The 72,089-nt window shown below is 45.0% G+C and overlaps 1 protein-coding gene across 1 annotated transcript; it reads right to left on the bottom strand.

Annotated features, from left to right (window-relative positions):
- Positions 1-3,485: 3,485 nt before the first annotated feature.
- SCRT2 (scratch family transcriptional repressor 2) lies at positions 3,486-35,016 on the bottom strand. Its single transcript, XM_060771874.2, has 2 exons — positions 34,745-35,016; positions 3,486-4,967 (listed from the first exon to the last, which is right to left on the bottom strand). Exons 1-2 carry the CDS (start codon positions 34,953-34,955, stop codon positions 4,258-4,260), a joined length of 921 nt encoding a protein of 306 aa, XP_060627857.2. The 5' UTR covers positions 34,956-35,016; the 3' UTR covers positions 3,486-4,257.
- Positions 35,017-72,089: the final 37,073 nt, after the last annotated feature.

Consider the following 72,089-nt stretch of genomic DNA (forward strand, 5'->3'; position numbering starts at 1 on the left):
CCTCTCTGTTATTGTGCTGTTGTAATTTTAGAGTTTTTTAATACTGGTAGCTCCAACAGACAAGAGTCCTTTGTCTCACCCTGGTCATTCCACAGATATATAAACCCTTTTTCCTAGTTCCAACAGACCTCACTACCTCTGAGGATACTTGCCATAGATGCAGGCGAAACGTCAGGAGAGAATGCCTCTAGACCACGGCCATATAGCCCGAAAAAACCTACAACAACCCAGTGATTCCAGCCATGAAAGCCTTCGACAATATACTGTATATACTCATGTAAAAGTCTAGAAAAATTGATCCCAAAAGCCTGGGATTCACAGGTCAATTTCAGTACTGTACCTTAGCGCTTATCAAAAAAGAAGCAAACTTATTTTTTGAGTTGAATGGTGAAAGGTAAGAGCTTAGTTCATTCTGGGAGAACCTAAAAGGACCCTTCCACCCAGCCAGAATAGCAAGGCAGATAATTCACAATATCTGTTTTGAACTGGGTTATCTGAGTCCACACTGCTATATAATCCAGTTCAATGTGGATTTTATACAGCTGTGTGGAAGGGGCCAAAGAAGTACTGACTCTCTCTATTCTCTCCAAAGTGTCTAAATGGAAAAATACTAGAGTAATGACCCTCAATTTATCCACAAGTTACATCAAAATCCCCAATTATGGACCCCCAAAACTTGCCATTGAGTTATAAATGACACTGACTTATACATGAGTATATATGTTATAGTGACTTATACATGAGTATATATGTTATACATGAGTATATATGTTATAGGAAATGGTGTGACATTAAGAACTACCAAAATCCATGGATGCTCAAGTCTCATTATATGCTTTTGGGGATTTTTTGGGCATATTTTCAAGCCGTGGAAAGTTGAATCCATGAACGTTGTATTCTACATCAACTATTTAGTTCAGTATATAAGGTTCTATCTACACTACCATATAATGCAGTTTGAAACTGCATTATATGAGGCTACACTGTTTCAAACTGTATTATATGGCAGTGTAGATGGGGCCTAAGTTAACTAAAGGTGCATCTACTCTGTAAAATTGCTGCAGTTTGACACTATTCTTAACTACCATGGCACAATGCTATGGAATCATGGGAACTGTAGTTGGCCTCCTTTGCCAATAATGGCTGGTGCTTCACCAAACTATAACTCCCCGGATTCCATAGCATTGAGCTGTGATAATCAAAGTGGTATCAAATTGCATTAATTCGACAGTGTAGATCAGGCATGGGCAAACTTCAGACCTCCATATGTTTTGGACTTCAACTCCCAACTCCGGCTGTTAGGAATTGTGGGAGTTGAAGTCCAAAATATCTGGAGGGCTGAAGTTTGCTCATGCCTGGTGTAGATGCACTCATAGTTACCTCTCCTGCCCTGACCACAAATCTGATGGAAATACTCTCCTTCTCTCCATGCAGCTGATGTTGACAAAGCAAATTGGGGGGGGGGGGGGGGGTGCAGTGACATTTGTGACAACAGTATTACAGTTGCGACTAAGTAGTGATGATGAATACCAAATTATTATCTAGATTAGTTGGAAACGCCAGAAAGTTCCAGATTTTGTTCCTGGTAGATGTACCCCTGGTCAATTTATTTTAACTCAGGATAAGTACAGGAACAGAATCAAGAACATTTCAATCATGCAGGATGCACTCTCACTCATCTGTAACTATTCTGTATTCATAATCACTCCTTAAAATGCAACTGTACTGTAAAATTAATCCAGTTTGACTGTACTTTGACTGGAGTGTGGTGGAGGCTCCTTCTTTGGAAGCTTTCAAACAGAGGCTGGATGACCATCTGTCAGGGGTGATTTGAATGCAATATCCCTGCTTCTTGGCAGAATGGGGTTGGACTGGATGGCCCATGAGGTCTCTTCCAACTCTTTGATTTTACAATTCTATACTTTAACATGGCACAATGCTATGGAATCACTGAAGCTGAAGTTGGACAAGATCTTCAGTTGTCTGTGCCAAAGAGTGCTGATACCTCACCAACTTTCAGCTTCCAGAATTCTTTCACATGGAATGAACCCCCGGTGGCACAATGGGTTAAACCTTTATGCCAGCAGAATTGCTGACCGACAGGTCAGTGATTCGAATCTAGGGAGAGCGGGTTGAGCTCCCTCTGTCAGCTCCAGCTCCCCATGTAGGGACATGAGAGAAGCCTCCCACAAAGATGGTAAAACATCAAAACATCTGCATATCCCTTGGGCAACATCCTTGCAGACGTCCAATTCTCTCACACCCGAAATGACTTGCAGTTTCTCAAGTCACTCCTGACACACACAAAAATTCACATGGAGTCATGGAAGTTGTTTTTGTTTTATGTACTGTCGAAGGCTTTCATGGCTGGAATCACTAGGTTCTTGTAGGTTTTTTCGGGCTATAGGGCCATGTTCTAGAGGCATTTCCCCTGATGTTTCGCCTGCATCTATGGCAAGCATCCTTAGAGGTAGTGAGGTCTGTTGGAAATAGGAAAATGGGTTTATATATCTGTGGAATGACTGGGGTGGGTTGTTTTGTTTTTTGTCGTATCAGGAGCTACCTGAGAAACTGCACGTTGCTTCTGGTGTGAGAGAACTGGCCGTCTGCAAGGACATTGCCCTGGGGAAACCCGGATGATTTGATGTTTTTATCATCCTTGTGGGAGGCTTCTCTCATGTCCCACCATGGAAGTGAAAATGGTGTCATTCTGCATCCAGTTCCCAGTGCAGGTGCACGCCTAGTTAAGTATAGCAAACTATGCTTAGCAGCAGACACTTCTCAGCCTCTGAGAAAGCCAATGCACAAATCTTGCCAAGAAAACCGCAGAATCTATTCACCTTAGAGTTGCCATAAGTAAGTAAGAAACAACCTGAAAGCAAACAACAGTACAATGCATGCCTACACCATTATGTTTCCATCCAGGCCACCGGACTAGACGTATCTTAGTTTGACGTCTGAATTAAGTTTCCAGTTGCCTCTCAAGCTATATGTAATACTAATCTGGATGTTTTGCCTTGATGTGAACAGTAACCAAATTTGGCAAGCCCATTCCATATGCATTCATTAACAGAGCATTGTACTCAACATGGCAATGCGTTAAGAAATTCTCCCTCCCGTCCAAGTTTTCTTGCTGCGCATCTCAGATCTTTCATTCAAATACAAAAGAAAATCCCCCTTTTCCCCGACACCCAATAGATAATATGGTAATCTCTTCCTTGCGTTCAAAACCGCGAACAGCCGCCTCACCGAACCATTCCATACCTGACGCTCGACAGCAGCACACACACAACCCCATTTTCACAATCCCCTTTTGTCAGGTTTTCACAGCTTATATGCATTTGTTCTGTACTCCCGAGACAGTTGCTTCCCAAGAGAGCGACACTGAAACGTTTTGTTCTTCCCCCCAAAAAGGGGAGAAGGAGCAGCACTGAAATAAATACTGTAAATAAATTAAACAATAAATAAACCCAGAGTCCCCACCCCACCCCACCCCAAGTTTTCTGAAAAAGAGAAAAGAGATCCCGTCTTTCTTCTTCTCTTTCAGCAATCCTGAAAAACAGTCAAGTGTCGTCTTGCCTCGGAGAACATCCGACCCTTTCCAGCAAGACCGGATAACGTTATTGCTTCAGTTGATGATATGGAAAAGGGAGGAGAAGAAAAAGAAAAGGAAACAGGGTTTGAATGTTGTTGGAGTTCAGCGTCGACTGTCAATCTCCTTCCAAACCCACTAAAGTGTTGGATGAAGGAAGAGCATCCAGTGAACTGACTACATCCAAGGTTTTCTCCAAGAACATCCTTCTCCTAACAGAATGGTTTGTGGTTCGTTCCCAAAGTCCTGAGGTTGCCAAACCTTTCAACATTTCACAACGGAAAACTGGGATGTGTGTGGCAAAGCGACATCAGAGTGGTTCCAAGCGGCCAAAATTATTAATATGGAAGAACAGACAAGCTTGGAGATGCTGCAGCAGTTTCCTTTTGCTTGAGTCTACAGGGAAGTGCAAGATTCAATCTGCTCCTCTCTGTTCTGCTGAGTTAACCATGTGCAAACTATTTATCCAATTTTGCAGCAATCGGAGTCAGCTGAGGACAACGGTGGAAGTGGGTAGGAAACCGGGATATGTTAAAAGCAGCTGAAAAAGCTGGATCGGTTTGGTTGCACTCGTGTTCTCCTTTTGCTTCCTTTGCTTAACTTCGGATCCCTGAATGTGGTTGACGGGGGTCCCTTTTGCTCCCAGGATGAGAGGAAAGGGCCTCTCAGTTTTCCATTTCGCAGCTGTGCTCAGCCCCCTTGAAGCAGGCCGACTCGTAGTGCTTGTTGAGGTACGACTTGAGGGCGAAGGTCTTCTCGCACTGCTTGCACTTGTAGTGTTTGAAGGCTGAGTGGGTCTGCATGTGGGCCCGCAGGTTGGAGCGGTCAGCAAAGGCCTTGCCACAGTGAGAGCAGCCGAAAGGTTTCTCGCCAGTGTGGGAGCGCATGTGTCCTTGCAGCAGCCAGGGCCGGCTGAAGGCCTTGCCACAGACATCGCACTTGTGTTTCAGGTTGTGGGTCAGGATGTGCATGGCAAGCGCCGGCATGGAGACGTATGCCTTGTTGCAGGTCGGACACTTCCTCGCCATCTTGCTGTCCAGGCTGCGGTGGGTCTGCTTGTGCCGGCTGAGGTTGGACGAAGTGGCATAGGTCTTGCCGCACTCATTGCAGGAGTGGCGGTGGCTCCCCCGCCGAGGGCCTTCACTCCGGCGTCGGGAGCGCCCATCAGTGATAAAGAAGGCATCCATTGAGTAGCTCTCGGTGACAGCGGCCTCGCCATGGAAGTAGTGGGAGGAGAGGCTGGACTGGGGGCTCTCCGGGTCACTGTAATCCTCATGGATTGGCACATAGATCGGGTCCGAGGAGGGCAAATGGAGCCCCAACTTCTTCTTCTCATTCTTATAGCCAGACGATGAGATGCAACTCTGGAGATAACCTACAAGACATAAAAGAGATGATGTTATTAGGAAAGTTAGTAAAAGAATTTCAGAAAATCACTGATGTCGAGAAACACAGGTTTGAGCTCTCACATAGTCCTTTCACCTTGTTCTAACCAACATGGCATGCCCATTTATATGCAGACACAAAATAGTGCATGAAAGATTGGGGAGATTTACCTTTTGATTGATTAGAACAAGTGCATATCAAAAGGAAAAACATCCTGAGGGGGGAGGGATTGAAACAATTTTTTAAGTGAATTATGAAGAGAAGGTCCATAATACAAAATAACTTAAATTCTATAACTCATTTAATATTTTGTATAGACTAAATGAAATCAAATTTCTATTTTAGCTACAAAGTTTCAAGTCTAAAACCCCCCTGAAAATGGCTCTCAATTGGTAATTTAGTGTTTACAAAAGAATACAACACCTGTTGGAAACACTTGAAAACCGTGTCAATACACAGTTCCAACAGACCTCACTACCTCTGAGGATGCTTGCCATAGATGCAGGCGAAATGTCAGGAGAAAATGCCTTTAGAACATGTCCATATAGCCCGAAAAAACCTACAACAACCCTGTGTCAATACAATTTTGACAGGAAAAGGCTCTTCCAATAAACTTTAGTGGATACTCCAGAGTGCAAGTCCAGTCAGTCTTTCTTACCCCATTGTGTTTTCAAACATTTAAGAGTTGAAAACAAACTTTTATTTGTAGCTATTGACACTGACAATGTTGCAGAAATCTGAAGTGGCTTCTTCGTATTTGGAAAAACACTGTCTATTACAGACAATATCTTTTCAGTGCAATTCTGCTGGTACAATCTTTTTTCCATTTTCTACACCACAGGTCAAACCCTTCCCATCAGTATGTCAGCACCTTAGAAAATGTTGACCATTTCCGCTACTTTGGCAGCCACCTCTCCACCAAAGTCCGACACCTAAATATAACACCGCCTGAGCTCTGCAAGTGCAGCATTTTTCCGAATGAAGCAGAAAGTGTTTGAGACAGATTCAGCTGCAAATGTTTGCATGGCCACCTTGTATTCCCCAAATTTAGGCAGCCTGTGAGCATAGAATGGCACTCACCATCACCCTTCGGCTCTCATCATAGCCATGGCTGGCTAGTGACATGGCTAGCGTCTGTCACTCATCACCTGGAGTGATGTTGGTGATTGGAGAAGAGAAGGGACAATTCCTCCTCTTTTCTTCCCTAGTCTACATCACTCCAGGGGATGAACGATGAACAGTAGCCACGTCAACACAACCAGACACAATGAAGACATCTGCCCTTGCGCCATGCTGCTGCTGAGTTCGCATGCCCAGTGTGGAACACATCTCACCACACTAAAACAGTATATGTGGCTCTTAATGAGACATGCCGCATTATCACAGGGTATCTGCGCCCTACAACACTGGAGAAATTACACTGTTTAGCCGGTATTGCACCACCTGACATCCGCCGGGAAGTAGCAGCCAATAGTGAAAGGACCAAGGCAGAGACATCTCCAGCTCATCCCCTGTTTGGGTATCAGCCAGCACGTCAACGACTTAAATCAAGAAATAGTTTTCTAAGATCTACACAGACACTCGCTAGAACACCTCAGCAAGTGAGAGTCCAAAAGTGGCAGACTCAAACCCAGAAACTCAACCAATGGCTGAAACCAAATGAGAGACTCCCCCCTGGGCACACAGAAGACGGGGCGACTTGGAAGGCGCTGAACAGACTGCGCTCTGGCACCACGAGATGCAGAGCCAACCTCAAGAAATGGGGCCACAAAGTGGAATCCACAACATGCGAGTGTGGAGAAGAGCAAACCACTGACCACCTGCTGCAATGCACCCTGAGCCCTGCTACATGCACAATGGAGGACCTCCTTGTGGCAACACCAGAGGCACTCCAAGTGGCCAGATACTGGTCAAAGGACATTTAATCAACTATCAAGCTTGCAAACTTTGTGTTTTGTCTGTCTGTTTGTTTGTTTTGTTAAAAATGTTATAATCAACTACCAAACTTGCAAATTTTGTGTTTTTTGTCCGTTTGTTTGTTTTGTTTTGTTAGAAATGTAATACAATTGACTGGTTGCCCTGACCCAACAAATAAATAAATAAGCCACGTCATGCCTGCTGACCAATACAAGGAGAATGGGATGGGAATGCTAAGGATGACCGTCCAGCAGCACTAAACTGTATTTGACACCATTGGACTGTCAGGACTCCTTCTCACCCACTGGTGGAGTGGGATGGGTTGGCTAGTACTCAGAACCATCCTGAGACTAATCTGGAATTTGACACTCTGAATTACCCCCAGAATATATGGTTTTGGAGCTAACTGCTTTTGGAGTCTTCCGGCTTGGTGTAACCACACTTCCTATCCTTCCCAGCTGTCTTGGCCAAAAGCATGTGCCCAATATCTAAAGGCCATTCAGCGGAGGAAGGCATTACAAGTCTATTTGGTAGCCAATGTTATATATTCTTCCATATATATATATATATATATATATATATATATATATATATATATATATACACACATGGACAAGTGTGCTGACCCGACTCGGCTCAGCGTCTCCCTCCATCAGTGGAGAGGAAATTGGACAAGAAAGGCCGGCAAAAGAGGCTCCCCCTTGCCTTTCCACTTCAGTTCCTCTTATTTCCCCAGAGAAGGCAGGACAAGCACATCTTATTGCTGTGGAAAGGCATGCATGATGCTCCTTTGTTTGCCGAGCTCTTTCCAAGCCTCATGCGCCCGGTGCTGGCAGAATTAGCCGCCGTCAAAAGCTTTGCTGGAAAAGGAAATTAGCTCTCTCTGTGTGTCTGTACCAGACAGAGATTTCTTTCCCTTTAATCCCCCGGGTTTTTCGTTTCCCAATAAATGTATTTTGCATTCTGCTAGCCGAGATATGGGAACCCAGCCTCCCCGCATTGCACCTTGGGTTATGCCCTGTTTTCAGGCTTAACAGATCTAACAAGCCAGACAGAGCCCAGTGGACAGAGCTTAGGAAGCCTATTTCTTTGGAATCTATATTTTTCACATAGCAAAAAGATATGAAAGCTTTGCAGTAACCCAACCAAAACAGCTTGCGACAATGGAAACTAGAAGCATATAAACTCTAAAAATAGCCAGTTGATATCACATAAAGGATTCATAAAGCGTAAATGAATTTCATGTTTGGACTTGGGTCTCAGCTCCAATATATCTCATAATATATACAAATACAAGTATTCCAAAATCCGATAATCGTCGAAATCCTGAACACGTCTGGTCCTAAGCATTTTAAATAAGGGATACTCAACCTGTAGTTTGTAGTTTCAGTTGGATGCCCAGTGAATTGCAGTATGTAGGTGCAATACAGTGGGTTATTTGTTGAATTAAGTCTCTGGAAGACGAGGGCTTGAATTCCCACTCAGCTATGGAAACCTACTGTGTGATTTTGGGCAAAGTCACTGTGCTGTCACGCGCTGGGCCTGTGAAAGAGTCTGTAGACAGGATGTGTTTTCTGAATGCCCAACGGGACACTGGGGGTGCCTCGGCTGAGAGGCCTTTCGGATTTCCCCACACAAAGTTCTTTTAAAGACTTAGAAAGTTCAACAAATGTTTTATTGTCGCTTAAATCTTCAATAAATCAAACAAAAACTTCAAGGCTTTGAATCAACTGGTGGCTTGCTTAAATCTTGTCCACAAGGGAAGGCAACTTTCTTCATAAACTGTTTCTTCCTTCTACAAGGGAAATCCTTGACCTTTCCCTGGGCAATCTGGTTTAAGCTCTGCTGGCGTGGGCCCCCTACACCTGATTCAAATTGCTTTATGGCTGCCGCGAATGGTCCTTACCAATCAGAGTCCTTTAGTAGATTTCCAAGAGGAAAGGCGGCTTTCAATTCCCAGCGAAGGCTGGCTGTAAAACTGTGGAGCTGTATTTCTCCAGCAAAGAGCTGGCTGTAGAGTTGTGGAACTAAATTCCCCAACAAAGGCTATGCAGTAGTTCTCTGTAGAGCTGGGGACTGGATCCCCCCAGCAAAGCTGTAAAAGACGAAGCTTTCTACAGGTGGAACTGATTCACGTCCTGTACGAAAGGCTTCCCCCTCCTTAACCCAGAAAAAGGGGCAGAACTAAAGAACATAATGACAATTGATGGGTCATTGAAGGGAAGGGAAGGGAAGCCACCTTCTTGCAAAATGCATGGAACTTTGGAATACATGCAAACACTCAATAGAAAGGAAAAGAAGTTGGAGTTCCTCGTACAGCCGTACCAGTACGGTCACACTCTCTCAGCCTCAGAGGAAGACAAAGGCAAAGCCACCAGGTGTTTTATGTGTGTGTCAGGAACGACTTGAGAAACTGCAAGCCGCTTCTGTTGTGATAGAATTGGCCAGCTACAAGGATGTTGTCCAGGGGATGCCTGGATGCTTTTGATGTTTTACCATCCTTGTGGGAGGCTTCTCTCATGTTCCCACATGGGGACAAGAGCCCCCGGTGGCGCAGTGGCTTAAACCCCTGTGCCGGCAGGACTGAAGACCGACAGGTCGCAGGTTCAAATCCAGGGAGAGCGCGGATGAGCTCCCTCTATCAGCTCCAGCTCCTCATGCGGGGACATGAGAGAAGCCTCCCACAGCGACTTGCTCCTGACACGACAAAAAAAATGGGGAGCTGGAGCTGACAGAGGGAGCTCAACCCGCTCTCCCCTGATTCGAACCGCTGACCTATCAGTCGGCAGTCCTGTCAGCATAAGGGTTTAACCCATTGTGCCACTGGAGGCTTCATGTAAAAGAACCGCAAGTGTATTTCGACATCCAATTTGAGTACCAAATGTATGACTTGGAGTGACCAAGGTTTAAATCCCTGCTCAGCCATGGAAACTCTCTCTCAGCCTCAGAGGAAGGCAAAGCAAGAATTCGAAATCAGAATTAATCTAGCCTGGAAAACCTCATGAAAAGTCAGAAGCAATTTGGAAAATCACAACAACAAGGACTGGCTCTGTTCTTAAATAGTATGCAATGCTATCGAAGAGACATGGGATGGAGGCCAGCTTCATTTGCAGTTCTCCAAAGTGTCCAGTAAGAGGAGCCTTTGTGCAAAAGACAGCAGGCTTCCACCAAATCCCACCCCCTCCAGCAAAATCTCTATCAGCAATTCATCTGCAGCATTTTGGCCATAATTTCCTCTGCTTCAAGCTGGGGGTGAATGCATCTCCTCTCCGATGCACACATGTGCAAACACATTATTGTTTGCCATGCAGTGCCCAGTTTTCCCATTTCAAAACCCTGGGGAGTCTTAACTCTGAACTGCGGACAACAGGCCACTGCGTACTTTTGCTGTTGTATACAGCAGAATAACCAGAGCAGGGCAAGCTTTTCTAGGCAAATGGATGGAGCTGAAGGAGAGGGATCAGACTTCCTAAAATGTGCCAACCTCTTGCAGCAGGAAGAAAATGGCTACAGCTACTCACTCATGGCTTCCTTTAAGAATGAAATTAGTGCAGGTCCCAAATTTCATAAGGTCTTGAGCCTTCCCTTCCCACGAGTGCTATTCTCAGCATCCCATAGCATTGACTCTCGGCAGTTAAAGCAGCATCAAACTGCATTAATTCTACAGTGTAGATGCACCTTAAGAAAGAGAGAGAACTGTGCACAAGTCTACATAGGGAACACCAAACGCAGCATTGCTGGACCACTCTCACAACCACCATATCGGACTACACTGAGAAGCCATTGAAATCCACAAGCATGTGGACAATTTCAACAGAAAGGAGGAAACCATGAAAATGAACAAAATCTGGCTACCAGTATTAAAAAACTCTAAAATTACAACAGCAAAACAACAGACAGGAAACAATCTGGAACACCTAATTACCTCTCAACAAAAGTTTGCTCCAGGCACTGCCAGGCAATCAAATGCTAATCAAGGTGGTCAGTTGAAACATTCACACCTAGCTCCAGCAGACAAGAGTCCTTTGTCCCACTCTGGTCATTCCACAGATATATAAACCCATTTTCCTAGTTCCAACAGACCTCACTACCTCTGAGGATGCTTGCCATAGATGCAGGCGAAACGTCAAGAGAGAATGGCTCTAGAACATGGCCATATAGCCCGAAAAAACCTACAACAACCCAGAGAGAGAACTGTCTACTTCCAAATTCAAGATGTATTATTCAGTCAAGGTCCTCAAAGGCTTTACGCTATTGCTTTTTGCTTTCCAAAGAAAGGATAGCAGCAGTAGTATTTTAAAACCAGTGTTTCTTAAGCTGATGGGCTGGGACCCCTGGGAGGGGGTCTGGAGAGGGTTTCAGTGGGGTTGCCAAAGACCAGAAAAGATATATTTCTGATGGACTTAGGAACCACTTTGGCAGAGAAGGCTGAAGATCTCTCCGCATGTCCTTCTCTTCCTTTTTGGAAACGGACAGCGAATCCTCCCACCAAAAGCCCACCTCCACTATGATTGGCCGGCCTCTCAACCAAGGGGAGGGCTGTTTCTGAGATTTCAAACAGGATGGAAGAGCAGGTGTGTTCGGCACATGGCAGTGTGGTGCACATGTGTGGGTGATGGAGAGCATGCGAGGTTGGAGGGAGGCTCCCTTTAAAGCATAAGGGTTCTGGGTTGTTGTAAGTTTTTTCGGGTTATATGGCCATGTTCTAGAGGCATTCTCTCCTGACGTTTCGCCTGCATCTATGGCAAGCATCCTCAGAGGTAGTGAGGTTTGTTGGAACTAGGAAAATGGGCTTATATATCTGTGAAAGACCAGAGTGGGACAAAGGCTCGGAAGCTCCAATTAGTCCAACGTTCGGCAGCCATGATACTAACAGGAGCGGAGCACAGGGAGCATACTACTCCTCTGCTGCACCAGCTCCACTGGCTGCCGATCTGCTACCGGGCTCAATTCAAGGTGCTGGCATTGGCCTTTAAAGCCCTAAACAGTTCTGGCCCAACCTACCTATCCGAACGTATCTTGGCCTATCAGCCCACCAGGACCCTAAGATCTTCTGGGGAGGCCTTGCTCTCTATCCTGCCTGCTTCACAGGTGCGGCTGGCGGGGACGAGAGACAGGGCCTTTTCTGTGGTGGCCCCTCGGCTATGGAACGCCCTTCCCATGGAGGTAAGATCAGCCCCCTCGCTGATGGTGTTCCGAAGAAGATTAAAAACCTGGATGTTCAAACAGGCATTTGGTTAATCAGTGCAATGAATGTGATGATTACAGGATTGGTAATATGGACGACGAAACTGGATCACGATTTTAGTCATGAGATGCATTGGATTGTTATTGTTGTGCCAATATTGTGTATTATGCTTTTATGGTTTTAAATTATATATTGTTGACTGTTGTATTTTGTTGTTAACCGCGTTGAGTCGCCAGCTAGGCTGAGAAACTGCGGTATACAAGTAAAGTAAAGTAAAGTAAATAAATAAATAAATAAATAATGACTCTTGTCTGCTGGAGCTAGGTGTGAATGGAGCTAGGTGTGAATGCTGGAGCTTGGTGTGAACGTCAGGAGAGAATGCCTCTAGAACATGGCCATATAGCCCGAAAAACCAACAACAAACCAGTGATTCCAGCCATGAAAGCCTTCAACAATACATAAGGGTTCTGCGTGGGAAGTTTTTCTCAATTCTATCATTGATGGGGTTCAGAATGCTCTTTGAGTGTAGGTGAATTATAAATCCCAGGAACTACAACTCGCATATGTCAAGGTCTATTTTCCCCAGACACCACCAGTGTTCACATTTGAGCATATTGCATATTCACACCAAGTTTTGTCTAGGTCTCACTCCAAGTTTGGTCTAGGTCTATCTTTGTTTGAGTCCACAGTACTCTCTGGATGTAGGTGAACTACAATTCCAAAACTCAAGGTCAATGCACACCAAACCCTCCCAGTATTTTCTGCTGGTAATGGGAATTCAAGTTTGATTCAATTCCATTGTTGGTGGAGTTCAGAATACTCTTTGATTGTAAGTTAACTATAAATCCCAGCAACGACAACTCCCAAGTGACAAAACCAACCCCCCCCCCCCCAAACCCCACCAGTATTCAAATTTGGGCGTATCGGGTATTTGTAACAAATTTGTTCCAATTAATCAAAATACATCCTGCATATCAGAAATTTACATTATATTTCATAGTAGTAGAAAATTGCGGTTATGTAGCAGAAATGAAAATAATGTTATGGTTGAGGGTCACCACAACATGAGGAAGTTAAGGGGTCAAGGCATTAGGAAGGTTGAGAAACACTGATCTAAACAGAAGATGGATTTGTTGAAGACACAAAAATTACACTGAAACCACTCATGGTGGCTAGATCTACACTGCCTTGTCATGCAATTTGGGACTGTATGATATGGTCAGTGTTGGCACATATTTAAGCCCCCCGTGGCACAGTGGGTTAAAGCGCTGAGCTGCTGAGCTTGTTGATCGAAAGGTCACAGGTTCAAATCCAGGGAGTAGAGTGAGCTTCCGCTGTCAGCCCCAGCTTCTGCCAATGTAGCAGTTCGAAAACATGCAAATGTGAGTAGATCAATAGGTACAGCTCTGGTGGGAAGGTAATGGCGCTCCATGCAGTCATGCTGGTCACATGACCTTGGAGGTGTCTATGGACAACGCCAGCTCTTGGGCTTAGAAATGGAGATGAGCACCACCCTTCAGAGTCGGACACGACTGGACTTCATGTCAGGGGAAAACCTTTACCTTTACCCTAGGCACATATAATGCAGCTTCATTGCATTGAAAGCATTATAGTATGCTTTCAGTGCCATATAATGCGGTTTGGAACTGCATTATATGTTCAATGTAGATCCAGCCAATGCTGCCTTTTGAAGGTCAAAACCTGGAAATCTTCTTTTGCTGGTGTTATGACCATAATTAAAGCAAGACTCACAATGGAGTGGAAATGTCCTTCTGTGTCCCTTCTAGAATATCAGTTTTGTATGAACAGAAATACACACACACACACACTAGACGCTTCTTTGGGCTTCCTGTCAAGGCAAGAAGGTGCCCTTGGCAATTGGTTAAAAATGCACATTTTCTGCTGATGTTGGGGGTGATGTTGGGAATGTGACCTTCAAGGGATTTAGCCGATATCGCCTCCTTTCTTTCTTCCCTCCCAACCTCAAGCTTTCTCTCCTCTGCAAATCTTTCCCCTCTTTCTCTGCTTTGCTCCCTCTTGTTTACCAAGTGTAGTCACACACAGGCTTGGTGGGAAAAAAATAGAAAGCGAAATTGCTTTCCTCAGCAATTTTTCACACCTTCCCCGGAAAGCGCAGCATGGTTGCCCTCCCTCCTTCGTTCTCCTTGAACCGAGAGCTTGCAAACTCTTTCAGGAAAAGGCGCTTCCATCCCCAAGGGTGCAAAAAGGAGACGTGTACATTGATGGGAATCGCTCATTCGGTGCTTCTTGCCTCGCAAGCGGCTCGAAATGATTATCACATAATGAGTTCCTTATCTCTGGTGTGCTGCGCAGGTGAATTTGGAAAAGGATGGCGCCTGCCTGAGGCTGACGCATATGGGAAATGCACTCTGTGCATCCCCAGAGGTGCTTTAAGGAATGGTCAGGCATATCTTAAATTCTACATACTTTAAGTCAACTTGTCCTATTGTGAAACCCAAAATCACAGCAGTATTGTGAGCACCGTGCAGGAAATGCTCTCTGTGCATGCTCAGAGGTGAATTTGAAAAAGGATGATGCCTGCCTGAGGCTGACGTGTATGGGAAATGCTCTGTGCATGCTCAGAGATGAATTTGGAAAAGGATGGTGCCTGCCTGAGTCTGACACATATGGGAAATGCACTCTGTGCATCCTCAGATGAACTTTAAGGAATGGTCGGGCATATATTAGATACTTTAAGCCACCCTGCCTTATTCTGAAACCCAACATCACAGCAGTATTGTGAGCACCATGCAGAAAATGCACTCAGTGCATGCTCAGAGGTGAATTTGGAAAAGGATGGTGCCTGCCTGAGTCTGACGCATATGGGAAATGCACTCTGTCCATCCTCAAATTTACTTTAAGGAATGGTCGGGCCTATCTTAGATACTTTAAGCCAACTTGGCAAATTCTGAAACCCAACATCACAGCAATGTTCTGTGTACCATGCAGAAAATGCACTCTGTGCATGCTCAGAGGTGAATTTGGAAAAGGATAGTGCCTGCCTGAGTCTGACGTATATGGGAAATGCACTCTGTGCATCCTCAGGTGTACTTTAAGGAATGGTTGGGCATATATTAGATACTTTAAGCCACCCTGCCCTATTCTGAAACCCAACATCACAGCAGTATTGTGAGCACCATGCAGAAAATGCACTCAGTGCATGCTCAGAGATGAATTTGGAAAAGGATGGGCCTGCCTGAGGCTGACGCATATGGGAAATGCACTCTTTTATTGTAGGTGAACTATAAATCCCAGCAACTACAATTCCCAAATGTCAAGTCTATTTCCCCAAACTCCGCCAGTGTTCACATTTGGACATATTGAGTATTTGTGCCAAGTTTGGTCCAGATCCATCATTGTTTGAGTCCACAGGGCTCTCTGGATGTAGGTGAACTACACCTCCAAAATTCAAGGTCAATGCCCACCAAACCCTTCCAGTATTTTCTGTTGGTCATGGGAGTTCTGTGTGCCAAGTTTGGTTCACTTCCACCATTGATGGAATTCAGAATGCAGTTTGATTGTAGCTAAACTATAAATCCCAGCAACTACCATCCCAAATGACGAAATCTGTCCACCCCCCTCACCAAACCTTGCCAATATTCAAATTCAAATTCCATCATTGGTGAAGGTCAGAATGCTCTTTGATTGTAGATGAACTATAAATCCCAGCAACTACAATTCCCAAATGACAAAATTAACTCCTCTCTCCCAATCCCACCAGTATTCAAATTTGGGTGTATTGGGTATCTGTGCCAGATTTGGTCCAGTGAATGAAAATACATCCTGCATATCAGATATTTACATTACAGTTCACAGCAGTAGCAAAATTGCCGTTATGTAACATGTCTCCTTTCAGCCTTCTCTTCTTCAGGCTAAACATACCCAGCTCTTTAAGCCGCTCTTCATAGGGCTTGTTCTCCAGACCCTTGATCAGTTTAGTCACCCTCCTCTGGACACATTCCAGCTTGTCAATTGTAGTGCCCAGTCTGCATTGACCATATAATGCAGTTTCAAACTGCGGTGGGACCAATACAATCAATAACTTTCCCCTCTGGGCACGTTCTGGTTTGCATCCTATGAAATGTGTGAGCAGAATGGGAAAGCTGGTCTTATCACAGCTTGTGTTTCCTTTCCCTCGTCTTGAAGGTTGAAGGTGATTCAAGGAAACAAGCCCTAATGCTTGCTTGCTGCCAGAGGCGGCCCTAGGTAATTTTCAACGGTAAGCAAACAGTATTTTGGCGCTGCCCCCCCCCCTCAAAACTAATCATTGATATATATTTTCTGTTCATCGTGGGAGTTTTGTGTGCCATATTTGGTTTAATTCCATCATTGGTGGAGTTCAGAATGCTCTTTGATTGTAGGTGAACTATACATCCCAGTAACTACACTTGCCACACTTGCTCCCTTGCCTTGGGTCCGGAGGCGTGCCTGAAGACACTGCCGTGTGCACCAAAAGTCACCTCTACTCCTGACTTTCTCCTCAGCCATTGGGACCAAGAGAGAGAGAGAGAGAGAGAGAGAGGTGGAGATGCCCACCTTTCCTGAAGGTAGGCACAAAAACAAAGGTGGGAGATACCTCCAGCCGGAGGGGCTCTCTCTCTTGCTATCTCTCTCTTTCTCTCTCTTGGTCCCAATGGCTGAAGAGAAAGTCAGGAGAAGAGGCGACTTTTGGTGCACACGCTGGGGTCTTCAAACACGCCTCCGGACCCGAAGCGGGCCAGGCGTGGCGGCTCCGCCCCTTGGCCCACCCGTGGATTGGGGAGAGGAGAAGAGGCGGGTGGAGTGCCGGGGAATCGGGAAAGGAAACCGGTCATGAGGAAGGGATCGAACACGGAGAACGATTGAGTGCTGGCTCTGCTCGCGCACCCGGTGGCCAGGTGGAGCAGGAATGAGAGGGGCTAGGCGAGGCTCAAGGGCCCGGCCCCTTTGGGAAGAGGATCACCCGGCAGCGAGGCAAGAAAGCCGAGGCTCCCCCCGGACTGCTAGGGCTGTTGTGAGCTGAGGGGGCGCTCCTCAAGTGGCGGTCGAGGGGCATTTACAGAGGCGCCTCTGTGCCCCTGGCAAAAAAAAGTGTTCTGCAACCGCTTACTTCGCGTAATGGATGAGCCGCCCCTGACCATATAATGCAGTTTCAAACTGTGGTGGGGCCAATGTCATCAATAACTTTCCCCTCTGGGCACGTTCTGGTTTGCATCCTATGAAATGTGTGAGCAGAATGGGAAAGCTAGTCTTATCACAGCTTGTGTTTCCTTTCTCTCATCTTGAAGGTTGAAGGTGATGCAAGGAAACAAGCCCTAATGCTTGCTTGCTGCAGAATTGGTCCCATTAAGACTCTGACCTACCTTGCCTCCTTGTGCAAAAAAATAAAATAAAAATACTAATGAAGGGATTTGCTCAGTTGGTACTCAGTCAGCATGATTCAAATCTGTATGTGCTGGTATCCTCCAGAAGCACTTCTCTTCTCAAGGGCACCCCTGCCTCCATCGAGAAAGAGCATGCGGCGTTTTTATGCTTGGCTCAGCTTTTTCATGCAGTGGAGAAAGAAAGGAGGCCTCAAAGCTCCTGAGCAGGTATTTCTGAATTAAGGGGAGAAAAAAGTAGGAAAAAAGAGGGAGGGAGAGGGAAGGAGAGAGCCAGGCAGTCCTAATGCGAGCGCTCTCATGCTTTTTTCCCCCTGACACTTGAGATTCCTACTCGAGATCACTTGACATTGATTGCTCCTTAATGCAGTCAAAGTGCCTCTCTTGCCTGACTCACAAAGGGGAGATTCGTCCTCTCCCCCTTCCTCTGTTTTTCTTTCAATGCACACTTATGCCCTGAGTGGGGACTCGGCCGTGTGGAAAGGATGCCTTTTCGTGCGATCAATGCGCCACCTCAAAAAGGCCCTGGCAAAGGGCAGGATCCACCCCGATGCGCCAGGCACCTGTGACCTCCATGCGTCACTGCCTGGCATGAGCGGATGGGGAAATGCAAAGAAGGGGAGAGAAGGAATGAGTCGCCATGGCCAGGGGTAAGGATTGTCAGGTCGCATTAGGCTTGGTCTCGCCTCCAAGTCGGCTGCGATTTGCGGAAACCCTATCCTAGGGTTTTTCTTGGCACGATTTGCTGGGTTTCCTATTGCTTTTCTGTTAGGTTGAGAAGCATGACTTGCCCAAGGTCACTCAGCAAGCTTCTGTGTCTGAGCAGGGATTTCAGTACCCAGAGGCTAAGTCTAATGCTCAAAGCGCATCATCACACTGGTTCTTCACCATAGTGGTTGCGTGCCTTCATGTCGCTTCTGACTTATGGCGACCCAAAGGCCGATATGGGTTGGGAATCATAGACTCATAGAGCTGGAAGAGACCACAAGGGCCATCCAGTCCAACCCCACTGTGCCAGGCAGGAAAATACAATCCAATCCCTCCAAACAGATGGCCATCCAACCTCTGCTTAAAAACCTCCAGAGAATTTAATTGCACCAATTTAGCTTTAACTCTAGAGCTATTTGCCATCAAGTCAACATTTTTTTTTTTGTCGTGTCAGGAGCAACTTGAGAAACTGCAAGTCGCTTCTGGTTTGAGAGACGTTGCCCAGGGGACGCCCGGATGATTTGATGTTTTTATCATCCTTGTGGGAGGCTTCTCTCATGTCCCCACATGAAGAGCTGGAGCAGACAGAGGGAGCTCATCCACCTCTCCCCAGATTTGAACCTGCGACCTGTCGGTCTTCAGTCCTGCCGGCACAGGGGTTTAACCCACTGCGCCACTGGGGACTCCTTAAGTCAACATTGACTTATGGTGACCTCATAGTAAAGGTAAAGGTAAAGGTAAAGTGGGCTGTTGTACGTTTTTTTTCGGGCTATATGGCCATGTTCTAGAGCAGTGTTTCTTAACTTTCCGAATGCCGTGACCCCTTAACACAGTTCCTCATGGTGTGGTGACCCCCAACCATAAAATTATTTCCATTCCTACTTCATAACTGCAATTTTGCTACTGTTATGAGTCCTAATGTAAATATCTGATATGCAGGATGTATTTTCATTCACTGGACCAAATGTGACACAAATATCCAAAATGCCTAAATTTTAATACTGGTGGGTTTGGGGAGGGAGGTGGAGGAATTGATTTTGTCATTTGGGAGTTGTAGTTGCTGGGATTTATAGTTCACCTACAATCAAAGAGCATTCTGAACTCCACCAATGATGGAATTGAACTAAATGTGGCACACAGAACTCCCATGACCAACAGAAAATACTGGAAGGGTTTGGCGGGCATTGCCCTTGAGTTTTGGAGTTGTAGTTCACCTATATTCGGAGAGCACTGTGGACTCAAACAATGATGGATCTGGACCAAACTTGGCACGGATACTCAATATGCCCAATTATAAACACAGATGGAGTTTGGGGAAAATAGACCTTGACATTTGGGAGTTGGAGTTCTTGGGATTAATAGTTCATCTACAACCAGAGAGCATTCTGAAGCCCACCAACGATAGAATTGGACCAAACTTCCCACACAGAACTCCCATGACCAACAGAAAATATTGTTTTCTGATAGTCTTTGGCGACCCCTCTGACACCCCCTCATGAGCCCCTCAGGGGTCCCGACCCCCAGGTTGAGAAACACTGTTCTAGAGGCATTCTCTCCTGACATTTCGCCTGCATCTATGGCAAGCATCCTCAGAGGTAGTGAGGTCATTAACACTCTAGAAGATGGGCATATAGCCCAAAAAACCTACAACAACCCACTGATTCCGGCCATGAAAGCCTTCAACAATAGGTTTTCCCCTGACATTAAGTCCAGTTGCGTCCAACTCTGGGGTGTGGTGCTCATCTCAATTTCTAAGCCAAAGAACCAGCATTGTCCGTAGATACCTCCAAGATCATGTGGCTGGCATGACTACATGAAGTGCCATAATCTTTCTGCCGGAGCGGTACATATTGATCTACTCACATTTGCATGTTTTTGAACTGCTAGGTTGCAGAAGCTGGGTCTGACAGCGGAAGCTCACCCTGCTCCCTGGATTCGAACCTGTGACGTTTTGGTCAACAAGCTCAGCAGCTCAGCGCTTTAACCCACTGTGCCACCGGGGACTCCATGGTGACCCCATAGTATCTTAAAAGTATAGAATCATAGAATCATAGAGTTGGAAGAGACCTCATCGGCCTTCCAGTCCAACCCCATTCTGCCAAGAAGCAGGAATATTGCATTCAAAGCACCCCTGACTGATGGCCATCCAGCCTCTGTTTAAAAGCCTCCAAAGAAGGAGCCTCCACCACACTCCGGGGCAGAGAGTTCCACTGCTGAATGGCTCTCACAGTCAGGAAGTTCTTCCTAATGTTCAGATGGAATCTCCTTTCTTGTAGTTTGAAGCCATTGTTCCATGTAGAATTGGAAGAGAATCTAGAAGCCATCCGGTCCAACCCTATTCTGCCATTTAGTAAAAGGTAAAGGTTTCCCATCTTGACATTAAGTCTAGTGGAGTCCAACTCTAGGCGGTGGTGCTCATCTTCATTTCTAAGCTGGAGAGCCAGCGTTGTCCGTAGATGCCTCCAAGGTCATGTGGCCAGCATGACTGCATGGAGCACCGTCACATTCCTGCAGAAGTGGTACCTACTGATCTACTCACATTTGTATGTTTTCAAATTGCTCAGTTGGCAGATGCTGGGCCTAAAAGTGGGAGCTCACTCTACTCCCCGGATTCAAACAACCAACCTTTGGGTCAACAAGTTCAGCAGTTCAGTGGTTTAATCTGCAGCGCCACCAAGGGGCCATTTAGGAAGACACAATCTAAGCACTCCCAACAGATGGCCATCCAGCCTCTGCTTCAAAACCTCCAAAGAGAGAGATAGACTCCACCACATTCCTAGGTAGTGTGTTCCACATTCAAATAGTTCTTACAATCAGGACATACTTCCTAATGGTTAGGTGGAAATTTTAATGATAGGTGAATCTAGCACAAGGGTTTCTGGGGCCAAGAGTGTTTGACTTCTATGGGCTCATGCAGTGGGCTCTCATGGCTAACCCAAGATCCAAACATTGATCTCCAGAAGTTATAGTTCAACAGTCAGGCTACTACACTGTGCTACGTGTCACTATAGAAACATAGAGATGAAAGGGACCATAAAGACCATTCAGTCTAGCTCCTTCTGCCATGCAGGAAGGAGCCCAGCGTGGCGTCGAGGCTCCTTCTTTGGAGGCTTTTAAGTGGAGGCTGGATGGCCATCTGTAGGGAGTGCTTTGAGTGCGATTTTCCTGCTTCTCGGCAGAATGGGGTTGGACTGAGTGGCCCACGAGGTCTCTTCCAATTCAATGATTCTATGATTCCTCATCAATACCTTTCCCCATCTGGATCACACTCCAGATTTTCAAGGAGCGACTTATCTATAAAGCATCGATCCTGTCTTTCTCTCAACATGGGTCAGCTCACTGCATAAGTGAAAACAAAGTGCTGCTAAAAAAAGGAACGAACGTTATATAAAAGATTTTTTTTTGAAAAAAACGGTTCAATAAACTAATGTATTGCAATGACAGTAATTTAAAGCAGCACGGAAGCCGTTTTAAAATATATATATAACAATGTGCATAAAAGTACAGTACACCCACCCCATTAATGATCCTTCTGCACAACCAGTGAAGTGACAAATGCCTGTTTAAATCAAACTCTGGTGGAAGGAGAGAATTTCATAGTTCACCAAGGTGCTGAACCTTGGCTCCTTCTTTGGAAGCTTTTAAACAGAGGCTGGATGGCCATCTGTCAGGGGTGATTTGAATGCAATATTCCTGCTTCTTGGCAGAATGGGGTTGGACTGGATGGCCCATGAGGTCTCTTCCAACTCTTTGATTCTATGATTCTCCAAGCAACCCAGGGTGCATCTACACTGTAGAATGAGTGCAGTTTGACACCACTTTAACTGTTGCGGCTCAGTGCTATGGAATCCTGGGATTTGGACTTTGGTGAGGCACCAGCACTCTTTAGCAGAGAAGGCTAAAAGTGGGAGAAAGAAGGCAAGTGTGAATTTTTTAAAGGCAAGTGTGAATCATAGAAGCATAGAATCAAAGAGTTGGAAGAGACCTCCTGGGCCATCCAGTTCACCCCCATTCTGCCAAGAAGCAGGAATATTGCATTCAAATCACCCCTGACAGATGGCCATCCAGCCTCTGTTTAAAAGCTTCCAAAGAAGGAGCCTCCACCACACTCCGGGGCAGAGAGTTCCACTGCTGAACGGCTCTCACAGTCAGGAAGTTCTTCCTCATGTTCAGGTGGAATCTCCTCTCTTGTAGTTTGAAGCCATTGTTCCGCGCCCTAGTCTCCAGGGAAGCAGAAAACAAGCTTGCTCCCTCCTCCTCCCTGTGGCTTCCTCTCACATATTTATACATGGCTATCATATCTCCTCTCAGCCTTCTCTTCTTCAGGCTAAACATGCCCAACTCCTAAGCCGCTCCTCATAGGGCTTGTTCTCCAGACCTTTTATCATTTTAGTCACTCTCCTCTGGACACATTCCAGCTTGTCAATATCTCTCTTGAATTGTGGTGCCCAGAATTGGACACAATATTCCAGGTGTGGTCTAACCAAAGCAGAATAGAGGGGTAGCATGACTTCCCTCGATCTAGACACTATGCTCCTATTGATGCAGGCCAAAATCCCATTGGCTTTTTTTGCCACCATATCACATTGTTGGCTCATGTTTAATTTGTTTAATAAGCCAGTGAAGGTGGTTCCTGTAATGATCAGCACACTGGGTGCAGTGCCTAAAGACCTTGGCCTGCACTTAAACACAATCGGCGCTGACAAAATTACCATCTGTCAGCTGCAAAAGGCCACCTTACTGGGATCTGCATGCATTATTCGCCAATACATCACACAGTCCCAGACACTTGGGAAGTGTCTGACATGTGATCCAATACAACAGCCAGAAGAATGTCTGCTATGGACTCATCTTGTGGTATTTCAAATAATAATAATAATAATAATAATAATAATAATAATAATAATACTTTATTTATATCCTACCTCCATCTCCCAAAAGAAACTTGGGGCAGCTTGCAAAAGCACATAATAGTGCAGTAAAAATACACAAGAACAATAAAATCAATAACAATGACAATTTAATGTGTTGTTGAAGGCTTTCATGGCTGGAATCACTAGGTTCTTGTGGGTTTTTTCGGGCTATAGAGCCATGCTCTAGAGGCATTTCTCCTGACGTTTCACCTGCATCTATGAGGATGCTTGCCATAGATGCAGGCAAAACGTCAGGAGAAATGCCTCTAGAACATGGCTCTATAGCCCGAAAAAACCCACAAGAACCTAATGACAATTTACATAAAACAAAATACACAAAACTGCATATAAAATCCCTACTAAATTAAATAAGATACTCAATAAAATGTGGCCATTGTCACATGGCCAAGAATCATTGTGCTGTAGTCATGTGAATGTGGAGACTTGGGTTCGAATCCTGGCTCAGCTAGCAAACCTATTGTGAATTTAGACAAGCCACACTCTCTCAGCCTCAGAGGAAGTCAATAGCAAACTTTTCCTGAATGACCCTTGTCAAGAAAACCGCATTAATGTTTAAGGTTCTTGTTGTTGTTGTTGTTCATTTGTTCATTCGTCTCCGACTCTTCGTGACCTCATGGACCAGCCCATGCCAGAGCTCCCTGTCGGCCGTCACCACCCCCAGCTCCTTCAAGGTCAGTCCAGTCACTTCAAGAATGCCATCCATCCATCTTGCCCTTGGTCGGCCCCTCTACCTTTTTCCTTCCACTTTCCCCAGCATAATTGTCTTCTCTAGGTTCTTACAAGTCAGAAATGAATTGAAGGCACACAACAACAACAAAGTCCAAAACTATTTGTCTAACATGATGTGCATTAAAACGAGTTCTTGCATGGTGCCATAGTTTTAGGCAGATGCATTTGCATAGTTCTGGATCATGTGAAAAAATAAAATTCCAAGAACAGCCAGTTCCTATGCTTGGAATAATTTCTCCACATTCAGCAAAATCCCCCTTTTTGCATTCCTTTTTTATATGCCAAAGGAACAGGGTCTGTGGGGAACACGAGACTTCTGGGAAGACGTATTGGAAATGAGAAAATAAAAAAGATCTGAAGCTGGGGAATACGTGAGTGACAGGAGCCAGGAAATGCGGGAGATTGAAAAGCTAAGGGGATTCTCAAATCCTCCAACCTAACTACCCACTCCTTATTACTGAAAGCTTTGCTCATTCTGCATCTGACAGAAGAGATTTCACAGCAGGGCTCAGATTGACAAGAATATATATATATATTTCTGCTGAAAAATCAAAGCAAGGCATTTTCCTAGGCAAGGAATGTTTGGAGGCAGCTTTTGCCAGGAGCCTTCAGCAGCTGGGATTCTTCCATGGCTTCTCATCCAAGTCTTCATTAGGACTGTCCCTACTTAACTTCTGAGATCAGATAGAACAGCATTTCTCAACCTTGGGGTCAGGACCCCCGGGGGGGGGGGGTTCGTGAGGGGGTGTCAACTCAGAGGGGTCACCAAAGACCATCAGAAAACACCATATTGTCTGTTGTATTGGGGATCATGTGTGTGAAGTTTGGCCCAATTCTATCATTGGTGGGACACAGACTGTTCTTTGATTGTAGGTGAACTATAAATCCCAGCAATTACAACTCCCAGTGGTGCAGTGTCCCTCGGCGGCGCAGTGGGTTAAAGCACTGAGCTGCTGAGCTTGTTGATCGAAAGGTCGCAGGTTCGATTCCGGGGAGCGGCGTGAGCTGTCAGCCCTAGCTTCTGCCAACCTAGCAGTTCGAAAACATGCAAATGTGAGTAGATCAATAGGTACCGCTCTGGCGGGAAGGTAACGGCGCTCCATGCAGTCATGCCGGCCACATGACCTTGGAGGTGTCTACAGACAACGCTGGCTCTTCGGCTTAGAAATGAACATGAGCACCACACCCCAGAGTCAGACATGACTGGACTTAATGTCAGGGGACTACCTTTACCTTTACCTTACAACTCCCAAATGTCAAGGTCTATTTCCCCCACACTCCACCAGTGTTCACATTTGCGCATATTGAGTATTTGTGCCAATTTGGTCCAGAGCCATCATTATTTGAATCCACAGTGCTCTCTCAATGTAGGTGAACTACAACTCCAAAACTCAAGGTCAATGTCCACCAAACCCTTCCAGTATTTTCTGCTGGTCATGGGAGTTCTGTGTGCCAAGTTTGGTTCAATTCCAGCATTGATGGAATCCAGAATGCACTTTGATTGTAGGTTAACTATAAATCCCAGCAACGACAACTCCCAAATGACAAAATCAATCCGCTCCAACCCCACCAGTATCCAAATTTGGGCATATTGGGTATTTGTGCCAAATTTGGTCCAGTGAATGAAAATACATCCTTCATATCAGATATTTACATTGCGATAACAGTAGCAAAAGGGACGTTATGAAGTAGCAATGAAAATAATTTTATGGTTGGGAGTCACCAAAACATGAGGAGCTGTGTTAAGGGGTTGTAACATTAAGGAAGTTTGAGAACCAGTCATCTAGATGACTGAGTAAGATGCACATCCTCGGCTTCAAAGGAAAACCAATGTTTCTAGGCAAATCTTGCGTAGGAATCTTTAAAAGTGGCTTATGCAACCACAGGAGAAGGTTGCATCAATCACTTTTGAAAAGTCAGCGTACCATAGTGATTTGAGCTTTGGGCACGAATGTGGAGACCAAGTTTCAAACTTCTGCTCAGTCATTGAACTCACTGGAGAACTTGGGCAAGTCACAGCCTTTCACCCTCAATGGATAGCTAAAGCAAACCCATCTGAACAAATAATGCCAAGAAAATGTTGTTATATATTTGCATTAGGGTTGCCACAAGTCAGAAACAACAGCACAGAGTAGTAGTGAGAAGGCTGGATTGGGACTTCGTTGATCTTGGTTCCTATTCAGCCACACTGAAGCCATTACTCTTTGCCTGGCTCGAAAGCAGTATGTGTGAAAAAGATCTTGGAGTCCTCGTGGACAACAAGTTAAACATGAGCCAACAATGTGATATGGCGGCAAAAAAGGCCAATGGGATTTTGGCCTGCATCAATAGGAGCCTAGTGTCTAGATCTAGGGAAGTCATGCTCCCCATGCTCTATTCTGCTTTGGTTAGACCACACCTGGAATATTGTGTCCAATTCTGGGCACCACAATTCAAGAGAGATATTGACAAGCTGGAATGTGTCCAGAGGAGGGCGACTAAAATGATCATGGGTCTGCAGAACAAGCCCTATGAGGAGCGGCTTAAGGAGCTGGGCATGTTTAGCCTGAAGAAGAGAAGGCTGAGAGGAGATATGACAGCCATGTATAAATATGTGAGAGGAAGTCATAGGGAGGAGGGAGCAAGCTTGTTTTCTGCTTCCCTGGAGACTAGGACACAATGGAACAATGGCTTCAAACTACAAGAAAGGAGATTCCATCTGAACATGAGGAAGAACTTCCTGACTGTGAGAGCCGTTCAGCAGTGGAACTCTCTGCCCCGGAGTGTGGTGGAGGCTCCTTCTTTGGAAGCTTTTAAAGAGAGGCTGGATGGCCATCTGTCAGGGGTGATTTGAATTGCAGTATTCCTGCTTCTTGGCAGGGGGTTGGATTGGATGGCCCATGAGGTCTCTTCCAACTCTTTGATTCTATGATTCTATGATCACCCTTTCTCAGCTAGACCTATCTTGCAGGGCTGTTATGAAGATAGACTGGCAGATAAATGGGCCGAAGGCAGCTACTATGCTTTGAATTCATGGAAGGAAACCCCCAAAAGACGAGGATTGGTAAGTCAGGCTATTAAGAACCACTAGCAATTTCAAGGTCTGGAATACTAGAGCAGATGACCTTTGAGTGTGACTTGCATAAGTCAACATAGATGCATAAGAGGATTATAGTTTCAGAGGGACCAAAGTGAAAGCAAATAACAATTCTGCACCACAAGGATTTTCTCTTTAGTCGTCGCCTTGCTTGCATTGCAGACAGTGAGACGCTGAAAATCATTCACACTTGGAACTCCCAAATGTCAAGGTCTATTTTCCCCAAACTCCACCAGTGTTCACATTTGGGCATATTGAGTATCCATGCCAAGTTTGGTCCAGAAGCCATCATTGTTTGAGTCCACAGTGCTCTCTGGATGTAGGTGAACTACAACTTCAAACTCAAGGTCAATGCCTACCAGACCCTTCCAGTATTTTCTGTTGGTCATGGGAGTTCTGTGTGCCAAGTTTTGTTCAATACCATCATTGGTGGAGTTCAGAGTGCTCTTTGATTGTAGGTGAACTATAAATCCCAGTAACTACAACTCCCAAATGTCAAGGTCTATTTTCCTCAGACTCCACCAGTGTTCACATTTGGGCATATTGAGTATTCGTGCCAAGTTTGGTCCAGAACCCATCACTGTTTGAGTCCACAGTGCTCTCTGGATGTAGGTGAACTACAACTTCAAACTCAAGGTCAATGCCCACCAGACCCTTCCAGTGTTTTCTGTAGGTCATGGGAGTTCTGTGTGCCAAGTTTTGTTCAATACTATCATTGGTGGAGTTCAGAGTGCTCTTTGATTGTAGGTGAACTATAAATCCCAGCAACTACAACTCCCAAATGACAAGGTCTATTTTCCTCAGACTCCACCAGTGTTCACATTTGGGCATATTGAGTATTTGTGCCAAGATTGGTCCAGAACCCATCATTGTTTGAGTCCACAGTGCTCTCTGGATGTAGGTGAACTACAACTTCAAACTCAAGGTCAATGCCTACCAGACCCTTCCAGTATTTTCTGTTGGTCATGGGAGTTCTGTGTGCCAAGTTTAGTTCAATACCATCATTGGTGGAGTTCAGAGTGCTCTTTGATTGTAGGTAAACTATAAATCCCAGCAACTACAACTCCCAAATGTCAAGGTCTATTTCCCCCAAACTCCAGCAGTGTTCACATTTGGGCATATTGAGTAGTCGTGCCAAGTTTGGTCCAGAACCCATCATTGTTTGAGTCCACAGTGTTCTCTGGATGTAGGTGAACTACAACTTCAAATTCAAGGTCAATGCCCACCAGACCCAGTATTTTCTGTTGGTCATGGGAGTTCTGTGTGCTAGGTGAACCACAACTCCCAAACTCAAAGTCAGTGGCCACTAAACCCTTCCATATTTGGTCATGGGTGTTCTGTGTGCTAAGACTGGTTCAATTCCATCGTTGGTGGAGTTCAGAATGCTCTTTGATTGTAGATGAACTATAAATCCCAGCAACTACAACTTCCAAATAACAAAATCAACCCCACCAGTATTCAGATTTGGGTGTATTGGGTATTTGTGCCAAATTGGGTCCAGTGAATGAAAATATATCCTGCATATCAGATATTTACATTATGATTCATAGCAGTAGCAAAATTGCAATAATGAAGTAGCAACAAAAATGATGTTATGTTTGGGGGTCACCACAACATGAGGATCTGTATTAAGGGTTCCTGGCATTAGGAATTAGAATTATAGAATCAAAGAGTTGGAAGAGACCTCATGGGCCATCCAGTCCAACCCCCTGCCAAGAAGCAGGAAGATTGAGAACCACTGAATAGAAATAATAATTCCTACAAAAAAAATCAGCAGTGGCACCAAAGGACTTCTTCTTCCTAGATAGGAATTCGTCCTCAAGACAATAATACTGTCCAACAAAGGATTATACGAACAAGCACCCGCGCTTCCTTTAATCTACCCCCGAGCAACGCAGATGGCAAGGGGAAAAAAAGACAAGAAAAGCACACTCAGAGAAAATGCTGACACACAGCGGAAAAGGGCACAGCAACTTTTCCTAGGAAAGCTGCATATGCCCTTCATGCGGTGGAACTGAAGGGCTGGAGTCGACAAAATCTGGCTTGCTCTATGAGACTGGATTGGAAGCTATTTCTATTTTGAGTCATGAAGGCAGAGGAGAAAGCTACCAATGCCAGGAATCATCAGCATCTCGTCTCCTTTTGTTGGAGAGCATCTTCACTGTAGAATTAATATATTTGATGCCACTTTATCTGCTTTGGATTAATGATATGGAGTCCTGGGAGTTGTAGTTTGGTGAAGTATTCTTTGGTGGAGAAGGCTATTATTATTATTATTATTATTATTATTATTATTATTATTAGAAATACAACAAGATGAGTCCACAGCAGACACTCTGCTGGCTGTTGTATTGGATCACACATCGGACACTTCCCAAGTGTCTAGGACTGTGTGATGTATCAGTGAATAATGTGTGCAGATCCCAGTAAGGTGGCCTTCTGCAGCTGGCAGATGGTAATTTTGTCAGTGCCAATTGTGTTTACGTCCAGGCCAAGGTCTTTAGGCACTGCATCTAGTGTGCCAATCACCACTGGGACCACCTTGACTGGCTTGTGCCTTGGTCTTTGCAGTTTGATCTTTAAATTATTATTATTATTATTATTATTATTATTATTATTATTATTCTGTTTTTTTCTCTCTACAAGGAGACTCAAAGCAGCTTTTATGACCTTGTCAAACTACCATGACTCCATATCATTGAGGCACAGTGATTGAAGTGGTGTCAAACTGCAGTGTAGATGCACAATAGGACAGATCTGAGTCTTCCAAAAACATTCATGGCACATATTACGACAGACTCTCAGTTAACTGGCCTCTGTGGGGATTTGTAGGTATCGGATAAATGCAGTTTCTGGTTGCTTGAAAGTTGCTATTAAAAACAGACCTAACTTAATATTCATCATAGGTTAGGTAAAGGTAAAGGTTTTCCCCTGACATTAGGTCCAGTTGTGTCCAACTCTGGGGGTTGGTGCTCATCTCCATTTCTAAGCCGAAGAGCTGGCGTTGTCCGTAGACACCTTCAAGGTCATGACTGCATGGAGCGCTGTTACCTTCCTGCAGAAGCGGTACCTATTGGTCTACTCACATTTGCATGTTTTCAAACTGCTAGATTGGCAGAAAATATTCATCATACTATAACTAATACTATATCCCATACTATAACATACCATAAAAGTAAAATAAGACACATAAAGACAAAGTCAACTTAATGTAATATGAGGGGGGAAAGGAAAGGGCCCGATGCTGTTAGGAATTGTGGGAGTTGAAGTCCAAAACACCTGGAAGGAGGGCCCAGTTGGCCCATGCCTGATCTACACTATAGAATTACTGCAATTTGACACCCTAGATCAGTGTTTCTCAACCTGGGGGTCGGGACCCCTGAGGGGGTCGCAAGGGGGTGTCAGAGGGGTCGCCAAAGACCCTAAGAAAACACAGTATTTTCTAATGGTCATGGGGATTCCATGTGGGAAGTTTGAGTCAATTCTATCGTTGGTGGAGTTCAGAATGTTCTTTGATTGTAATGAACTATCAATCCCAGCAACTACAACTCCCAAATGTCAAGATCTTTTTTCCCCAGACTCCACCAGTGTTCACATTTGGGCATATTGAGTATTCGTGCCAAGTTTGGTCCAGATCCACCATTGCATGAGTCCACAGTGCTTTTTGGATATAGGTGAACTACAACTCCCAAAGTCAAGGTCAATGCCCATCAAACCCTTCCACTGTTTTCCATTGATCATGGGAGCCAAGTTTGGTTCAAATCCATCGCTGGTGGAGTTCAGAATGCTCTTTGATTATAAGTGAACTATAAATCCCAGCAACTACAACTCCCAAATTACAAAATCAATCCATCCCAACCCCACTAACATTCACATTTGGGTATATTGGGTATTTGTGCCCAGTTTGGTCCAGTGAATGAAAATGCATCCTGCATTACATTATGATATATAAGAGTAGTAAAATGACTGTTATGAAGTAGCAACGAAAACAATATTATGGTTGTGGGTCACCACAACATGAGGGACTATATTAAGGGGTCACAGCATTCGGAAGGTGGAGAACCACTGCCCTAGATTGTGAAAAAGCAATCCTGGGGGCTGCAGACCTAATCACACTAGAGAATGAATCCACTTTAAATCCAGTTGCTGCCTCCTGCAGAATCCTGGGCTTTGTAGTTTAGGGAGGAGCCTTCAACAGCCTCACTAAACTACAAACTCCAGAATTCTGCAGGAGGCAGAAACAGCATTTAAAGTGGAGTCATTCTCTAGTGTGATGAAGTAGCTGGAGAAGGCTAACACCCTTGTAAAACTGCAATTCCTTGGATTGCATAACCTTGAACTGAACTGCATCCTTTCTCCAGTGTGCTTGCACTCTCCAGACACTCATTGCACTCCCTAGTTGACTTCCTTGTGAGTGGGATGCCCCTCTTTTCCTTCCCACATTGGGCTTGGAAGGGTCTTCCCTTTGAGGAAGCTTTGCAAGGAGGGTGGGTGACTGGAGAGGGTCTCATTGCCCTCTCTTTTGCAAAGAGCTGCAAGTTGGCCCCAATGCAAGAGGACCTGGGTGAGGGAGGAAGCAATGCTGGGTTTCTGGGTTGTTGTAGGTTTTTTGGGCTATATGGGCATATTCTAGAACAGTGTTTCTCAACCTGTGGGTCGGGACCCCTGTGGGGGTCGCAAGGGGGTGTCAGAGGGGTCACCAAAGACCATTCAGAAAACATAGTATTTTCTGTGGTCATGGGCGTTCTGGGTGGAAAGTTTGGTCCAATTCTATCATTGGTGGGGTACAGAAAGCTATTTCATTGTGGGTGAACTATAAATCACAACATCTACAACTCACACATGGCAAGGTCTATTTTCTCCAAACTCTACCAGTGTTCACATATGGGCATATTGAGTATATGTGCCAAGTTTTGTCAAAGGCTTTCATGGCCGGAATCACTGGGTTGTTGTAGGTTTTTTTGGGCTATATGGCCATGTTCTAGAGGCATTTTCTCCTGACGTTTCGCCTGCATCTATGGCAAGCATCCTCAGAGGTAGTGAGGTCTGTTGGAAGTAGGAAACTGGGTTTATATATCTGTGTGCCAAGTTTGATCCAGATCCATCATTGCTTGAGTCCACAGTCTGGATATAGGTGAACTACAACTCCAAAAACTCAAGGTCAATGTCTACCAGACCTTCCCAATATTTTCTCTTGGTCATGGGAATTCTGTGTGCCATGTTTGATTCAATTCCATCATTGATGGAGTTCAGAAGGCTCTTTGATTTAAGGTGAACTATACATCCCAGCAACTCCGGCATTACCAAATGACAAAAATCAATCACCCCCAAACCCCACCAGTATTCAAATTTTGGGTGTATCGGGTATTTGTGCCAAATTTGGTCCAGTGACTGAAAATACATCCTGCATATCAGATATTTACATTACGATTCATAACAGTAGCAAAATTAGAGTTATGAAGTAGCAACGAAAATAACATTATGGATGGGGATCACCACCACATGAGGACCACCACATAAGGGGTCGCGGCATTAGGGAGTTTGAGAACCACTGTTCTAGAAGCATTCTCTCCTGACGTTTCGCCTCCATCTGTGGCAAGCACCCTCAGAGGTTGTGAGGTCTGGGTTTGGCTGTGGTCGCTTGTTCCCAGAGACTCTTTGTTGCCCTTCCTGGCTTAATGGCTGAGGCCCCCTCCCCCTCCGGCCCTCTTTGTGAGGGTCACTAGGAGCTTCCCCCTCCCTCTCCCATCCAGGAAAGTGGGGGAGGAGGAAAAGCAGTTCACACGTTGTTCTCTAAGCAGGCAGACCTTGGGAAGGTCAATTTCTATGCCGAGATAGAGAGAAGGATTGCCCACTTTGGGGGCCGCCCCACAAACAATGATTTGGGGGGATGCAAAGGAAGGACGCGCCCCCCCTCCCTCTTTGCCTTTCCTTGCCTTGAGAAAGGATGCCATTCATCAAGAAAGGGCAAAAGAGGGGAGGGGGAGATTAATTAGCTCGCCTTTCTTAATCGGATTGATTCAGAAACATTATGATTCCCCCACTCTGTAAAGAGTGAAAGTGGGAACTACACTTGCACCATAGTATGATCCTTTTCTCACCCACGAAAGCAAGTGGGGACTTGCTCCTTATTATGATCTGATTCACTTTTTCCTTTTCTGGGAACTCTCTCTCCAAAGGACACAACCCGAAGCCAACACAACCCACGGACAATACAGCACGAAGGCAAGTGGAAACCCCTTTTCTTCCCCAAAGGCACAAGCTGAGGATTCTGTGCGGGTCGTCCCTTGATTTTCTTCCTCTTTTTTCACAGACGAGACAGTCCTTCACGGCTCTCCCTCCCCCATTGCCACGTCCACGCGAGATTCCGTCTCCCGTGGGCACAGTACGAATCCCCACAATAATAAATTAGGGTTTCTCCCAGATGCCCTTTTTTTGCGACCCCGCTTATTCACAGATCACCCCACGAGCGAGCCCTTCGTCCCCACGTCCACGCGAGAACACAGCTGAGGTCCCAGTGAACCCCAAAAGGATCGGTGCGGATCATCCTTTAATGTTCTCCTTTTTTTTATGCACACATCGTCGCACGAGACAGTCCTTCGAGGGTCTCCCTCCCCTACTGCCACGTCCACGCGGGATTCCACCTCCCGTGGGCACAATACGAACCTAGCAATAATAAAATAGGGTTTGAAGTAAACCTCTTTTCTCCCAGATGCCCATTTTGTGCGACATCACCCCTTATTCCACGTCCACGAGAAGACACAGTTGAGGTCCCAGTCAACTCCAAAAGAATCTGTGCAGGTCATCCTTTCTCCCAGATGCCCATTTTGTGCGACATCACCCCCACGAGTGACCCCTTCATTCCACGTCCACGCGAAAACACAGTTGAGGTCCCAGTCCACCCCAAAAGAATCTGTGCAGATCGTCCTTTCTCCCAGATGCCCATTTTGTGCGACATCACCCCCACGAGTGACCCTTTCATTCCACGTACACGCGAAAACATAGTTGAGGTCCCAGTGAACCCCAAAAACATCTGTGCAGATCGTCCTTTCTCCCAGATGCCCATTTTGTGCGACATCACCCCCACGAGTGACCCCTCCATTCCACGTCCACGCGAAGACACAGTTGAGGTCCCAGTCAACCCCTAAAGAATCTGTGCGGATCGTCCTTTAATATTCTCCCTTTTATTCACACATTGTCCCACCGACTACTCCTTCACGGATGTGTCCCCCCCCCTTCCCCACTTCCACACGAGAACACACTCGGGATCCAAACAACTCCCTTTCTTCCGGACGCCAGAGGAGGAAGCTGTCAGTTCTGTGGATCTCTCTTATAATGGTCTTCTACAAGGCAGCCATGGCCAGATCCACGCGGGATTCTCCCCTCCTCCTCCCAGTTGGGTTAGGAGCGAGTCCCTTCCTCTCCCTATCTTCACCCTCCACACGCCAAAGCATGAAGCTGTCAGTTCTGTGGATCTCTCTCATAATGGTCTTCTACAAGGCAGCCATGGCCAGATCCACGCGGGATTCTCCCCTCCCCCTCCCAGTTGGGTTAGGAGCGAGTCCCTTCCTCCCCTTATCTTCACCCTCCACACGCCAAAGGATGAAGCTGTCAGTTCTGTGGATCTCTCTCATAATGGTCTTCTAAAAGGCATCCACGCGGGATTCTCCCCTCCCCCTCCCAGTTGGGTTCGGAGCGAGTCTCTTCCTCCACAATACGGAAGCGTTGGGGGTCCGAGAGAGCCCCTTCCTCCCTCCAAGTCTCCCTCCTCCTTCGCCCTCCACTCCCACTCCCACGCGAGACCTGCCCACCCTCCCTTCCGCGCCCGCCTACCCATCTCTCCCGGCTCGGCGCCCCCCAGCCTGGCTCCGGCGGGCAGCTCCGGGAAGGAAGTTTCCAAGGGGTGGTAGACGGGGGTCTCTCCTCCTCCATCCTCCTCCTCCTCTTCCTCCTCCTCTCCTTCCTCTTCCTCCTCCTCTCCTTGGCCCGCTCCGCCTTGGAAGGCGTCGGCTTTGGTCTTCTTGACCAGGAAGGAGCGAGGCATCTTGGCGGACCCGAGGTTTCAGCACTTTGGAGAGCTCCGCCGCCGTGGAGTGGCTCCGGGAGGGGAGAGGGGGCGGGGCCATGGGGGGGAGGAGCAAGGGGCGGGGCCAGGAGGGGCTCCCCTCCCTCCCTCCCTCCCTCCCTCCCTCCTCCCTCCCTCCCTCCCTCCAGGAATCGCTGAGGTCAGCAACACGCCGCACCCCTCCCCTTGGATGCCTTTCTATGGGAAGAGAGATGGGGGAGGCTCAGCATTGCTGGGATCCATCAAAGGGAGGCGTGGAAGGGGGGGGAGGGGGGAAAATGGGGGGAGAAGGGGGCGGGGCAAGTGGGGGAGCAGGAGAGGGGAAAAGAAGGGATTCAGGGGGGTTGGAGGAAGAGGAAGGGTCTCCCCCTTCGCCCTGTCTGTTAACAAGGCGAGAAGTGCGCCCCCCTTGCAAAGTGGGACCCCCCCCCCATAGCACAAAAGGCCCTCCCACAACCTCCCCACAGGGTTTGACCCGGTTCAGGCCCCAGAGAAGGAAAGTCGGGGCAAAAAACAAGGAGAGGCGACCCGGGATAAACCCCCCTCTCTCTCTCCTCCGCTGCCTTCATTCTCTTTCATTTGTTGCACAAAGAAGGTGGAAGTTCTCTGCTTATCAATTCTCTTTCCGGTTGTCCTCTCTTCCTCTCCGTCGCCTTTATCCATCTCTTTATTTATTTTCTTTCTTCCCAGGCTCTGTTTCCTCCTTGATCGATCGCTTTCCTCCCCTCGTCTGATTGATTGCACCTTTCTTTCTTTCTTTTTCTCTCTCATCCATTCAATCCTCTTCCTTTCCTCTCTCTTTTCCTGCTCTCAGTCTCTTTCTTTCTTTCTTTCTTTCTTTTTCTCTCTCATCCATTCATTCCTCTTCCTTCCCTCTCTCTTTCCTTGCTCTCAGTCTTTTTCTTCCTTCCTTTCTTTCTTTCTCTCACCCATTCTTTCCTCTTCCTTCCCTCTCTCTTTCCTTGCACTCAGTCTTTCTCTCTCTTTTCCTTCCTTCCTTTCTTTCTCTCACCCATTCTTTCCTCTTCCTTCCCTCTCTCTTTCCTTGCTCTCAACCTTTCTCTCTTCCTTCCTTCCTTCCTTCCTTCCTTTCTTTCTCTCATCCATTCTTTCCTCTTCCTTCCCTCTCTCTTTCCTTGCTCTCAGACTCTTCCTTCCTTCCTTCCTTCCTTCCTTCCTTCCTTCCTTCCTTCCTTTCATCTATTCCTTCTTCTCCCTTCCCTCTCTCTTTCCTCGCTCTCAGTCTCTTTCTTTCTTTCTTTCTTTCTTCTTTCTTTCCTTCTCCGTCTCCTTCCTCCCCCCATCTCTCTCTCTCTCTCTTTGTGTGCGCCTTTAATTCTCTTTCTCTGCCTCCTTTATCAGGCGTTTTCTCTGTTTCTTTCTCCTCCTTTCTCCCTCGTTTCCCTTCTGCATCTTTCGTTTTGCTTTCTTCTGGACAAGTCACATTCTCTCAGCCAAGGCAAACGTCTTCTGAACAAACCTTGCCAAGAAAACCCCAGGATAGAGTTTCCAAAGGTCGAGAGGCTGGCAACAACAACAATAAATCCTTCTATCTATCTGTCTATCTAACTTACCTTCCTTTCAGTCTTTCTGCCCTTTCTATCTTTCCTATCTATCCTTCCCATCTTTTTAGCCTGTCTATCCTTCCTTCCTTCCTCTTTCTAACTTTCCTCCCTTTCTATCCTTCCTATCTATTTCTCTATTCTTCCTTCTTATGTTTAGTATATTCTCCCTCCCTCCCTCCCTCCCTCCCTCCCTCCCTTCCTTCCTTCCTTCCTTCCTCTATCTAACCTTCCTCCCTTTCTATTCTTCCTATCTATCTATCTATCTATCTCTATTCTTCTTTCCTATCTTTCTAGCTTGTCTATCTATATATTCTTCCTTCCTTCCTTCCTTCCTTCCTTCCTTCCTTCCTTCTTCTATCTAACCTTACCCCTTTCTATTCTTCCTATCTATCTATCTATCTATCTATCTATCTATCTATCTATCTATCTATCTAGCCTTCCTATCTTTCTAGTCTGTCTATCCTTCCTTCCTTCCTTCCTCTATCTAACTTTCCACCCTTTTAATTCTTTCTTTCTTTCTTTCTATCTATCTATCTATCTATCTATCTATCCTTCCTTCCTTCCTTCCTGTCTTTCTAGATTGTCTATCCTTCCTTCCTTCCTGTCTCTCTAGCCTTCTTCCCTTTCTATCATTCATATCTATCCTTCCTTCCTTCCTTCCTTCCTTCCTTCCTTCCTAGCCTATCTATCCTTCCTTCCTTTCACTTTCTAACCTTCCTCCCTTTCTGTCCTTCCTTTCTATTTGTCTATCCTTCCTTCCTCTCTTTCTAGCCTGTCTATCCTTCCTTCTTCCTTCCTATCAGTCTTTCTATCCTTCCTTCCTTCCTTTCTCTCTAACCTATCTTTCCTTCCTTCCTTTCACTTCCTTTCCTTCCTCGCTTTCTATCCTTCCTATCTTTCTAGCCTGTCTGTCCTTCCTTCCTTCTTCTTTTGAACATTCCTCCCTTTCTACCCTTGCTATCTATTTATCTATCCTTCCTTCCTTTCTAGCCTATCTGTCTGTCCATCTATCTATCTATCTATCCTTCCTTCCTTCTTCTTTCTAACCTTCCTCCTTTTTCAATCCTTCCTAACAATTTATCTATCCTTCCTCTCTTTCTAGCCTGTCCTTCCTTCCTTCCTTCCTTCCTTCCTTCCTTCCTTCCTTCCTTCCTTCCTTCCTTCCTTCCTTCCTTCCTCTCTAGCCTATCTTTCCTTCCTTCCTTTCACTTTCTAACCTCCCTCCCTTTCTACCCTCGCTATTTATTTATTTATCTATCCTTCCTTCCTTTCTAGCCTATCTATCATCTATCTATCTATCTATCTATCTATCTATCTATCTATCTATCTATCTATCTATCTTTCCTTCCTTCCTTCCTTCCTTCCTTCCTTCCTTCCTTCCTTCTCCTTTCTAACCTTCCTCCCTTTCTATCCTCCCTTTTTATCCTTTTATCTTTCCTTACTTTCTATCTTTCTAGCCTATCCATCCCACCCATCTATCTTCCCACCTATCTATGTAACTTTCCTTTCTTCCTTTCAGTCTTTCTAACCTTCCTCCTTTTCTACCCTTCCTATCTTTCTAGGCTGTCTATCTATCTATCTATCTATCTATCTATCTATCTATCTATCTATCCAGTTCCTTCCTCCTTTCCTCCCTCTCTTTCTATTTTTCTATCTATCCTATCTACCTACCTAATTATCCATCTTTCTAACCAACTAACCGACCCCCCTTCCTCCCCTCCTGCATTTCTGCCTCTCTTTCTATCGCTCCTTCCTTCATTCTTTTACATCCTGAAACATCAAATGTATGCAAGCGGATGGAAGGGCGAAGAAGGCAAAAGGGGAACTGTGCCTCTCTCCCTTTCTCTGCCAGCAATTTGGAAAGACCCCAGCCCTCCTTCCTTCTCCCCAACCTTTCCCCACTATAGACATTCCTTCCTCTTTGCTATGGGGGGAATTCCTCTATGCCCCTCTTTCCTCCTTCTCCCCCCTCCTCACTGGGTGCAGGGCTGCTGCTTTGACATCCCCCTTTCTCCTATAGGCATGATGGGGAGGGGGAGGGCTGGTTAACTCTTTCCTCCCCTTCCCTTGTGTCCAGCCAAAGGCAGAACAATAGGGACACGTGTCTGAGGAGGAGGAGGAGGAGGATATGAGAGAGAGAGAGAGAGAGAGAGAAGGGGGAAGGATGCTCTCTCTCCCCCTCCTCCCCCCTCCACTGCCTCTCCCATCGTCCCTGATGTCTTTGTCTTGGTGCAGAATTAAAATCCCAGGCCCCTTGAAGGCCAAAAGAAAGCCTTCATCATCCTCCTCATCCTCCAGGCGAGCTGGCTTCCACCAAATAGGATCCATCCATTCATGTGAGCAGTTTCCCAAAACAGGCCAAAATAAAGTGCATGGAAAACAAAAGGAGTCCCTATATGGGAAAAGGCATGATATACATAAAAGCAATCAATAAGCTTGGGATATGGAGTCAAGCCCCTCCTTTGAGTCTCCTTATGGAGAGAGAAAGTGGAATAATAATAATAATAATAATAATAATAATAATAATAATTCAAAATCACCAGAAGTCATTGTGCAATTCAGTGTTGTAATCCCTAAAGGCTAGAGGAGAGCCATTGAATCCCTCTGTTTGGACTCAGAGCTCAATGCATGGGATCTCAGATTGGGATTCACCAACAGGATCCAGGCCTCTCACTGTAGTGAATGAGAATATTGATCCACTGGGATGTTCTGGTGGCTTTCCATTCATTTCCATCAAGGCCGAGGTCATAGGAGAACGGTTGACTTCAGAAAGTGACTTTGGGAAATTAGATAATGCAAAATCACCAGAAGTCATTGTGCAATTTCAGTGTCATGAACCCTAAAGACTAGAGGAGATCCATTGAATCCACTGGATTTATATCTGTTTGGACTCAGAGCTCAGTGCATGGGATTCACCAGCAGGATCCAGGCCGCACACTGCATGAATTGGAATATTGATCCAGTGGGATGTTCTGGTGGCTTTCGATTGATTTCCATGGAAGTCTTGGTAGGAGAACTGTTGACTTCAGAAAGTGACTTTGGGAAATTAGATAACAGAGGGGACCCCAAGGACCATTCAGTTCACCCTCAAACCAGGGCAGGAACCCAGCAGGTGGGCATCCAAACTCAGTTTAAAAGCCTCTAATGAAAGACTCCACCAACTCAAACAGCTCTCACAATCCAATTATTGGTTGCAATGCTTGAAAAATAAACCAGTGGGTTGCTGATTGCAGTGTCAACATGGCACATTGTTACACTATTTCCTGAACTACTTCACAGAGTGGAACTCTCCCTCTCTGCCCTGGAGTGTGGTGGAGGCTCCTTCTTTGGAAGCTTTTAAACAGAGGCTGGATGGCCATCTGTCAGGGGTGCTTTGAATGTGATTTTCCTGCTTCTTGGCAGGGTGTTGGACTGGATGGCCCATGAGGTCTCTTCCAACTCAATGATTCTATAGTTGTTTCTCTTCAATCCTGCTGTCACCTGGGATTGCAACATCGACGATCCACACTCTGTTTTTTAACACAATCATGAGGTCGAAAACTCTGTCTGAATTCAGAAGTCCCAGGGTAGTTTGACGTGTTCATTTTCCATAACCGTTTCAGGCTTGTGATCCCACCAGTTCTTTGTCTCAGGCAGATGGTATTTGTGGCACAAGTTCCAATGAATTATTTGAGCAACGGTGTTATGCCTCTGGTTGTAGTCTGTCTGCGCGATCTTCTTGCAGCAGCTGAGGATGGGATCTATTGTTTCACCTGCTTCCTTGCGGAGTCTACATTTGGGATCTGTCATCGACTTTTAAATTCTGGCTTTGATGGCATTGGTTCTTCTTCTTCTTCTTCTTCTTCTTCTTCTTATTATTATTATTATTATTATTTCTATTATTTTCCATTCCTTACGACAGAGTGGAAAATCTTTTTAAAAAAATCTTTTTAAAAACTCTCCAAAGATGCTTCTTAATAACTTCTTCAAAAGCAACTTTTGAAAGCCATGACAACCAGACCTCTTTGCACTATTGAAGTCAATTCACTATCACATATACCTGGACTGAAATGTGGCTTTGATACTGAAAAAGTGCCTGGATATGACTAACTAAGATGCATTTTCAATTGCTTTCATCTCAATAGACAGTTTAATTGCATGCTAACAACCTTTTTCATTCTTTTTTAAGTAAAATAGAAATGCAGTAGTCAAACAACATAAACATAAATGTAAAGATCTATGAGCAATGAATCCTACCAAACCACAACCATTGCTTTGTGTCCTAGGCTGTAGAGAGGCAGAAAATGAACTTGCTCCATCTTCAACATCCTTTCAGATATTTACACATAGCTCTTACGTCCTCTTCAAGATGAAAATAATTAGTTTGCTCTGCTACTTCTCAGAGGGATTCATTGTTTCCAGACCTTTGACTTAGGACTTCTCTTGATCTACCGGCTGTTAGAAATTGTGGGAGTTGGAGTCCAAAACACCTGGAAGGCCCAAGTTGGTCCATGCCTGGTCTAGATACTATGTTCCTATTGGTGCAGCCTAGAACTGCATTGGGCATGTTTTATGGAGTGGAGAGGAGCATTTGGAAAAATCTCAGTGGAGTTCAATATATTTCAGCTTCCATAGTTAGGAATATTAACCTAGCTGGGGGTAACAGAGGGAGCTCTCACCTTTGTCTTCATAGCTCATTTGTCAGTTTACCTGAGGCCCGTCTTCCTTCTGTGCCGTTGAGCAAAGCATTGACTCGGAATCCGCCCAGACTTTGAATAATGGTGTACATGGCTCTGGCCTGCTGTCACTGCCTGCCGCTTTCCCCGGCCAAACGGCCTCTTGGAAGGGCTCCCTTGGAAATCCACACAGCGTTGCCAGCTCGGTGATGAGATGAATTCTGTCCTCCACATCATCACCAGAGAATAATTTTATAGCCCCTGGAGGGAAGCCAAGGCCATTTGTTTCCCTTGCCTTCTGTTCTAGCAAGGCCTCAGGAAAGTACAGTGGGCTCTCGGCATCCGCTTGGGTTTGGTTGCAGGACTCACTGTGGATAGCAAAATCTATGGACTCCCAATTCCTATTGTTTACAGTGAATAGTACAATGGCCTCCTATACAGTGTTCCCTCGTTACTTCACAGTTTGATTTACATGGACTTGCTGTTTCGCAGATTTAAAAAAAATTACTGTATATACGAGTATAAGCCTAGTTTTTTCTGTATAAATAGTAAGGAAAACAAGTACCAAGAACAAACCACGAGAGTCAAGATGAAGATCCACCCAGAGGAAAAGTGTTCCTGCCATACATCAAGGGAACCACTGACCGCAGAGGGAAGCTGATGAGGAAACATAACATACAAACAATCTACAAACCCACCAAGAAAATCCAACAAATGCTATGTTCAGCAAAGGACAAGAGGGATCCTCTCACCTCTGCAGGAGTCTACCGTGTACCATGCAGCTGTGGACAAGTCTACAGAGGGACCACCAAACGCAGTGCCCAGACACGCATCAAGGAACATGAAAGGCGCTGCAGACTACTCCAACCAGAGAAATCAGCCATAGCAGAGCACCTGATGAACCAGCCTGGACACAGCATATTATTTGAGAACACAGAAATGCTGGACCACACCAACAACCACCATGTCAGACTACACAAAGAAGCCATTGAAATCCACAAGCATGTGGACAATTTCAATAGAAAGGAAGAGACCATGAAAATGAACAAAATCTGGCTACCAGTATTAAAAAACTCTAAAATTACAACAGCAAAACAACAGAAAGGAAACAACCAGGCACAGATTAACACCTCCCAGCAAGAGATTTTCCCAGGCTCAGGCAGGCCTTCAAATGCTAATGAAGGTGATCAGCTGAAACATTCACACCTAACTGCAGCAGGGAAGAGCTCCTTGCCCCACCCCAGCCATTCCACAGATATATAAACCCATTGTCCTAATTCCAACAGACCTCACTACCTCTGAGGATGCTTACCATAGATGCAGGCGAAACGTCAGGAGAAATGCCTCTAGAACATGGCTCTATAGCCTGAAAAAACCCACAAGAACTTAGTGATTCCAGCCATGAAAGCCTTCAACAATACATAAAACAAGTGTTGTTAAAGAATGGAACAAAGAGCTGACAAGGTTTGTTTGGAACAATAAAAAACCCAGGATTAATTACACCAACCTAACAGACGAGAGGAAAAGAGGAGGCCTAGGTCTACCAAACTTGGCTCTCTACAGCGAGGTTTGCAGACTACAATGGATACAGGAATGGATAAACCTGAAAAACAAAAAGCTGCTGACATTGGAGGGCCATGATCTGAGAGCAGGGTGGCACACGTACCTTTGGTACGGAAGGAAGAGTATAGAAAAAAAAATTGGAAACCACTTTGTGCACTCCGCCCTCCTGAAAATCTGGGACAAATATAAGAAAAAGATGTTTAGGAAAACCCCATTGTGGCTCTCGCCTTTGGAAGCATATCACAGGCGGGAAATGAGATGGACGATATGGCCTACCTATGAAGATTGTATAAAGAAAGAAAAGGGAACCATTAAACTAAGAACACAAGAAGAACTATGTAAGAAATTCCCAAATCTGAATTGGTTTCAGTAACTGCAGATAAATAATCATTACATTAAAGACAAAAAAAGGAGTATAAGCCTAGTTTTTCAGCCCTTTTTTTAGGCTGAAAAAGTACCCCTCGAGTCAAGGTTATTTATTATTTTACATTATTATTATTATTATTATTATTATTATTATTATTATTTCATTTATTATTATTTTCTATTTATTATTATTACATTTATCATTTTACTCTATTATTATACATTTATTATTTTACTGTATAACTGTTGTTATTGCTACATTCATTATTTTACTCTTTTTATTATCATTATTATTGTTATTACATTTGTTATGTTGCTCTCTTTATTATTATTGGAAGGATATCATAGAATCATAGAACCAAAGAGTTGGAAGAGACCTCATGGGCCATCCAGTCCAACCCCATTCTGCCAAGAAGCAGGAATATTGCATTCAAATCACCCCTGACAGATGGCCATCCAGCCTCTGTTTAAAAGCTTCCAAAGAAGGAGCCTCCACCACACTCCGGGGCAGAGAGTTCCACTGCTGAACGGCTCTCACAGTCAGGAAGTTCTTCCTCATGTTCAGATGGAATCTCCTTTCTTGTAGTTTGAAGCCATTGTTCCGCGTCCTAGTCTCCAAGGAAGCAGAAAACAAGCTTGCTCCCTCCTCCCTGTGGCTTCCTCTCACATATTTATACATGGCTATCATATCTCCTCTCAGCCTTCTCTTCTTCAGGCTAAACATGCCCAGTTCCCTAAGCCGCTCCTCATAGGGCTTGTTCTCCAGACCCTTGATCATTTTAGTCGCTCTCCTCTGGACACATTCCAGCTTGTCAATCTCTCTCTTGAATTGTGGTGCCCAGAATTGGACACAATATTCCAGGTGTGGTCTAACCAAAGCAGAATAGAGGGTGAGTATGACTTCCCTGGATCTAGACACTATGCTCCTATTGATGCAGGCCAAAATCCCATTGGCTTTTTTTGCCGCCACATCACATTGTTGGCTCATGTTTAACTTGCTGTCCACGAGGACTCCAAGATATGTAAACACATTTACATTGAAGAAGGTAAATAATCATTTAATCAGAGTTAATGTTAATGTTTTTACTTATATTTTATGTTGTTGGGGGCATTGATTTACAGTCGTAAACCACCTTGAGTCGCCTTCGGGCTGAGAAAGGTGGTATATAAATATGGTAAATAAATAAATCTATATAAATAAAAATGTAATGTTAGTTCGTGCTACCATCAGAACTCAAAAACCACTGGGGGAAGTTACACTAAATTTGGACACAAGACACCTAACAGTCCAATTTATGTCCTCCACTCAAAAAAATATGATTTTGTCATTTGGGAATTGTCGTTGCTGGGATTTATAGTTTACCTGCAATCAAAGAGCATTCTGAACTCCACCAATGATGGAATTGGGCCAAACTTAGCACACAGGGCTCCCATGACCAACAGAAAAAAACTGGAAAGGTTTGGTGGACATTGACCTTGAGTTTGGGAATTATAGTTCACCCACATCCAGAGAGCACTGTGGACTCAAACAATGATGGGTGTGGACCAAACTTGGCACAAATATTCCATATGCTCAAATATGAACACAGATGGAGTTTAAGGGTAATAGACTTTGACATTTGGTATTGTAGTTACTGGGATTTATAGTTCACTACAATTAAAGAGCATTCTGAAACCCACAAACAGCAGAAATGGGGCAAACTTCCCACACAGAACCCCCATGACCAACAGAAAATACTTAAGGCCATCCAATCCAACTCTCTTCACCGGGGCAAGAAAATGTAATCAGAGCCCTCCTGACAAAGAGCCATACAGTCATAAATATAGATAGATAGATAGATAGATAGATAGATAGATAGATATGATTCTCTCTCTCACACACAGATATAGTATCCCAGATTTGAAAGAGACCTTTAAAGAAGGACTATGATACGTTGCATATTCCAGAGTAGACAAACCAGGCACTCTCCACATCAACACTGACAAAGAAACAACAAGAAATACTGTTTACTCACAAGCAGAAAGGAATTACATATATTAGAAACCAACACTTTCTCGTTACTTTATTTTCCAGATCACCAGACTGGGCCACAGCAACGCGTGGCAGGGGACAGCTAGTGAATAATAAATTTTCAAATGTGCTTCTGGCACTCTGCTATATTTATGGTGGACTCACCCCAAGTGAGTGTTATTCTTTGAGCCTAACAGCTCTGATTCCCACACTACAAAGCTCCCCCTTTTCTCCTCATCTGCTGTCTAGCTGGATATCTTTTAGCAACATCCGCACAGAGTGGATGGTAAAGGAGGGCTGGAGAAGCAGGTTACTATACATCTACACAAGAATGGCCATCAGACTGGAAAAAATCAACTTATATCCCCATACCAAAAAAGGGAAATGCGAAAGACTGCTCCAACTTCCGTACAGTGGCCCTTATTTCTCATGCCAGTAAGGTAATGCTCAAGATCCTGCAAGGAAGACTCCAGCAATACATGGAGTGAGAGTTGCCAGATGTTCAAGCTGGGTTTAGAAAAGGCAGAGGAACGAGAGACCAGATTGCCAATATCCGGATGCTGGATAATGGAGAAAGGCAGGGAGTTTCAGAAAAACATCTACTTCTGCTTCATTGACTCTTCTAAAGCCTTTGACTGTGTGGATCATAATAAATTGTGGCAAGTTCTGGGTGGGATGGGCATCCCAAGCCACCTTGTCTCTCTCGTGAGGAATCTGTACAAGGACCAAGTAGCAACAGTCAGAACTGACCACGGAACAACAGACTGATTCAAGATTGGGAAAGGCGTACGGCAAGGCTGCATCCTCTCACCCAACCTTTTTAACTTGTATGCAGAACACATCATGCGATGTGCGGGGCTGGATGAATGCAAAGCTGGGGTGAAAATGGCTGGAAGAAACATGAACAACCTCAGATATGCAGATGACACCACTCTGATGGCCGAAAGCGAGGAGGAGCTGAGGAGCCTTCTAATCAAGGTGAAAGAAGAAAGCGCAAAAGCCGGGTTGCAGCTAAACGTCAAAAAAACCAAGATTATGGCAACAAGAATGATTGACAACTGGAAAATAGAGGGAGAAAATGTGGAGGCCGTGACAGATTTTGTATTTCTAGGTGCAAAGATTACTGCAGATGCAGACTGTGGCCAGGAAATCAGAAGACGCTTCCTTCTTGGGAGGAGAGCAATGTCCAGTCTCGATAAAATAGTAAAGAGTAGAGACATCAGACTGGCAACAAAGATCCGCCTAGTCAAAACCATGGTATTCCCTGTAGTAACCTACGGATGTGAGAGCTGGACCTTAGGGAAGGCTGAGCGAAGGAAGAGAGATGCTTTTGAGCTGTGGTGTTGGAGGAAAGTTCTGAGAGTGCCTTGGACTGCGAGAAGATCCAACCAGTCCATCCTCCAGGAAATAAAGCCCGGCTGCTCACTGGAAGGAAGGATACTAGAGACAAAGTTGAAGTACTTTGGCCACATCATGAGGAGACAGGAAAGCCTAGAGAAGACAATGATGCTGGGGAAAGTGGAAGGCAAAAGGAAGAGGGGCCGACCAAGGGCAAGATGGATGGATGGCATCCTTGAAGTGACTGGACTGACCTTGAAGGAGCTGGGGGTGGTGACGGCCAACAGGGAGCTCTGGCGTGGGCTGGTCCATGAGGTCACGAAGAGTCGGAGACGACTGAACGAATGAACAACAACACACTGTATAATTAATGCAGTTTGACACATCTATAATTGCCACGGTGCAGTGCTATGGATTCCTGACAGTTGTAGTTTGCTGAAACACCAGCACTCTTTGGCACAGAAGGCTATAGAAAACTACAACTCCCAGGATTCCATAGCACAGAGCCACAGCAATTCTGGTGGTGTCAAACTGCATTTGTTGTACAGTGGAGAGTCACCCCATTAACAACAAAACAGAGAGAAAATGGGATGCAGAGGAGCTCTCTTCACTAGTTATCCCCTGCAGGTTTTCCTTTAAAGCACAGAATGTATCTGTTTGGCCAGAAAAATGGAAGCTGAAAGAACAGTGACGTCTGGTGAAAGGAAAAAGTTATCCTTGGATGCATTTTGCAAGAAGCTTTCAAGAGGTCTCTAGAAGCACAAGGCTATTTTTGCTTACTTATGTAAGGCTTACCTGACCTAGTTGTTTCATTTCACATGCACATATTCTCTGTTTTGAACAAAAAGTTTGCTCTTCTTTTTTGGTCCCTATGCTTTCCGTGTTCTTTCTGCCTCTGGGACCAAATTGTCTCTTGAAGAAGAAACGTTAACCCTTGGCTTCCCCCTGCCCTTTCCCCCAAAACTTATCTGTAGCCTTGCTCCTCAACCTGAATGAGAGAGAAGACACCCTTCAAGGCAATGTACCTTCCTGAAAGCTGTTGCTATATATGGGGATGGCTTCTCTTAATTTTTAGAGATGTTTCTACGCTGTGCAATTATAGCAATTTGATGGCACTCCATCCAATCGATACCTGGGATTTATTGTTAAGTAGGGTACTTGAAGATCTTTGTCAAAGTGCTCTAGTGCTTTAATGCAAAACAGTGGACTAGAACTCTCTGGCAGAAGGCTCTAAGTAATTAACCAAACTACAAATCCCAGCATGCCAAAGGTTGAACTAATGCTGAATTTATGTAGGAGGGCGACTAAAATGATCAAGGGTCTGGAGAACAAGCACTATGAGGAGCGGCTTAAGGAGCTGGGCATGTTTAGCCTGAAGAAGAGAAGGCTGAGAGGAGATATGATAGCCATGTATAAATATGTGAAAGGAAGCCACAGGGAGGAGGGAGCAAGCTTGTTTTCTGCTTCCCTGGAGATTAGGACGCAGAACAATGGTCCCAAACTACAAGAGAAGAGATTCCATCTGAACATGAGGAAGAACTTCCTGACTGTGAGAGCCGTTCAGCAGTGGAACTCTCTGCCCCGGAGTGTGGTGGTGGAGACTCCTTCTTTGGAAGCTTTTAAACAGAGGCCGGATGGCCATCTGTGAGGGGTGATTTGAATGCAATATTCCTGCTTCTTGGCAAGGGGCTGGACTGGATGGCCCATGAGGTCTCTTCCAACTCTTTGATTCTATGATTCTATTATTCTAGTCTGACACCACTCAAATTGCTATGACTCAAGCAATTGCTGTTTGGTGAGGCACTGGCATAATTGGCAGAGGAGGATAACAACCTTGTAAAACTACAATACCCATGACTCCATTGCACTGAAATGCTGTCTAACAGCAGTAAATCCAGAGACATCCCAATTTAACAAATTTACAAGTATTAATAGAATCATAGAGCTGGAAGAGACCTCATGGGCCATCCAGTCCAACCCCCCTGCCAAGAAACAGGACAATCATGTTCAAAGCACCCCCCAACAGATGGCCATCCAGACTCTGTTTAAAAGCCTCCATAGAAGGAGCCTCCACCACACTTTGGGGCTGTGAGTTCCACTGCTGAACAGCTCTCACAGTCAGAAAGTTCTTCCTAATGTTCAGGTGGAATCTCCTTTCTTGTAGTTTGAAGCCATTGCTCTGCATCCTAGTCTCCAGGGAAGCAGAAAACAAGCTTGCTTCCTTCTTCCTGTGACTTCCCCTCACATATTTATACATGGCTATCATGTCTCCTCTCAGCCATCTCCTCTTCAGGCTAAACATGCCCATCTCTTTCAGCCGTTCCTCATAAGGCTTGTTCTCCAGATCCTTGATCATTTTAGTCGCTCTCCTCTGGATACATTCCAGTTTGTCAATATCTCCCTTAAATTGTGGTGCCCAGAATTGGACACAGTATTCCAGATGTGGCCTAACCAAGGCACAATAGAGAGGTAGCATGACTTCCCTGATTGATACCTTTTTGCTTCCAATTTGCTGTCTATTTCTGACTCAGGGTACATCTATACTGCAGAATTGTTGCAATCGGACACTATTTTACTGTCATGTCTTTCACTCCCTCTGTTAAAGTGTTCTGGTATTTCACCAAACTAAAATTCCCAGGATGCGCATGGCTGCACATTGCACAAGTGGGCACATTTACAGCACTATTGTGTAATAAAATGGGGGAATGACCTTGTTTGTATCTGTGGAAGATCCCAGATCCAAACATCTTGGATATAACAGGTTCACTGTATTACCCTTCGGCATCAAACGTTATGCAACACATGTATTCTCAAAGGCTTTCATGGCTGGAATCACTGGGTTGTTGTAGGTTTATTTGGACTTTATGGCTTCACAACCTCTGAGGATGCTTGTCATAAATGCAGGTGAAACGTCAGGAGAGAATGCCTCTAGAACATGGCCATATAGTCCGAAAAAACCTACAACAACCCAGTTATGCAACACAATTTAATGTAGGATCTTGTCCCCACAATTGATATGCAATTGCACCTTAAGATAAGCTTTGGTTTACCCCATATCTTGGATCTCCATGTGTGCGTGACTCTTCCTTCATGAGAGGCACTAATTTTCTGCACTCAGCAAAAAAAGAAAGTAACAGAGAGCCACCTTCCGCATTGTACGTGAAACCCTGTCTATGGAAAAGCTAATGCCTGCCAGGGAGCAAGCTGAGGCAGATAGATCAATGGCTTGACAAAGCATAAGACTTACCCTCCAAGTGTCCTGATTTGGCAGAGACTATCCCAGTGAATAATTTATCCCACTTTTCCAACTGCCTTGAAAATGGTCCTTATACTTTCCCTCTTCGTCTCCATCTTACTTCAGCAGATTGCATTTCCATTTAGAGAAGGACTTTGCCCTCAGGGCACACCAAGATTGTAGAATGAATGCAGTTTGACACTCCTTTCACTGCATGCCCAGTGTGGAAAACATCTCACCATGCTAAAACAGTGGATGTGGCTCTTAATGAGACATGCAGCATTATCACAGGCTGTCTGCGCCCTACACCACGGGAGAAACTACACTGTCTAGCCGGTATCGCACCACCTGACATCCGCCAGGAATTAGCAATCAATAATGAAAGGGCCAAGACAGTGACATCTCCAGCCCATCCCCTGTTCGGATATCAGCAAGCACGCCAACACATTAAATCAAGCAATAGTTTTCTAAGATCTACAGAGACACTAGCTGGAACACCTCAGCAAGCGAGAGTCCAAAAGTGGCAGGCTAAAACCCAGAACTTCAATCAATGGCTTTTTAAATTTTATTTATCGTGTCAAGCAACCAGACAATTGTATTACATTTCTAACAGAACAGAACAGAACAAAACAAAACAAAACAAAACAAACAGACAAAACACAAAATTTGCAAGCTTGGTAGTTGATTAAATGTCCTTTGACCAGCAGCTGGTCACTTGGAGTGCCTCTGGTGTTGCCGCAAGAAGGTCCTCCATTGTGCATGTAGCGGGGCTCAGGTTGTATTGGAGCAGGTGGTCAGTGGTTTGCTCTTCTCCACACTTGCATGTCGTGGATTCCACTTTGTGGCCCTATTTCTTGAGGTTGGCTCTGCATCTCGTGGTGCCATAGCGCAGTATGTTCAGCGCCTTCCAAGTCGCCCAGTCTTCTTCTGTGTGCCCAGGGGGGAGTCTCTCATTTGGTATCAGCCATTGGTTGAGGTTCTGGGTTTTAGCCTGCCACTTTTGGACTCTCGCTTGCTGAGGTGTTCCAGTGAGTGTCTCTGTAGATCTTAGGAAACTATTTCTTGATTTAAGTCATTGACGTGCTGGCTGATACCCAAACAAGGGATGAGCTGGAGATGTCACTGCCTTGGTCCTTGGCTGATAACAAATGAGAGACTCCCCACTGGGCACACAGAAAACTGGGCAACTTGGAAGGCGCTGAATGGACTGTGCTCTGGCACCACGAGATGCAGAGCCAACCTCAAGAAAAGGGGCTACAAAGTGGAATCCTTGACATGCGAATGTGGAGAAGAGCAAACCACTGACCACCTGCTGCAATGCACCCTGAGCCCTGCCACTTGCACAATGGAGGACCGTCTTGCAGCAACACCAGAAGCACTCCATGTGGCCAGCTAGTGGTCAAAGGACATTTAGTGCAAAGCCAAGTTTTTAAACTTTGTGGTTTTCTTAAAAAAATACAATACAACTGTTTGGTTCGCTCCTGATACGATAAATAAACAAATCTTTGGTGGAGAAGGCTGAAGACCTTGTAAACCTCAATTTCCTAGGATTCCATTGCATTAAGACATAGCAGTTCAAGTGGCGTAAAAGTGCATTCTAAGGTGCAGATGCACCCTAGTATAACAGGGGATTTTTCTTGTCATGTCAGGAGCGAATTGAGAAACTGCAAGTCGCTTCTGGTGTGAGAGAATTGGCCATCTGCAATGATGTTGCCCAGGGGATGCCCGGATTTTTTGATGTTTTTTTACCATCCTTGTCTCTATCGGCTGTTAGGAATCGTGAGAGTTGAAGTCCAAAACGCCTGGAGGGCCGAAGTTTGCTAATGGCTGGTGTAGATGCATTATTGTGCTCAAACAGCAATGGCAAAACTAGCTAGGTATTTCAGAAAGACATTTATTTATTTATTTATTTATTTATTTATTTATTTATTTATCATGTCAATAGCAACCAGGAAGAAAGTTCTGAGAGTGCCTTGGACTGCGAGAAGATCCAACCAGTCCATCCTCCAGGAAATAAAGCCTGACTGCTCATTGGAGGGAAGGAGACTAGAGACAAAGTTGAAGTCCTTTGGCCACATCATGAGGAGACAGCAAAGCCTAGAGAAGACAATGATGCTGGGGAAAGTGGAAGGTAAAAGGAAGAGGGGCCGACCAAGGGCAAGATGGATGGATGGCATCCTTGAAGTGACTGGACTGACCTTGAAGGAGCTGGGGGTGGTGACGGCCGACAGGGAGCTCTGGCGTGGACTGGTTCATGAGGTCATGAAGAGTCGGAGACGACTGAACGAATGAACAACAACAGCAACCAGACAATTGTATTACATTTTAAACAATTTTTTAACAAACAGACAAAACAGAGTTTGCAAGCTTGGTAGCTGATTAAATGTCCTTTGACCAGTATCTGGCCACTTGGAGTGCCTCTGGTGTTGCTGCAAGAAGGTCCTCCATTGTGCATGTGGCAGAGCTCAGGTTGCATTGCAGCAGGTGGTCTGTGGTTTGCTCTTCACACTCGCATGTCGTGGATTCCACTTTGTAGCCCCATTTCTTGAAGTTGGCTCTGCATCTCGTGGTGCCTGAGAAAGACATTGGGGGCATGTTTCCTTGTACAAACGGAGACCTGGATGCAAATAATGAAGTCCCCAAAGAGCTGTCAAACATATTGTGTCTTGCTTGCTCTGTGTTCCCATTCATGCTTCCCACCTCCGAACCGTGCACTCTGCTGCAACAATGGCTCCCATTACAACACATGGCGTGGGAGAACAATCGGAGTTCATTATGACATCAGAGCCCATCTGTCTCCCAGCAAGGAGCCGTGACATCACAGGCCTTTACAAGTTCAAGGCTAACCCCAATTCCAAATCTCCCCTTTGTGAAAGTCTCCAAAAGGCACCTCTTCTTGCCTTGCCTTCCAACCTTCCTTCTCTGTGAAAATCCCTAGGCTTTGGGGGGAAATGAGTGGAAGGGGGAAATCCACATTTCCCCTTATTTATGAATATATAGAAGCATGCCTCCCTTTCTCCCCCATTTTCCTTGAAGGCACACAGACACACAGAGCGCACAGCCGAATTGGTGATTACTCATGCCCTAGTTGTGCCAAGCGCCTTGCCCGCTGTCCTGTGATATTTCTCTCTCTCAGGCTTGGGGTGTAATAAGTGGGGTAATTAAGTGTAAAAGACAAGGTGGGGAATGGAGATCGGAGCTGGGGGAGGGAAAGAGAGAGAGGGGGGGAAATAAAGAAAGAATAGGCCATCTTCCCCTTTCAGGAGCAGAGGAGTGAGATAATATATGCTAATAACCAGCAATCAGAGCTGTTGCGGAGTGGCTGGCGTTAATACTGCTGACTGCAGGAAAGCCCCCCAAGTGCAAGCCCCCCTTTTTCTAGTATGTACACAAAGAGATTTTCCCCACCTCCATGCAAAAAAAAAAGGGGGGATAAAAAAATACAGAGGGGAGACACCAGAAGACAAATGCTCCGCTTTTTTTGTGTTTTTTCAAACCCCACAATAATCTTCGCATCCATGGCTTTTCTGGCCAGCTGTATGGAAATATATTTCCCCGACTGAAGACTGAATCCGATAGTTCCCAGTGTGGCATTTTTCGGAGCAAAGGAGAGAAAGAAAAGGGGAAGGAAATGGAGAATGCTGAACCAAGAAGGATGGGAATACTAGCTTCATAAGATCCCAAAAGGGCCACAAGAGCTGGAATCTGCAGCTAAAGACATCCAAAGACCATCTAATGCACCAGATTTAAAGAAAATTATCTGGTGGAGAATATATAGGAATAGTTTATTAATGCTTAGAGCAGTGTTTCTCAACCTTCCTAATGCTGCGACCCCTTAATACAGTTCCTCATGTTGTGGTGACCCCCAACCATAAAATTATTTTTGTTGCTACTTCGTAACTGTAATGTTGCTACTGTTAGGAATCATAATGTAAATATCTGATATGCAGGATGTATTTTCATTCACTGGACCAAATTTGGCACAAATACCTGATACGCCCACATTAGAATACTGGTGGGTTTAGGGGGGATTGATTGATTTTGTCATTTGAGAGTTGTAGTCGCTGGGATTTATAGTTCACCTACTAGCAAAGAGCATTCTGAACTCCACCAATGATTGAATTGTACTTGGCACACAGAACTTGTCAGAGTGAACTCCCATGACCAACAGAAAATACTGGAAATATTTGGTGGGTATAGACCTTGAGTTTGGGAGTTGTATTTCACCTACATCCAGAGAACACAAACAATGATGGATCTGGACCAAATTTGGCACAGATGCTCAATATGCCCATATGTGAAAACTGGTGGAGTTTGGGAAAAGTAGACCTTGACATTTGGGAGTTGTAGTTGCAGGGATTTATAATTCACTTAAACCAAAGAGCATTCTGAACATCACCGACGATAGAATTGGGACAAAACTCCCACACAGAATCCCCATGACTAACAGAAAATACTATGTTTTCTCATGGTCTTTGGAGCCCCCTCTGATATCCCTCACGACCCCTCTGGGGGTCCCGACCCCCAGGTTGAGAACCACTGGCTTAGAGCATAAGCCACACACATCTATATAAATAAAAATCTAATGTTCGTTTGTGGGATTGACATAACTCAAAAACCGCTGGATGAATTGACACCAAATTTGGACATAATAATAATAATAATAATAATAATAATAATAATACGAAATCCAGCATATAGATCTCATTTGCTGTGACATACTGTGTTTGTGTGTCTAATAATAATAATAATAATAATAATAATAATAATAATAGGATCACAAGCCTGAAAAAGTTACAGAAAATGAACACGCCAAACTACTCTGGGACTATGTATTGTCAAAGGCTTTCATGGCCGGAACCACTGGGTTCTTGTAGGTTTCTTCGGGCTATATGGCCATAGTCTAGAGGCATTTTCTCCTGATGTTTCGCCTGCATGTATGGCAAACGTAGTGAGGTCTGTTGGAACTAGGAAAAGGGGGTTTATATATCTGTGGAACAACCAGGGTGGGACAAAGGACTCTTGTCTGTTGGAGCTAGGTGTGAATGTTTCAACTGATCATCTTGATTAGCATTTGATGGCCTGGCAGAGCCTGGAGCAATCTTTTGTTGAGAGGTGATTAGATGTCCTTGTTTGTTTCCTCTCTGTTGTTGTGATGTTCTAATTTTAGAGTTTTTTACACACACAGATAGATATCTACATAAAAACTCCAACCATCACCCAAGTCAAAAAACTTCTTCTTTACTTTAAAGGAAAGTCCCCTTTTTAACTTCTCCCAGGCTGACTGTAATCTAACTCTTACTGATGTGGGCTCCACTACCGGGTTGAACTGCTTCTCGAACGCTGAGTGGACCTACCAGTAAAGGCTTAGATGTTCTCCAGCGGGATTTCTTTGGTCTTTAGGGCTGTTTCCCTGGAAATCTTTGGAGATTCTTAAGACTGTTCTCCCCCGGAAGGTCTTAAGGGTTGAAGCTTTTGTACAGGGAAAGCTTGCACACGTCCTGTACGTTAGCTTTCCTTGCTGAGACAAACTAAAAATGGCTCCCTTCCCTTCCCAATTGCCCTGAGCAAGGGGTGGGACCAAAACTTAACAATGATGGACAGGTGACTTGCCCTATGACTGCAACCAAAGGAAGCCACCTTTCTGCAGACCCCTTGAAACCTTGGGCTGCAAGCAAGCATTTAATACAAAGCAAATAAAATTGGAGCTCCTGGTACAGCCGTACTAGAACAATTATTAACTTAAAGTGCAACACAATAAAACAATATATAATATACTCTCTGTTAACTGGAACTCAAGCAACCAGAACTCTCAAGCAACCCGCAAAAAATCAAAGAAATAACGCTTTAAATGAAAATTAAAATATAAACAGTTTTAGTGGAGGTGTAAGTTTAAATTAATGTTGTCTTTATTTGCTTTTAATTACTGTATTTCAACATTAATATCAAGTCATGGTATGGTATGAGGGGTAGTATTTGTTAGGCCTATTTTTAATAATGACTCTCAAGCAACCAGAAACTATATTTATCCGGCATCTATCAATCCCCATGGGTGCCGGTTAAATGAGGTTTGCTGTAAAGACACTACAGTACTTAAAATAATTGGCATGTATATCTTGCATATTACAATTCAATGCAGTTAAAATACGATGCAACACATTAAATATAAATAAGAATGATAAAATTTAAATTAGATAAAAGCATCTCCAGAGCAAACAACTGCAATATCAGCAATACATTTCGTCTGCACATTCATCGCTGCGAGGGAGAAAAGAGAAGCCTTGCTGGTTACCATAGAATTGGTATCACACACACAAGATAGAAAATCTTTTCTGAAATATTATTAGAATGTAGATCAGACAGACTAGATCCCAGGAATTTGATTCTTGGTTCTGAATATAATGCTTAAAAGAGTATATATAAATATGTATAAATATGTGAGGGGAAGTAATAGGGAGGAGGGAGCAAGCTTGTTTTCTGCTGACCTGGAGACCAGGACGCAATGGAACAATGGCTTCAAGCTGTAAGAAAGAAAATTCCATCTGAACATCAGGGAGAACTTCCTAACTGTGAGAGCTGTTCAGCAGTGGAACTCTCTGCCCCGAGTGTGGCAGAAGCTCCTTCTTTGGAAGCTTTTAAACAGAGGCTGGATGGCCTTCTGTCAGTGGTGCTTTGAATGCAATTTTCCTGCTTCTCGGCAGGGGGTTGGACTGGATGGCCCATGGGGTCCCTTGCAACTCTATGATTCTATGATTCTATATAATGGAGCAAATCCTCTGGTGTTGCCGCAAGAAGGTCCTCCATGGTGCATGTGGCAGGGCTCAGTTGCATTGCAACAGGTGGTCTGTAGTTTGCTCTTCTCCACATTCGCATGTTGTAGATTCCACTTTTGAAGTCCCATTTCTTAAGATTGGCTCTGCATCTCGTGGTGCCAGAGCGCAGTCTGTTCAGCGCCTTCCAGTTTTCTGTGTGCCCAGGGGGGAGTCTCTCATCTGGTATCAGCCATTGATTGAGATTCTGGGTTTGAGCCTGCCACATTTGGAGTCTTGCTTGCTGGGGTCTTCCAGCAAGTGTCTCTGTAGATCTTAGAAAACATTTTCTTAAGTCGTTGATGTGCTGGCTGATACCCAAACAGGGGATGAGCTGGAGATATCTCTCCCTTGGTCCTTTCACTAATGGCTGCTACTTCCCGGCGGATGTCAGGTGGTGCAATACTGGCTAAGCAGTGTAATTTCTCTAGTGGTGTAGGGCGCAGACACCCCGTGATAATGCGGCATGCCTCTTAGCATGGTGAGGTGTGTTCCACACTGGGCATGCATACTCAGCAGAAGAGTAGCATAGCGCAAGGGCAGATGTGTTCACTGTGTCTGGTTGTGATCCCCAGGTTGTGCCAGTCAGCTTTCATATTATATTGTTTCTAGCCCTTCTCAACCCCCGAAGGGGGACTCAGAGAAGCTAAAATAGGCAGCAATTCGATGCCACAATCACAATAGCATCAGTATAAAAGCATAAATACATACAGGTTGAAAACAATAACAATTAATTATATAATCACACAACTCATACTCACATATCCGTTTCCAATTTTCATAACAGTCATCAGGCCCAGTTCATGTTCAAGTGCTGCTGCACCCACTAGCCAAAGGCCTGGTTCCACAACCACGATTTTATTTTTTTCTGAAGGAAAGGATGGGGGACACTGATCTAATCTCGCTGGGGAGCGAATTCTACAAGCGGGGGGTCACCACTGAGAAGGGCTTGTCCCTCATCCCAACCACCACATTTGCGAGGTGGTTGGGACTGAGAGCAGGGCCTCCCCAGCAGATCTTAGACCATGAGGTGGAATGTAGAGGGAGATATGTTCAGATAAGTAAGCTGGGCCGGAACCATATAGGGCTTTATAGGCCAAGAGCAGCACTTTGAATTGTGTTCGGAAGTGGACTGGCAGCCAGTGGAGCTGACATAGCAGGGGGGTGGCGTGCTCCCTGTATGGAGCTCCGGTGAGTAATCTGGCTGCTGCCCATTGGATTAGTTGGAGTTTCCAAACAGTCTTCAAAGGCAACCCCACGTAGAGTGCATTGCAGTAATCTATTCATGTAGGAGGTGGACTCACAACACACAACACCATTGGTATACCTCTACCAGTTGCCCTCCCTCTTCCATGATTCTCCTGTTATTTATAGCGGGTAATTGGTAAAATCTACTAATAGGTCTTCCCATGGTATTCCCTGTAGTAACCTATGGATGTGAGAGCTGGACCTTAGGGAAGGCTGAGCGAAGGAAGATCAATGCTTTTGAACTATGGTGTTGGAGGAAAGTTCTGAGAGTGCCTTGGACTGCAAGAAGATCCAACCAGTCCATCCTCCAGGAAATAAAGCCCGACTGCTCACTGGAGGGAAGGAGACTAGAGACAAAGTTGAAGTCCTTTGGCCACATCATGAGGAGACAGCAAAGCCTAGAGAAGGGAATGATGCTGGGGAAAGTAGAAGGAAAAAGGAAGAGGGGCCGACCAAGGGCAAGGTGGATGGATGGCATCCTTGAAGTGACTGGACTGACCTTGAAGGAACTGGGGGTGGTGACGGCTGACAGGGAGCTCTGGCGTGGGCTGGTCCATGAGGTCACGAAGAGTCGGAGACGACTGAACGAATGAACAACAAACCAATAGGTCCCAGTCCCATGATGTTCCCATCCCCTGTTTTGGCATGATGGGTCGCTCCTGCTTCAGTGGTGGCATGCCAGCAATAACATGACATCTGTTGAAAAAAATCTCCTCTTTTCCCATTTTCCCCATTCTCCCTCACTATTCGCAGCATGTTCATTTTGCTTTTATTTTATATACATCTTTGCAAAAAAACAAAACACATTTGGTTTTAATGCTGGAATTGCACAATTGTGCAGTTTTTTAAATTAAATTATATGAAATGCACAGTATGCTGGATAGGAAAGAGTTCAGGAAGGCAGGGTTACAAAGATGTATGGAAGGTGAATTGCTTTTTAATGTTGTGCAGCACTTTACGCATCAATCAAGGATATAGGTGATGATGATGATGATGATGATGATGATAATAATAATAATAATAGGAGTCTCCGGTGGCGCAGTGGGTTAAACCACTGAGCTGCTAAACTTGTTGACCGAAAGGTCACAGGTTCGAATGCGGTGACCTTTCCGCTGTCAGCCCCAGCTTCTGCCAACCTAGCAGTTCAAAAACATGCAAAATGTGAGTAGATCAATAGGTACCACTCTGGCGGTGAAGGTAACGGTGCTCCATGCAGTCATGCTGGCCACATGACCTTGGAGGTGTCTACAGACAACTCTGGCTCTTCCGCTTAGAAATGGAGATGAGCACCACACCCCAGAGTCAGATACGACTGGACTTAATGTCAGAGGAAAACCTTTACATTGCTAATAATAATAATGTTTGACACTGTATGTTGTGGGAAAACAGTGTGATAAAATCCTAGATCGGAGTGGATTCATTGCCACATTTGTCATCATGGACAGAGTCTCTCCTCAGCTCAGATCCCCGGTCATTTCAAGGAAATACATTTCTGTTTTACACAGTGCCTTTTAACACAACCCCATCCCCAATTTCTCTCTTTGCTGAAAGAGTCTAACACAACTACCTTGCTGGAAATGACAGCCGTCAGATGTAACACACACTTCTATGGTGACTTAAAATGGCACAGTAGGAATAATAAAGGTTTATGCCATGCAACAGAATATCGCAGAATATTGCAACAGAATATCGCAGAATATAAGCTCTGAGAAGAGAGGCAAACCCATACGTTAGAGCAAACCTTCCTGAAGAGCCTGGCGTAGTTGACAGTCACATTTCAGTGAGATCTCGAGGACAGATGGAAGGCTGTGCTTTGACAGGTGGTGGCTTCTGCATCAGTGGAGCATTGAATCCGCTCTGGGTTTTAGTCCAGATTTTGAAGGAGGGGTAAAAACAGAATGAGAGCCAGGGCTCAATTTCATTCAATTCCCTGCATCTTCCTGATACAAATCCAGCCGTACCACTGTGCTGGTACGGCTGTACCAAAAGCTCCAAGTTTCTTTTCTTTCTTTGAATGTTTGCATGTATTCCAAAGTTTCATGCATTTTGCAATAAGGTGGCTTTCCTTGGTGTGCAATTATAGGGCCAATGACCCATCAATCATTGTTAAGTTTTGGTTCCGCCCCTTTCCCCAGGGCTCTGGGAGGAGAGGGAGCCATTTTAGGTCAGTCTTGCATTGGAAAGCTTAGCTACAACTGTACAGAAGCTTCGATTCTTGCCTGGTAGAATAAGGATGGACTGCATGACCTTTGGGGTCTCTTCCAACTCTTTGATGCTGTTATTCCAAGTACAGAACAAGCTGTGGTTTCAGCATTAATATTGTAAAGTTCTGTTTTTAAGTTCCGGAGACCTTGCCTGGCTGTATCCCAGGGAAGTAATTGTGCTTTCTAGTATCTCCATGGTATCAGGTCACATTCCTGCTCTCCCTGCTCTTGAATCCCTGCAGAAATCATACTGACACCCCAGACCTCCCTCCATAATCCCTTTGGGTTCACCTGGCTCCCAATGATACTTTCCACAATGCCAGGCTGGCTGGACGCTTTGATTTAAGGCACGTTGGGAAGGCTGGCAAGAGAAAGCCTGGTGCAGCTTTCCCATTAAAGCCCAGCTGGACTGCTGCAGGGTAATGAGAAATGCCCATGAAGGAAAAGAGGAGTAAAGGAACGACACTCTGTTTAAAAGAGAAACAAAAGAAAGAAAAGACGGAAGGAAGGAAGGAGAGTATTCATCTGTCATGGAGTGGGATAAACAGCTGGAGATGGTGATATGGAAATGGTGCTCCAGTTCTGGAGTGGAATTGCTGATAAATCAGCCAAAAGCAGCTATAGGGAGTGAAAGGAGCCAGCTGCTTGGATGCGTCACACACCAGTGCTTTGTTGTTATTTTTTGGACTACAGTTCCCAGAATCTCCCATATAGTCGCCTACATCTCTCTGTGCTAGATTTACTTAGGTGATCCCTTGTTGGCCGAGTAGGATAGTCTTCCAGGATCAGAATTCTTGTGAGTCTGTAGGTGGCTGTGGAGCCCTATTCTTGATCTGCATCTTCTTCCGCAGTGAGGGCATTGGTTTCCAGGTGGAAGGCGGTCCCGGTTGGGATTGGCTTGACGCGCCTTCCTCTTGGCACGTTTCTCTTTTTTCACCCTCCATTCGTGCCTCTTCAAATTCTGCAGCACTGCTGGTCACAGCTGACCTCCAGCTGGAGCACTCAAGGGCCAGGGCTTCCCAGTTCTCAGTGTCTATGCCAGAGTTTTTAAGGTTGGCTTTGAGCCCATCTTTCAGTCTCTTTTCCTGCCAACCAACATTCCATTTTCTGTTCTTGAGTTCGGAGTAGAGCAACTGCTTTGGGACACGGTGGTCGGGCATTTGGACAACGTGGCCGGTCCAGAGTTGATGGCGGAGGACCATCGCTTCAATGCTGGTGGTGTTTGCTTCTTCCAGCACGCTGATGTTTGTCCACCTGTCTTCCCAAGAGATTTGCAAGATATGGATATGCAGGATTTGCTAGATACGGTTGACTAAATAGAAGAGGAGGACATAAGGAGATGGAGGTTGAACTTCTATATCAGAGAGATATAGAGTAAACATTTGCATTAGACTGCAGCTTGACCCTCTTTTTCCAAACCATGAAAGAAGAGATCCCACCAAAACATAAGGAAGGCCACAAGCTGAACGTGAGCCAACAGTGTGATGCAGTAGCTAAAAAGCCAATGCAATTCTAGGTCACAACAATAGGAGAACAATGTATTGTTGAAGGCGTTCGTGGCAAAATCACTGGGTTGTTGTGAGTTTTCTGGGCTATATGGTCATGTTCCAGAAGCATTCTCTCCTGACATTTTGCCTGCATCTATCGCAGGCATCCTCAGAGATTGTGAGGTCTGTTGGAAATTAGGAAAATGGGGTTTATATTGAAAGGGTTTTTGAGTGAAATTAGCAATAGCTAAGCAAGGGGCTTCGGGTAAAAGTAACAATAGCTAAAGCTTTTAGCAACAAAAGAGAAATGTACCCTTTCTCTATAGAAAAGGAGCAACATGGAAGAATATGTTTTAAAAACAAGAGGTGACATGTAGAGGTCATACAAAGTTTGAGCTTACATAGGAAGTTGGATTGTGGTTAAGCGCAAAGTCTGCAGGTGCAAGAAGGTTTGTTGTTCATTTGTTCAGTCGTCTCCAACTCTTCATGACCTCAGGGACCAGCTCATGCCAGAGCTCCCTGTCAGCCTTCACCACCCCCAGCTCCTTCAAGGTCAGTCCAGTCACTTCAAGGATGCCATCCATCCATCTTGCCCTTAGTCGGCCCCAGGTACTTTCCATTAAAAGATCAAGGGAGGGGGGCTGGAAAGAGAGTACTTTCCATGACCAAAAAACCCTTGTATTACCTAAGTATAAAATTTTACAAAAGCCGAGGAGGGGCGCGGCAGTCTGTGAAAGCACTTACAGAAGTGCTATCTGTTCGCCTCATTCTGGTCAGCTTGAATAAACAGTGTCTTACCTGAACCTATTGGACTCCGTGGATTTCTTCGGAAAGGGACCCCACACCCTAAACCCGTGATCCCTTACAATATATCTGTGGTATGACCAGGGTGGGAGAACTACCATGTCAGACTACACAGAGAAGCCATTGAAATCCACATGCATGTGGACAATTTCAACGGAAAGGAGGAAACCATGAAAATGAACAAAATCTGGCTACCAGTATTAAAAAAAACCCTCTAAAATCATAACAGTAAATAAAGAGCAACACTCAAAAACAGGAGAATTCCAGACAAGAAACAATCAGCTAATCACCTCCCAACAAAGGATTCCTCCAGGCATTAGAAGCAAGACCTTGAAACTGCTGGGCCATTAAATGCTAATCAAGGTGGCTAATTGAAACATTCACACCCACCTCAAACAGACAAGAGTACTTTCTCCCACCCTGGATATTCCACAGATATATAAACCCCAGTTTTCCCAGTTTCCACCAGACCTCACAACCTCTGAGGATGCCTGCCATAGATGCAGGCAAAATATCAGGAGAGAATGCTTCTGGAACATGGCCATACAGCCTGGAAAACTCACAATAGTGCCGTCTACATCAAGGGAAGTGATTGCACCCCTATATTCTTCTATTCAGACCTAACTAAGAATACTTTGTCCTTGCCTGGGCAGCAGAATTCAAGGATATTGACAAGTTGGAAAGTGACCAAAGGAGGGCAGCCAAAGTAGTCAAAGATCTGGAAACCAAAAATGCCAAAGAAGAGCAGCCTTGGGAGCAGGCCATGCCTGTGTAAGCAAAATCCTCCATACTTTCCCCCATCTTTTTTTTTTTTTAACACAAGGGTTCCTGGAGGAAAAACTCAATGGGTGCTAGGTGCGTGTTTGTGCCCCCTTTCTCCAATGCATCATTTACTATATATACAAATGCAGGCTTTCCAAAATCCAGAGAAATCTGAAAAACTCTAGCCCCAATCATGTCAAGTAAAGAACATGACTGGAATAGACCACATCTGGAATATTGTGTCCAATTCTGGGCACCACAAGTGAAGGGAGTTGTTGACTCTAAGCTGGAATGTGTCCAGAGGAGTGCAACTAAAATGATCAAGAGAACAAGCCCTATGAGGAGCGGCTTAAAGAGCTGGGCATGTTTAGCCTGAAGAAGAGAAGACTGAGAGGGGGCATGATGTTGTTGTTGTTCATTCGTTCAGTCGTTTCCGACTCTTCGTGACTTCATGGACCAGCCCACACCAGAGCTCCCTGTCAGCCGTCACCACCCCCAGCTCCTTCAAGGTCAAGCCAGTCACATCAAGGATGCCATCCATCCATCTTGCCCTTGGTTGCCCCCTCTTCCTTTTTCCTTTCATTTTCCCCAGCACCATTGTCTTCTCTAGGCTTTGCAGTCTCCTCATGATGTGGCCAAAGTACTTCAACTTTGTCTCTAGTCTCCTTCCCTCCAATGAGCAGTCAGGCTTTATTTCCTAGAGGAAGGACTGGTTGGATCTTCTCGCAGTCCAAGGCACTCTCAGAACTTTCCTCCAACACCATAGTTCAAAAGCATTGATCTTCCTTCACTCAGCCTTCCCTAAGGTCCAGCTCTCACATCCGTAGGTTACTACAGGGAAGACCATGACTTTGACTAGGCAGATCTTCGTTGCCAGTGTGATGTGTCTACTTTTCACTATTTTATCGAGACTGGACATTGCTCTCCTCCCAAGAAGGAAGCGTCTTCTGATTTCCTGGCCACAGTCTGTGTCTGCAGTAATCTTTGCACCTAGAAATACAAAGTCTGTCACGGCCTCCACCTTTTCTCCCTCTATTTCCCAGTTGTCAATCGTTCTTGTTGCCATAATCTTGGTTTTTTTGATGTTTAGCTGCAACCCAGCTTTTGCGCTTTCTTCTTTCACCTTGATTAGAAGGCTCCTCAGCTCCTCCTCACTTTTGGCCATCAACGTGGTGTCATCTGCATATCTAAGGTTGTCAATGTTTCTTCCAGAAATTTTCACCCCAGCCTTGCATTTGTCAAGCCCCGCACATCACATGATAGCCATGTATAAGTATGTGAAAGGAAGTCATAGGGAGGAGGGAGGAAGCTTGTTTTCTGCTGCCCTGGAGACTAGGATCTGGAACAATGGCTTCAAACAACAAGAAAGGAGATTCCATCTGAACATTAGGAAGAAATTCGTGACTGTGAGAGCTGTTCAGCAGTGGAACTCTGTACTAGAGTATGGTGGAGGCTCCTTCTTTGGAGGCTTTTAAACTGAGGCTGGATGGCCATCTGTCGGGGGTGCTTTGAATGCGATTTTCCTGCTTCTTGGCAGAATGGGGTTGGACTAGATTGCCCACGAGGTCTCTTCCAACTCTAGGATTCTATGATTCTAGGAACCTCAACCTGTATCCGACGGAGAATGTGCAGAAAATTGAGTAAGATAGGTGTTTTCTCGGTGGACATAGTTTTGTTCTGAACCATCAGCAGCTATGTCCAAGAGAGCAGCTAATCCAGCAGAGAGCATTGCATTGCATGACCTTGCACTCCCTCAGCCACACACACAGACAAGGGTGCTTGCAATTGCTCAGCTCTAATCCTCTCTCAGCCCACCATTTGGGGAAGGAGCCCTGCAGCTTTGTCCTTTTTGCTTTTTGCCATCCTGGCCTTTGCTTTGAGCCATCAATTAGACTCACCGCAGCTTGGAGAGCTCTGATCTTCACTGGTGTGGAGGAGTGGGGAGGGAGCCCACCCAGACCGACCCTCTGGGCGAAAAGGTCACCTGGGGGAAAGCACAGGCTGAAGCCGATCCGATCGATCGATTGAGCCGCAGATCAATTAAGCAGCTGGAGCACTCCATGGTTCCAGCTGATTCCGAGCCACACAAGACATGATACAATTCCCACACAGGGAGGCTGACTCTGTAGAGAACAGCGTGGATCACAGGTGTGGACAGGCGCATAGGGATGTCCTTTTCCGGATTCATGCAGCCCACTGTTTGAAAGGCGCTATGGGTACATCTACAACAAACATGGGCCAACTTCGACCCTCCAGGTGTTTTGGACTTCAACTCCCACAATTCCTAACAGCCTCAGGCCTCCCACCTCTCATGTTACATTAAATTGAGTTTGTCTTTATTTGTCTTAATTTACTTTTATGGTATGTTATAGTATGGGGTATATTATTAGTTATAATATGATGAGTATTAGTTAGGCTTGTTTTTAATAGCAACTCTCAAGCAACCAGAAACTGCATTTATCTGATGCCTACCAAGCCCCATGGAGGCCAGCTAACTTGTAATATGTGCCATGAATGTTTTTGGAAGACCCAAACCTGTCCTAGGGTGCATCTACACTGGAGTATTAATGCAAATTGACACCACTTTAATTGCTATGCCTCAATGATATGGAGTAATGGTAGTTTGACAAGGTCATAATAGCCACTTTGAGTCTCCTTGTGGAGAGAAAAAACTGAGTATAAATAATAATAATAATAACAACAACAGCAACAACAAATGAAGCTCTGAAAAAGGAGACAAAGGAGGGCCTGATTCTGGCAGCTCAAGAACAAGCCATTAGAACTAATGCCATCAAAACCAGAATTGAAAAGTTGACAACAGATCCCAAATGTAGACTCTGCAAGGAAGCAGATGAAACAATAGATCCCATCCTCAGCTGCTGCAAGAAGATCACACAGACAGACTACAAGCAGAGGCACAACACCATTGCTCAGATGATTCATTGGAACTTGTGCCACAAATACCATCTGCCTGCAACAAAGAACTGGTGGGATCACAAGCTGGAAAAAGTTACAGAGAATGAACACGCCAAACTCCTCTGGGACTTCCAGATTCAGACAGACAGAGTTTTGGAGCATAATACTCCTGACCTCACAATGGAGCATAATACTCCTGACCTCACAAAGTATGGATCGTTGATGTCTCAATCCCAAGTGACAGCAGAATTGCAGAGAAACAACTGGAAAATCTGACACAATATGAGGATTTAAAAATCGAACTGCAAAGACTCTGGTACAAATCAGTAAAGGTGGTCCCAGTGGTGATCGGCACACTGGGTGCAGTGCCTAAAGACCTTGGTCTGCACTTAAACACAATCGACGCTGACAAAATTACCATCTGCCAGCTGCAGAAGGCCACCTTACTGGGATCTGCACGCATTATTCGCCAATACATCACATAGTCCTAGACACTTGGGAAGTGTCCGACGTATGATCCAATTCAACAGCCAGCAGAGTGTCTGCTGTGGACTCATCTTGTTGTGTTTCAAATAATAATAATAATAATAATAATAATAATAATAATAAAGGATTTAAAGATCAAACTGCAAAGACTCGGGCATAAGCCAGTAAAGGTGGTGCCAATGGTGATGGGCACACTGGATGTAATGCCTAAAGACCTTGGCCTGCACTTAAAAATAATCAGTACTAACAAAATCACCCTCTGTCAACTGCAAAAGGCCACCGTACTCAGATCTGCATGCATTATTCACTGATGCATCACACAGTCCTAGACACTTGGGAAGGAAATTATGGGAGTTGGAGTCCAAAACACCTAGAGGGCTGAAGTTTACCCATTCCTGAGTATAGAATTTATGTACTTTGATACATTAGACATGGCTCAGTTGTATTGAATCCACAATTTCATAGCATTGAGCCACAGCAGCTAATGTGGTGTCAAGCTGGTGTAGATGTATCCTTAGTCTTGGGAGAATAACAAATCCTTCCAACCTTCTGTTTCTCTTTCAGTGTAATCCTCGTTGTGCTTATCCACAAGGAAACCTTTAAGGAGCTCAAAGGCATTCCAAGGAACCTTTGCATCAGCTGAAACCTTATAGTGCAATTGCTAACTTTTAGGAAGGTATTTTGAGGATCATGCTGTTGAACTGCAGTTTCGATCAGCTCTAGCCAACATAGCAAATTGTTGAGTAGGCTAAGAGGAAACATGATAGTCATGCTTGCATATTTGAAAGGATGTCATAAATGTGAGTGCAGCATTTTCTGAATGAAGCAGAGAGTGTATGAGGACTGGGACATCCGCAGGGAGACCAAGGTGCTTGTTTATAAACCCATTGTCGTCCCGACCCAACTGTATAACATGCCCAAACTTGCCTAGTGTGTAAATATACCGTTAAATTGTTTGGCTATCTATTGCTTTCTATCAATGTTGTTTGCATCTGTTAAATTGCCTCCCCTGCTTAATTGTTTAGCTCCTCCCCTTCCTGGGGAAGAGGGCAGGGCTTTCTTCCAATTCTACCATCAAACTTTCTATTAGATAGACATGAGAAAGAGATTTGGCTCTAAAGCCCTTAATTAAGTTACCTCTCATCACCAATTCTAAGGTTTTTACCCTTGGGACTCATACTTCATGCCCAGATCGCCCTGGACAACGTTGAGGAGACCCAAGTGCCTTCAAACCGGCTATATGCCTGCAAAACATGGACTGTCTACAGACTTCACATGCAACTCCTGGAACATTGCATGTGACGTCTGTGCACGCTCCATGTTTTGCAGGCGTATAGCCTACGAAAAATCCTGCAAATCTGTTGGGAAGACTGGCAGACAAATATCAGAATGAGGAAGAAGCAAAGACAACCAGCATTGAAGTAATGCTCCTATGTCATCAACCCTGCTAGACTGCCCATGTTGTCTGAATGCCTGATCACTGTCTCCCAAATCAGTTACTATACTCCGAACTCAAGAACAGGAAACTGAATATTGGTGGACAGGAAAAGAGATTTTAAAATGGGCTTCAAATCTGGGGCATAGGCACCGAGAACTGGGAAGCCTTGTATGCCATCGCACCTGGGGGCTATAACTCTTAGTGAAAGAGACATAGACGTGACATCTTTCCCCCAGGGGATTGCTTCTTGCCTTCCTTTAGAAAACTGGAACTCCCAAGGACCAAAACACTGTAGATAACTCAAAATAGGTTTTATTGTTCACAAAGAGTTATCCCTTTAAGGCAATAAGGTGGAAGTTTCAAAGGAGGTAAAGGAAATATACATTACAGTCTCTGGTTGTCTTGGGTCCAAGGAGATTTTGCAGCTGGGAAGCTGTTCCTGTTCCCTCTTTTCTCAATGGCTGTGAAAGTCAGAACAAACACAACCCCCAGTCCAATGGCCTATGTTGAAGGCACAGAGTCTTCCTTTTGATGCCAAAGGACCGGTTTGAAGGCGCTTGGGTCTCCTCAACGTTGTCCAGGGCAATCTGGACATGAAGTATGAGCCCCAAGGGTAAAAACATTAGAATTGGTGATGAGAGGTAACTTAATTAAGGGCTTTAGAGCCAAGTCTCTTTCTCACATCTATCTGATAGAACAGTGGTTCTCAACCTGGGGTCCCCAGATGTTTTTGGCCTACAACTCCCAGAAATCCCAGCCAGTTTACCAGCTGTTAGGATTTATGGGACTTGTAGGCCAAAAACATCTGGGGACCCCAGGTTGAGAACCACTGTGATAGAAAGTTTGATGGTAGAATGAGAAGAAAGCCCTGCCTTCTTCCCCAGGAAGGGGAGGAGCCAAACAATTAAGCAGGGGAGGCAATTTAACAGATGCAAACAACATTGATAGAAAGCAATAGATAGCCAAACAATTCAACTGTACATTTACAAACTAGGCAAGTTTGGACATGTTATACAGTTTAAACCTTTGCACTGTGCTACACACAGGTGGCACCACTCGCGCCATCACACCTTGGACCTTGAGCGCTCTAAGTGGAGGTCAGCTGTGGCCAGCAGTGCTGCGGAATTCAAAGAGGCACAAATGGAGGGCAAAAGGGAGAAATGTGCCAAGAGGAAGGCACATCAAGCCAACCCTGACCGGGACCACCTTCCACCTGGAAACCGATGTCCTCACTGCGAGACAACATGTGGATCAAGAATAGGGCTCCACAGCCACCTATGGACCCACCGCCAAGACACTACACTTGGAGGACTATCAAAAAAGTGTCAGGTTTAGGGGTGGGCGGGAAACGTCCACCCACCCCTCTATCCCTCCCTGCCAACAAGTGATGTCCAAAACCTCATTATGTAATACGATGCACAAAATAATTTCCAACAGCCCTGGGTCTCCTTCCCAGATTCCCATCTTAATTAAATAGCTTATTATCATGATCTATCAAGTTCCTGGCTGCAGCTTTCCAATTCTGACCCAGGTTTCTGCTCTTCACAGCCCTTTCCATTGCAAACAAATGCTACCAAAAGAAGGGTTGGGAGATCAATTCAAAATCTGCTTGCCTTCCATTATTTACAGTCATCTTTGGTTGTTTCCAGATGCAAGCTTAGCTGGACAAGGACAGGCTTGTCCAGGGGAGCTGGGAATAGTTAGCTAGGTGAATAGAAGAGGGAGAATTGATAGGATAGTTATCTTGAAATATAAAGAATGAGAACAAAACAAGAGAGTAGAGGTGTATTTATGGGATCACAAGAGTTATAGTAGGTTTTTTCGGACTATATGGCCATGTTCTAGAGGCATTCTCTCCTGATGCTTTGCCTGCATCTATGGCAAGCATCCTCAGAGGTAGTGAGATTCCAGCTAAACATTCGTCAGGAGAGAATGCCTTTAGAACATGGCCATATAGCCCGAAAAAACCTACAACAACCCAGTGATTCCGGCCATGAAAGCCTTCAACGATACAAGAGTTATAGTTTGTTGAAGCCCTTTCTTTGGCAGAGAAAGCTAAAGATCCTCTAAAACTCCAGTCTTATTATTCCATAACATTGAGCCACAGCAGTAATGTCAAATAATATTAATCCTTTGAGCACTACTCCCAACAAAGATTCCCCCAAGCAGCAATCAGCCAGGCTTTGAAGCTGCAAGGCCATTCAATGCAATGTCCAATTGCAACATTCACACTCGCCTCCAACAGAAAAGAGTTCTTTCTCCCACCCTGGACATTATTCCACAGATAGATAAACCTCACTTGACTACTTTCCAACAGATCTCACAACCTCTTGAAGATGGCTACCATAGATGTGGGCGAAACGCCAGGAGAGAATGCTTCTGGAACATGGCCATACAGCCCGGAAAACTCACAGCAACCCAGTGATTGTGGCCATGAAAGCCTTTGACAAAACACTTTCGGATCACTATAAGAATTGCAACATTCACGCTCGCCTCCAACAGACAAGAGTTCTTTCTCCCACCCTGGACATTATTCCACAGATAGATAAACCTCACTTGACTAGCTTCCAAGAGATCTCACAACCTCCGCAGATGGCTGCCACAGATGTGGGCAAAACGTCAGGAGAGAATGCTTCTGGAACATGGCCATACAGCAACCCTCAAACAGCATTAATTCTACAGTGTTGATGCACCCTAGGACACAAACCAATAGATTTACATTGCAAGAAAAGAGATTCCGGCTAAACATTAGTAAAAACATTGTGAGAATGAGAGCTTTTCTGTTGCAGAATAGATTTCCTCAAAGGTTATTTTTGGAGGTTTTATCAGCGGAAGGATGGCCAGCTCCTGGAAGTGCCTTGATTGTATTCCTCCATGGAAGGAAGCTCTTTTGATCCCATGATTTTCACGATTTTGGGTACTGCACGGTGCCAAAATCAAATCAAATCTGTGCACTCCAGCAGTTCAATCCTGCCAATAAGGGGTGGGGGTGGGATAATTGGGCCCTGCATGAATTATGCAAGTTGAATGCATTTGCATAATCGGTTTTGCATATTATAGACTCAGACGCCTTTATCTCTCTTACGGCTGTGTTTAATCTCCCAAATGCTTTTCTCGCTGGCTGGTGAGAGCCGTGTCCTGGCCGATTGGAGGCATCCACTTCCAGCCACGAGGGCCTGTTTGTTAGAAGGACTCTCTGCAAGCTATCAAGTAGTAACCAGGAGAGCATTTGATTCCTGGTAGAAGGCTAAACGGAGAAACACATGTTGATCTTTTTTTTATAAAAGAATAGCATACTGTTTGTGTGCTGGTACGGCTGTACCAGGAGCTCCAACTTCCTTTTCTTTGTATTGTCGAAGGCTTTCATGGCTGGAATCACTAGGTTCTTGTGGGTTTTTTCGGGCTATAGAGCCATGTTCTAGAGGCATTTCTCCTGACGTTTCGCCTGCATAATTTCTCCTGACATTTTGCCTGCACCATTAAAGCCTTGGCTTTAATGGTGCAGGCGAAACGTCAGGAGAAAGAACAAAGATGAACTGAACCACCTCAACTGGGCTCTCCAGGCCAATGGAGACTCCACCTCAGACATCAGAAGAGCTGCAAGACCAAGAACAAACCACGAGAGTAAAGATGAAGGTCCACCCAGAGGAAAAGTGTTCCTGCCATACATCAAGGGAACCACTGACCGCATAGGGAAGCTGATGAGGAAACATAACATACAAACAATCTACAAACCCACCAAGAAAATCCAACAAATGCTTCGTTCAGCAAAGGACAAGAGGGATCCTCTCACCTCTGCAGGAGTCTACCGGATACCATGCAGCTGTGGACAAGTCTACAGAGGGACCACCAAACGCAGAATTGCCCAGACACGCATCAAGGAACATGAAAGGCACTGCAGACTACTTCAACCAGAGAAGTCAGCCATAGCAGAGCACCTGATGAACCAGCCTGGACACAGCATATTATTTGAGAACACAGAAATGCTGGACCACACCAACAACCACCATGTCAGACTACACAGAGAAGCCATTGAAATCCACAATTATGTGGACAATTTCAACAGAAAGGAAGAGACCATGAAGATGAACAAAATCTGGCTACCAGTATTAAAAAAAACTCTAAAATTACAACAGCAAAACAGCAGAGAGGAAATAACCAGGCACAGATTAACACCTCCCAGCAAGAGATTGTCCCAGGCTCAGGCAGGCCTTCAAATGCTAATG

This window comes from Anolis sagrei, chromosome 4, assembly GCF_037176765.1.
Source record: "Anolis sagrei isolate rAnoSag1 chromosome 4, rAnoSag1.mat, whole genome shotgun sequence".
Taxonomy (NCBI): Eukaryota; Metazoa; Chordata; class Lepidosauria; order Squamata; family Dactyloidae; genus Anolis; species Anolis sagrei.

Excerpts from the sequence above, each read along its gene's own strand:
- SCRT2 (XM_060771874.2), bottom strand. The coding sequence starts at position 34,955 with ATGCCTCGCTCCTTCCTGGTCAAGAAGACCAAAGCCGACGCCTTCCAA. Across the intron at positions 4,968-34,744 it reads CGCCGAGCCGGGAGAGATGG|GTTATCTCCAGAGTTGCATC; the intron begins GTAGGCGGGCGC and ends TATGTCTTGTAG.